The sequence below is a fragment of the Arachis stenosperma genome, chromosome 2, assembly GCF_014773155.1.
Source record: "Arachis stenosperma cultivar V10309 chromosome 2, arast.V10309.gnm1.PFL2, whole genome shotgun sequence".
NCBI classification, from domain to species: domain Eukaryota; kingdom Viridiplantae; phylum Streptophyta; class Magnoliopsida; order Fabales; family Fabaceae; genus Arachis; species Arachis stenosperma.
This window is the reverse complement of record NC_080378.1, coordinates 28,037,867-28,109,955: the sequence shown is the minus strand read 5'-3', so window position 1 is coordinate 28,109,955 and position 72,089 is coordinate 28,037,867. Positions and strand designations below refer to the sequence as shown.

Sequence of the window (72,089 nt, the reverse complement as noted above, 5' to 3'; positions counted from 1 at the left end):
TATCACTTGTTCTTCAACTTGATGAATGTGATGATCCGTGACACTCATCACCATTCTCACTCATGAACAAAGTGACTGACAACCACTCTTGTTCTACAAGCATACGAGGCTCTAGTGTTTATCTCTTGGATTCTTTAACCGGAATCTTCGTGGTATAGGCGAGAACTGATGGAGGCATTCAAGAGAATCCGGAAGGTCTAACCTTGTCTGTGGTATTCTGAGTAGGATTCAATGATTGAATGACTGTGACGTGCTTCAAACTCCTGAAGGCGGGGCGTTAGTGACAGACGCAAAAGAATCACTGGATTCTATTCCGGCCTGATTGAGAACCGACAGATGGATAGCCGTGCCGTGACAGGGTGCGTTGAACATTTCCAATGAGAGGATGGGAGGTAGCCACTGACAACGGTGAAACCCTTGCATAAGCTTGCCATGGAAAGGAGTAAGAAAGATTGGATGAAGGCAGTAGGAAAGCAGAGAGACGGAAGGGAAAGCATCTTCATACGCTTGTTTGAAGCTCTCACCAATGATATACATAAGTATCTCTATCTTTATCTTTATGCTTTATTCGTTTATCACTATACCCATTTGAGTCTGCCTGACTGAGATTTACAAGGTGACCATAGCTTGCTTCATACCAACAATCTCCGTGGGATCGACCCTTACTCACGTAAGGTATTACTTGGACGACCCAGTGCACTTGCTGGTTAGTTGTGCGAAGTTGTAGTGATCACGATTTCGCGCACCAAGTTTTTGGCGCCGTTGCCGGGGATTGTTCTTGTGTATGGACAACTGACGGTTCATCTTGTTGCTTAGATTAGGCATTTTTCTTCAGAGTTCTTAAGAATGAATTCTAGTGTTTCAAGGTGATGTTCTTATCATCACCAAGGCTGATTGATTCTCATCAATTTAGCTCTTGAATGCAATGTCCTACTGAAGCTTGGCCGGCCATGTCTAATTTCTTTAGACTAAAGCTTTAGACTAACATTGCATGATTCCTGGAATTCTCATTAAGAATTTTGATACCTTTATTTTCCTTTTCACTTAATTTGCGAAAAATCCAAAAAAAAAATTACAAAATCATAAAATCCAAAAATATTTCTTGTTTGAGTCTAGAGTCTCATCTTAAGTTTAGTGTCAATTTCATGTTTCTGTTCTTATTGCATTCATGCATGTGTCTTCATTGATCTTCAAGTTGTTCTTGATGAATTCATTGCTCTGATCTTTTAATTCTCTTGACTTGAGTGTTTATGTGTCTCATATGCATTCACATTTTATTAAGTGTCAGTAGTATACAAACTGCTAAGTTTGGTGTCTTGCATGCATTGTTATTTGATTTTAGTTGCATTTTGATTATTCCTCATTATTAAAAATCCAAAAATATTTTTACTTTGTGTCTTTTCAAGTCAATAATACAGAGAATTGAAGATTCAGAACATACTGCAGAGGAATTATACAGAAAAAGCTGGGCATTCAAAAATGCCCAGTGAAGAAGACAGACTGGCGTTTAAACGCCAGCCAGGGTACCTGGTTGGGCGTTTAACGCCCAAAAGGGTATAGTTTTGGGCGTTAAACGCCAGAATGTGCACCATTCTGGGCGTTTAACGCCAGGATGGCACAAGAGGGAAGATTTTGTTTTTCAAATCAATTTTTTTCAAGTTTTCAAAGTTTTTCAAAATCAAATCTTTTTCAAATCAAATCTTTTCAATCAAATCTTTTTCAAAATTAATTTCTTTCCTTTTTCAAAGATACTTACTAACAATTAATGATTTGATTGAACATTTCAAGTATGTTGCCTTTTCTGTTGAGAAAGGTTTAATGTTTGAATCATATCTTTTCTTGTTAGGCAAGTCATTAATTTTTAAAAATCAAATCTTTTTAAATTGTTTTCAAAATCAAATCTTTTTAAAATGTTTTTCAAATCATATCTTCTCAATCACATCTTTTTAAAAACCAATCATATCTTTTTAATCACATCTTTTTCAAAATAGTTTTCAATCAAATCTTTTTAACTTCTAATTTCAAAATCTTTTTCAAAAATCACTTGATTTCTTTCCCACTCTTATTTTCGAAAATCAATTAGTGTTTTTCAAAAATTTTTTCAAAATCTTTTACTTAATTTTCGAAAATTACTTCCCTTCTTCTCACATCCTTCTGTTTATGGACTAACACTATCCCTTAATGCAAAATTCGAACTCCATCTTCTTTGATAAGTTCGAATTTTCTACTGTCTTCTATTTCTCTTCTTCCTCTGACACCTCAAGGAATCTCTATACTGTGACATAGAGGATTCCATATTTCTTGTTCTCTTCTCTTTCATATGAGCAGGAACAAAGACAAAGGCATTCTTGTTGAAGCTGACCCTGAACCTGAAAGGACCTTGAAGCGAAAGCTAAGAGAAGCTAAGGCACAACTCTCTGTAGAGGACCTAACCGAATTCTTCAAAGAAGAAGAAGACATGGCAGCCGAAAACAACAACAATGCAAACAATGCAAGGAAGGTGCTGGGTGACTTTACTGCACCTACTCCCGACTTCTATGGGAGAAGCATCTCTATCCCTGCCATTGGAGCAAACAACTTTGAGCTTAAGCCTCAATTAGTTTCTCTAATGCAACAGAATTGCAAGTTCCATGGACTTCCATTGGAAGATCCTCATCAGTTTTTAGCTGAGTTCTTGCAAATCTGTGACACAGTCAAGACTAATGGGGTTGACCCTGAGGTCTACAGACTGATGCTATTCCCTTTTGTTGTAAGAGACAAAGCTAGGACATGGTTGGACTCACAACCTAAAGAAAGCCTGGACTCTTGGGAAAAGCTAGTCAATGCCTTCTTGGCAAAGTTCTTTCCACCTCAAAAATTGAGTAAGCTTAGAGTGGAAGTCCAAACCTTCAGACAGAAGGATGGAGAGTCCCTCTATGAAGCTTGGGAAAGATACAAACAATTAATCAGAAAATGTCCTTCTGACATGCTTTCTGAATGGAGCATCATAGGTATTTTCTATGATGGTCTATCTGAACTATCCAAGATGTCCTTGGATAGCTCTGCTGGAGGATCTCTTCATCTGAAGAAGACGCCTACAGAAGCTCAAGAGCTCATTGAAATGGTTGCAAATAACCAATTCATGTACACTTCTGAAAGGAATCCTGTGAACAATGGGACAAGTCAGAAGAAAGGAGTTCTTGAGATTGATGCTCTGAATGCCATACTGGCTCAGAACAAGATATTGACTCAACAAATCAATTTGATTTCTCAAAGTCTTTCTGGAATGCAAAATGCACCAAGCAGTACTAAGGATGCTTCATCTGAAGAAGAAGCTTATAATCCTGAGAACCCTTCAATGGAAGAGGTAAATTACCTAGGAGAACCCTATGGGAACACCTATAATTCTTCATGGAGAAATCACCCAAATTTCTCATGGAAGAATCAAGAGAGACCTCAACAAGGTTTCAACAACAATAATGGTGGAAGAAACAGGTTTAGCAATGGCAAGCCTTTTCCATCATCCTCTCAGCAACAGACAGAGAACTCTAAGCAGAACCCCTCTGACTTAGCAACCATGGTCTCTAATCTAATCAAGACCACTCAAAGTTTTATGACTAAAACAAGGTCCTCCATTAGGAATTTGGAGGCACAAGTGGGACAGCTGAGTAAGAAAATTACTGGACTCCCTCCTAGTACTCTCCCAAGTAATACAGAAGAAAATCCAAAAGGAGAGTGCAAGGCCATAAACATGGCCGAATCTGGAGAGGAAAGAGAGGAAGTGGACGCCACTGAGGAAGACCTCAATGGGCGTGCACTGACCTCCAATGGGTTCCCTAATGAGGAACCATAGGAATCTGAGGCTCAAAATGAGACCATAGAGATTCCACTGGATTTACTTCTGCCATTCATGAGCTCTGATGAGTATTCTTCCTCTGAAGAGGATGAGTATGTCACTGAAGAACAAGTTGCTAAATACCTTGGAGCAATCATGAAGCTAAATGACAAGTTATTTGGAAATGAGACTTGGGAGGATGAACCCCCTTTGCTCACCAAAGAACTGGATGACTTGTCTAGGCAGAGATTACCTCAAAAGAAACAAGATCCTGGGAAGTTTTCAATACCTTGTACCATAGGCACCATGACCTTCAAGAAGGCTCTGTGTGACTTAGGGTCAAGTGTAAACCTCATGCCTCTCTCTGTAATGGAGAAGCTAGGGATCTTTGAGGTACAAGCTGCAAGAATCTCACTAGAGATGGCAGACAATTCAAAGAAACGAGCTCATGGACTTGTAGAGGATGTTTTGGTGAAGATTGAAGACCATTACATCCCTGCTGATTTCATAGTCCTAGAGACTGGGAAGTGCATGGATGAATCCATCATCCTTGGCAGACCCTTCCTAGCCACAGCAAAGGCTGTAATTGATGTTGATGGAGGTGAACTGATCATTCAAGTGAATGAAAAATCCTATGTGTTTAAGGCTCAAGGATATCCCTCTGTCACCATGGAGAAGAAGCATGAAGAGCTTCTCTCAAATCAGAGTCAAGCAGAGCCCCCACAGTCAAACTCTAAGTTTGGTGTTGGGAGGCCACAACCAAACTCTAAGTTTGGTGTTGAACCCCCATATTCAAACTCTAAGTTTGGTGTTGGGAGGTCCCAACATTGCTCTGAGTATCTGTGAGGCTCCATGAGAGCCCTCTGTCAAGCTACTGACATTAAAGAAGCGCTTGTTGGGAGGCAACCCAATGTTATATTTTATATATTTTCCTTTGTTATTTTATTTTATTTTATAGGTTGATGATCATGAGAAGTCACAAAATCAATTGAAAAAGAAAAAACAGAATGAAAAACAGGAAGAAAAACAGCACACCCTGGAGGAAGAACCCACTGGCGTTTAAACGCCAGTGAGGCTAGCAGTTGGGCGTTTAACGCCCAGTCTGGCACCATTCTGGGCGTTTAACGCCAGAAAGGGGCACCAGACTGGCGTTAAACGCCAGAAAAGGGCAAGAACCTGGCGTTAAACGCCAGGAAGGGGCACCAGCCCGGCGTTTAACGCCAGAATTGGCTCAAAACGTGTTTTTGAATGCCATTTGGTGCAGGGATGACTTTTCCTTGACACCTAAGGATCTGTGGACCCCACAGGATCCCCACCAACCCCACCACCCTCTCTCTTCTTCACCCATTCACCAATCACCTCAATACCTCTTCCCCATAAACCCTTCTTCACTCCTTCATTTTCACACAAACTAAACACCACTTCTCCCCCTCTTTGGCCGAACACAAAGCCATCTCCCTCTCCCCATTTCTTCTTCTTCTACTCTCTTCTTTCTACTTTTGCTCAAGGACGAGCAAACCTTTTAAGTTTGGTGTGGTAAAAGCATTGCTTTTCATTTTTCCATAACCATTTATGGCATCCAAGGCTGGAGAAACCTCTAGAAAGAGGAAAGGGAAGGCAAAAGCTTTCACCTCCGAGTCATGGGAGATGGAGAGATTCATTTCAAGGGTGCATCAAGACCACTTCCATGAAGTTGTGGCCATGAAGAAAGGTCAACTTTGATCAAAGGTTGGACCTAGTCCTCACAGACATTTGTGAAGAGGACACCCAATCGAAGAGAAGTTCAAAAGGGAAGCCGGTCAACTGAGAAGGCATGACCTCAAGCCCATCACTAAGAAAAGGATGGAGCAAACAAGAGACCCCTCTCATCAAGAGATCCCTGAGATGCCTCAAGGGATGCACTTTCCTCCACAAGACTATTGGGAGCAACTAAACACCTCCCTAGGAGAATTGAGTTCCAACATAAGACAACTAAGGGTGGAGCACCAAGAGCATTCCATCCTCCTCCATGAAATTAGAGAAGATCAAAGAATCATGAGAGAGGAGCAAAAAAAACAAGGAAGAGACATTGAGGAGCTCAAGCACTCCATAAGACCTTCAAGAGGAAGAACAAGCCGCCATCACTAAGGTGGACCCGTTCTTTAATCTCCTTGTTCTTTAATTTTCTGTTTTTCGAAATTTTCATGCTTATGTTTGACTATGTTTGTGTCTTATGATCATTAGTGTCTTAGTGTCTATGCCTTAAAGCTATGAATGTCCTATGAATCCATCACCTTTCTTAAATGAAAACTGTTTTTAATCACAAAAGAACAAGAAGTACAGGATTTCAAATTCATCTTTAAAACTAGCTTAATTAGTTTGATGTGGTGACAATACTCTTTGTTTTCTGAATGTATGCTTGAACAGTGCATATGTCTTTTGAATTTGTTGTTCATGAATGTTAAAATTGTTGGCTCTTGAAAGAATGATGAAAAAGGAGACATGTTACTGAGGATCTGAAAAATCATAAAAATGATTCTTGAAGCAAGAAAAAGCAGTGAATACAAAAAAAAAGAAGGAGAAAAACGAAAAAAAAAGGAGAAAGAGAAAAAGAAAGAAAAAAAAAGAAATAAAGTGTGATCCAAGGCAAAAAGAGTGTGCTTAAGAACCCTGGACACCTCTAATTGGGGACTCTAGCAAAGCTGAGTCACAATCTGAAAAGGTTCACCCAATTATGTGTCTATGGCATGTATGTATCCGGTGGTAATACTGGAAGACAGAGTGCTTTGGGCCACGGCCAAGACTCAATAAGTAGCTGTGTTCAAGAATCATCATACTTAACTAGGAGAATCAATAACACTATCTGGATTCTGAGTTCCTAAAGAAGCCAATCATTCTGAATTTCAAAGGATAGAGTGAGATGCCAAAACTGTTCGGAGGCAAAAAGCTACTAGTCCCGCTCATCTAATTTGGAGCTAAGTTTCATTGATAATTTGGAGTCTATAGTATATTCTCTTCTTTTTATCTTATTTGATTTTCAGTTGCTTGGGGACAAGCAACAATTTAAGTTTGGTGTTGTGATGAGCGGATAATTTGTACGCTTTTTGGCATTATTTTTAGTATGTTTTTAGTAGTTTTAGTTGAGTTCTTAGTATATTTTTATTAGTTTTTAGTTAAAATTCACTTTTCTGGACTTTACTATGAGTTTGTGTGTTTTTCTGTGATTTCAGGTATTTTCTGGCTGAAATTGAGGGATATGAGCAAAAATCTGATTCAGAGACTCAAAAGGACTGCAGATGCTGTTGGATTCTGACCTCCCTGCACTCGAAGTGGATTTTCTGGAGCTACAGAAGCCCAATTGGCGCGCTCTCAACTGCGTTGGAAAGTAGACATCCTGGGCTTTCCAGCAATATATGATAGTCCATACTTTGCCCAAGATTTGATGGCCCAAACCGGCGTTCAAAGTCACCTATAGAAATTCCAGCGTTAAACGCCGGAACTGGCACCTAAATGGGAGTTAAACGCCCAAACTGGCACCACAGCTGGCGTTTAACTCCAAGGAGAGTCTCTACACGAAAATGCTTCATTGCTCAGCCCAAGCACACACCATGTGGGCCCGGAAGTGGATTTTTATGTCATTTACTCATCTCTGTACACCTTAGGCTACTAGTTTTCTATAAGTAGGACCTTTTACTATTGTATTTGACATCTTGAGATCTTTGAATCTTTTGATCACTTTAGATCTCTAGATCATCTTTGGACATCTAGTTCTTAGATCATTGGGAGGCTGGCCTCACGGCCATGCCTAGACCTTGTTCTTATGTATTTTCAACGGTGGAGTTTCTACACACCATAGATTAAGGTGTGGAGCTCTGCTGTACCTTGAGTATTAATGCAATTACTATTGTTCTTCTATTCAATTCCGCTTGTTCTTTGTCCAAGATATCACTTGTTCTTCAACTTGATGAATGTGATGATCCGTGACACTCATCACCATTCTCACTCATGAACAAAGTGACTGACAACCACTCTTGTTCTACAAGCATACGAGGCTCTAGTGTTTATCTCTTGGATTCTTTAACCGGAATCTTCGTGGTATAGGCGAGAACTGATGGCGGCATTCAAGAGAATCCGGAAGGTCTAACCTTGTCTGTGGTATTCTGAGTAGGATTCAATGATTGAATGACTGTGACGTGCTTCAAACTCCTGAAGGCGGGGCGTTAGTGACAGACGCAAAAGAATCACTGGATTCTATTCCGGCCTGATTGAGAACTGACAGATGGATAGCCGTGCCGTGACAGGGTGCGTTGAACATTTCCAATGAGAGGATGGGAGGTAGCCACTGACAACGGTGAAACCCTTGCATAAGCTTGCCATGGAAAGGAGTAAGAAAGATTGGATGAAGGCAGTAGGAAAGCAGAGAGACGGAAGGGAAAGCATCTTCATACGCTTGTCTGAAGCTCTCACCAATGATATACATAAGTATCTCTATCTTTATCTTTATGCTTTATTCGTTTATCACTATACCCATTTGAGTCTGCCTGACTGAGATTTACAAGGTGACCATAGCTTGCTTCATACCAACAATCTCCGTGGGATCGACCCTTACTCACGTAAGGTATTACTTGGACGACCCAGTGCACTTGCTGGTTAGTTGTGCGAAGTTGTAGTGATCATGATTTCGCGCACCACTTGAGCTCCTCAATGTCTCTTCCTTGCCTTTGTTGCTCCTCTCTCATGATTCTTTGGTCTTCTCTAATTTCATGGAGGAGGATGGAATGTTCTTGGTGCTCCATACTTAGTTGTCCCATGTTGGAACTCAATTCTCCTAGGGAGGTGTTGATTTGCTCCCAATAGTTTTGTGGAGAAAAGTGCATCCCTTGAGGCATCTCAGGGATTTCATGATGAGTGGGATCTCTTGTTTGCTCCATCCTTTTCTTAGTGATGGGCTTGTCCTCATCAATGAGGATGTCTCCCTCTATGTCAATTCCAACTGAATAACAGAGGTAACAAATGAGATGAGGAAAGGCTAACCTTGCCAAGGTAGAAGACTTGTCCGCCACCTTATAAAGCTCTTGGGCTATAACCTCATGAACTTCTACTTCCTCTCCAATCATAATGCTATGAATCATGATGGCCCGGTCTATAGTAACTTCGGACCGGTTGCTAGTGGGAATAATTGAGCGTTGGATAAACTCCAACCATCCCCTAGCCACAGGCTTGAGGTCATGCCTTCTCAGTTGAACCGGCTTCCCTCTTGAATCTCTCTTCCATTGAGCGCCCTCTTCACAAATGTCTATGAGGACTTGGTCCAACCTTTGATCAAAGTTGACCCTTCTAGTGTAAGGGTGTTCATCTCCTTGCATCATGGGCAAGTTGAATGCCAACCTTACATTTTCCAGACTAAAATCTAAGCATTTCCCCCGAACCATTGTAAGCCAATTCTTTGGGTTCGGGTTCACACTTTGATCATGGTTCTTGGTGATCCATGCATTGGCATAGAACTCTTGAACCATTAAGATTCTGACTTGTTGAATGGGGTTGGTAAGAACTTCCCAACCTCTTCTTCAGATCTCATGTCAGATCTCCGGATATTCACTCTTTTTGAGTTTGAAAGGGACCTCAGGGATCACCTTCTTCATGGCCACAACTTCATAGAAGTGGTCTTGATGCACCCTTGAGATGAATCTCTCCATCTCCCATGACTCGGAGGAGGAGGCTTTTGCCTTCCCTTTCCTCTTTCTAGAGGTTTCTTCGGCCTTAGATGCCATAAATGGTTATGGAAAAATAAAAGCAATGCTTTTACCATACCAAACTTAGAGGGTTTGCTCGTCCTCGATCAAAAGAAGAAAGAAGAGAGTAGAAGAAGAAGAAATGGAGGAGATGGAGATGGCTTTGTGGTTCGGCCAAAGGGAGAGAAGTAGTGTTTAGGTTGTGTGAAAATGAGGTGGTGAAGATGGGTTTATATAGGAGTGGAGAGGGGCTGTATGGTTCGGTCATTTATGGGTGGGTTTGGGAGGGAAAGTGGTTTGAATTTGAATGGTGAGGTAGGTGGGGTTTTATGAAGGATGGATGTGAGTGGTGAAGAGAATGGTGGGATTTGATAGGTGAGGGGTTTTTGGGGAAGAGGTATTGAGGTGATTGGTGAATGGGTAAAGAAGAGAGAGAGAGTGGTGGGGTAGGTGAGGATCCTGTGGGGTCCACAGATCCTGAGGTGTCAAGGATAATTCATCCCTGCACCAAGTGGCGAGCAAAAATGCTCATTATGCCAATCCTGGTTTTAAACGCCGGGCTGGTGCCCATTTCTGGCGTTTAACGCCAGCTTGATGCCCATTCCTGGCGTTAAATGCTAGTCTAGTGCCCCTTTCTGGCGTTAAACGCTCAGAATGGTGCCAGACTGGGCGTTAAACGCCCATTTGCTGCCCTTACTGGCGTTTAAACGCCAGTAAGGTTTTCCTCCAGGGTGTGCTGTTTTTCTTTCTATTTTTCATTCTATTTTTGCTTTTTCAATTGATTTTGTGACTTCCCATGATCATCAACCTACAGAAAACATAAAATAACAAAGGAAAATAGATAAATATAACATTGGGTTGCCTCCTAACAAGCGCTTCTTTAATGTCAGTAGCTTGACAGTGGGCTCTCATGGAGCCTCACAGATGTTCAGAGCAAAGCTGGAACCTCCCAACACCAAACTTAGAGTTTGAATATGGGGGTTCAACACCAAACTTAGAAGTTGGTTGTGGCCTCCCAACACCAAACTTAGAGTTTGACTGTGGGGGCTCTGTTTGACTCTGTTTTGAGAGAAGCTTTTCATGCTTCCTCTCCATGGTTACAGAGGGATATCCTTGAGCCTTAAACACAAGGGATCCTTCATTCACTTGAATGATCAATTCTCCTCTGTCAACATCAATCACAGCCTTTGCTGTGGCTAGGAAGGGTCTGCCAAGGATGATGGATTCATCCATGCACTTCCCAGTCTCTAGGACTATGAAATCAGCAGGGATGTAATGGTCTTCAATCTTTACCAGAACATCCTCTACAAGTCCATAAGCTTGTTTTCTTGAATTGTCTGCCATCTCTAGTGAGATTCGTGCAGCTTGTACCTCAAAGATCTCTAGCTTCTCCATTACAGAGAGAGGAATGAGGTTTATGCTTAACCCTAGGTCACACAGAGCCTTCTCGAAGGTCATGGTGCCTAATGTACAAGGTACTGAAAACTTCCCAGGGTCCTGTCTCTTTTGAGGTTATCTCTGCCTAGTTAAGTCATCCAGTTCTTTGGTGAGCAAAGGGGGTTTATCCTCCCAAGTCTCATTACCGAATAACTTGTCATTTAGCTTCATGATTGCTCCAAGGTACTTAACAACTTGCTCTTCATTGACATCTTCGTCCTCTTCAGAGGAAGAATACTCATCAGAGCTCATGAATGGCAGAAGTAATTCCAATGGAAACTCTATGGTCTCAGTGTGAGCCTCAGATTCCCATGGTTCCTCATTAGGGAACTCATTGGAGGCCAGTGGACGTCCATTGAGGTCTTCCTCAGTGGCGATCACAGCTTCTTCCTCCTCTCCAATTTCGGCCATGTTGATGGCCTTACATTCTCCTTTTGGATTCTCTTCTGTATTGCTTGGAAGAGTACTAGGAGGGAGTTCAGTAACTTTCTTACTCAGCTGACCCACTTGTGCCTCCAAGTTTCTAATGGAGGACCTTGTTTCAGTCATGAAACTTTGAGTGGTTTTGATTAGATCAGAGACCATGGTTGCTAAGTCAGAGTGGTTCTGCTTAGAATTCTCTGTCTGTTGTTGAGAAGATGATGAAAAAGGCTTGCCATTGCCAAACCTGTTTCTTCCACCATTATTGTTGTTGAAACCTTGTTGAGGTCTCTGTGGATCCTTCCATGAGAGATTTGGATGATTTCTCCATGAAGAATTATAGGTGTTTCCATAGGGTTCTCCCATGTAATTCACCTCTTCCATTGAAGGGTTCTCAGGATCATAAGCTTCTTCTTCAGATGAAGCGTCCTTAGTACTGCCTGGTGCAGCTTGCATTTCAGATAGACTTTGAAAAATCATATTGACTTGCTGAGTTAATATTTTATTCTGAGCCAATATGGCATTCAGAGTATCAATCTCAAGAACTCCTTTCTTCTGATTCGTCCCATTGTTCACAGGATTCCTTTCAGAAGTGTACATGAATTGGTTATTTGCAACCATTTCAATGAGTTCTTGAGCTTCTGCAGGCGTCTTCTTCAGATGAAGAGATCCTCCAGCAGAGCTGTCCAGTGACATCTTGGACAGTTCAGACAAACCATCATAGAATATACCTATGATGCTCCATTCAGAAAGCATGTCAGAAGGACACTTTCTGATCAATTGTTTGTATCTTTCCCAAGCTTCATAGAGGGATTCACCTTCCTTCTGTCTGAAGGTTTGGACTTCCACTCTAAGCTTACTGAATTTTTGAGGTGGAAAGAACTTTGCCAAGAAGGCATTGACTAGCTTTTCCCAAGAGTTCAGGCTTTCTTTAGGTTGTGAGTCCAACCATATCCTAGCTCTGTCTCTTACAGTAAAAGGGAATAGCATAAGTCTGTAGACCTCAGGGTTAACCCCATTAGTCTTGACAGTGTCACAGATTTGCAAGAACTCAGCTAAAAACTTATGAGAATCTTACAATGGAAGTCCATGGAACTTGTAATTCTGTTGCATTAGAGAAACTAATTGAGGCTTAAGCTCAAAGTTGTTTGCTCCAATGGCAGGGATAGAGATGCTTCTCCCATAAAAGTCGGGAGTAGGTGTAGTAAAGTCACCCAGCACCTTCCTTGCATTGTTGGCATTGTTGTTGTTTTCGGCTGCCATGGGTTCTTCTTCTTTGAAGATTTCTGTTAGGTCCTCTACAGAGAGTTGTGCCTTAGCTTCTCTTAGCTTTCGCTTCAAGGTCCTTTCAGGTTCAGGATCAGCCTCAACAAGAATGCTTTTGTCTTTGCTCCTGCTCATATGAAAGAGAAGAGAACAAGAAAATATGGAATCCTCTATGTCACAGTATAGAGATTCCTTGAGGTGTCAGAGGAAAAGAAAAATAGAAAGAAGAGGTAGAAAATTCGAACTTATCAAGGAAAGATGGAGTTCGAATTGTGCATTGAGGAGTAGTGTTAGTCCATAAATAGAAGGATGTGAGAAGAGGGGAAGAAATTTTTGAAAATAAATTAAAAAGATTTTAAAAACATTTTGAAAAAATACTAATTGATTTTCGAAAACTTAAGAGTGGAAAAAGAAATCAAGTGATTTTTGAAAAAGATTTTGAAATTAGAAATCAAAAAGATATGATTGAAAACTATTTTGAAAAAGATGTGATTAAGAAGATATGATTGAAAAGTTATAGTTTTAAAAAGATGTGATTGAGAATATATGATTTGAAAAACAATTTAAAAAGATTTTATTTTTTAAAATTAATGACTTGGCTAACAAGAAAAGATATGATTCAGACATTAAACCTTTCTCAATAGAAAAGGCAACATACTTAAAATGTTGAATCAAATCATTAATTGTTAGCAAGTATCTTTGAAAATGGAAAGAAATTGATTTTGAAAATATATGATTGAAAAGATATGATTTGAAAAAGATTTGATTTTGAAAAGATTTTGAAAACTTGAAAAAAATTTGAATTAAAAATAGAATCTTCCTTCTTGTGCAATCCTGGCATTAAACGCCCAGCCAGGCACCCTGGCTGGCGTTTAAACGCCAATTTTCCTTCCTCACTGGGCATTTTGAACGCCCAGCTTTTTCTGTGTAATTCCTCTGCTGAATGTTCTGAATCTTCAATTCTCTGTATTATTGACTTGAAAAGACACAAATTAAAAATTTTTTGGATTTTTAATAATGAGGAATAATCAAAATGCAACTAAAATAAAATAAACAATGCATGCAAGACACCAAACTTAGAAGTTTGTATACTATTGACACTAACAAAATGAGAATGCATATGAGAAACAACAAAACACACAAGACAAGAGAATTTAAAGATCAGAACAAGGAAATCATCAAGAACAACTTGAAGATTAATGAAGACACATGAATGAATTCGAAAAATGCAAGAAGAATAGAAACATGCAATTGACACCAAACTTAAAATGAGACACTAGATTCAACAAGAAACATAAAATATTTTTGGTTTTTATGATTTTGTAATTTTTTTTTTTGGATTTTTCGAAAATTAAGTGGAACAGAAAATAAAGATATCAAAATTCTTAATGAGAATTCCAGGAATCATGCAATGTTAGTCTAAAGCTTCAGTCTAAAGAAATTAGACATGGCTAGCCAAGCTTCAGCAGGACATTGCATTTAAGAGCTAAATTAATGAGAATCAATCAGCTTTGGTGATGATAAAAACATCACCTTGAAACACTAGAATTCATTCTTAAGAACTCTAAAGAAAAATATCTAATCTAAGCAACAAGATGAACCGTCAGTTGTCCAAACTCGAAACAATCCCCGGCAACGGCGCCAAAAACTTGGTGCACGAAATTGTGATTCATTCTTTTCACAACTCAAACAGTCCCCGGTAATGGCTCCAAAAACTTGGTGCTCAATACCATGGTCTAAACATAATTTCACAACTTCGCACAACTAGCCAACAAGTGCACTGGGTCGTCCAAGTAATAAACTTTACACGAGTAAGGGTCGATCCCACGGAGAATGTTGGTATGAAGCAAGCTATGGTCATCTTGTAAATCTCAGTCAGGCAGATTCAAATGGTTATGGATGAATTATGAATAAAGCATAAAATAAAGATAGAGATACTTATATAATTCATTGGTGAGAATTTCAGATAAGCGTATGGAGATGCTTTGTCCCTTCCGTCTCTCTGCTTTCCTACTGTCTTCATCCAATCCTTCTTACTCCTTTCCATGGCAAGCTGTATGTTGGGCATCACCATTGTCAGTGGCTACAGTCCCGTCCTCTCAGTGAAAATGTTCAACGCGCTCTGTCACAGCACGGCTAATCATCTGTCGGTTCTCAATCAGGTCGGAATAGAATCCATTGATTCTTTTGCGTCTGTCACTAACGCCCAGCCTTCAGGAGTTTGAAGCTCGTCACAGTCATTTAATCATTGAATCCTACTCAGAATACCACAGACAAGGTTTAGACCTTCCGGATTCTCTTGAATGCCGCCATCAATTCTAGCTTATACCACGAAGATTCTGATTAAGGAATCCAAGAGATAAACATTCAAGCCTTGTTTGCTTGTAGAACTGCAGTGGTTGTCAGGCACGCGTTCATAAGTGAATGATGATGTGCGTCACATAATCATCGCATTCATCATGTTCTTGGGTGCGAATGAATATCTTGGAACAAGAACAAGCTGAATTGAATACAAGAACAATAGTAATTGTATTAATACTCGACGAACAGCAGAGCTCCACACCTTAATCTATGGTGTGTAGAAACTCCACCGTTGAAAATACATAAGAACAAGGTTCAGGCATGGCCGTGAGGCCATCCCTATGATCTAAGATAGCATAAGACTGATCAAAGATAGCTACCAAGATGAGAATACAATAGTAAAAGGTCCTATATGTAGAGAACTAGTAGCCTAGGGTATACAGAAATGAGTAAATGACATAAAAATCCACTTTCGGGCCCACTTGGTGTGTGCTTGGGCTGAGCATTGAAGCTTTCATGTGTAGAGACTTTTCTTGGAGTTAAACGTCAGCTTTTGTGCCAGTTTGGGCGTTTAACTCCCATTCTTGTGCCAGTTCCGGCGTTTAACGCCGGGCAGTTTTGAGCTGATTTGGAACACCAGTTTGGGCCATCAAATCTCGAGCAAAGTATGGATTATTACATTGCTGGAAAGCCCAGGATGTCTACTTTCCAACACAATTGAGAGCGCGCCAATTGGGCTTCTGTAGCTCCAGAAAATCCACTTCGAGTGCAGGGAGGTCAGAATCCAACAGCATTTGCAGTCCTTTTCAGCCTCTGAATCAGATTTTTGCTCAGGTCCCTCAATTTTAGCCAGAAAATACCTAAAATCACAGAAAAACACACAAATCATAGTAAATTTCAGAAAAGTGAATTTTGACTAAAAACTAATAAAAATATAATAAAAACTAACTAAAACATACTAAAACATACTAAAAACAATGCCAAAAAGCGTATAAATTATCCGCTCATCACCAAATTTTTGGGTGACGCGGTCGCGTGGAGGATGCGATCGCGTGAATGGCCATATTTTGAAATTGATGCGTACGCGTAGGGCACGCGTTCGCGTGGTAGGGCTTGTGCTTCTAGCATGAGTCCAGCCCCACTCCATCACAACTTTCTGCCATACACCTTATTACGTCGATTTTACAGGGCCACGCGTTCGCGTGGTTGACGCGGACGCGTGAGAGGCATTTTTCCCGCATGACGCGGATGCGTCAGCGACACAATCGCATGGGTCAATTTGTGCCTGGGGCACGCCTCCAGCCACACTTTCGTGTGACTCTCTGTTCAATCTTATTTTCTTCCCAACGCACATTTGACGCGGACGCGTAAGCGACGCTGTCGCGTCGCGTGCATTTTTTTTTTAAATATGAAAAATGCAGAATGCAATACTAATATGAATGTTATGCATGATTTCAGGTTAACTCAAAACTCAAAAATAAACAAAACAGACTAAAATTAAAACTGAAAAAGGGACGATCATTCCATGGTGGGTTGTCTCCCACCTAGCACTTTTGGTTAAAGTCCTTAAGTTGGACATTTGATGAGCTTCTTGTTATGGTGGCTTGTGCTTGTATTCATCCAAAAATCTCCACTATTGTTTGGAATGCCAACAGCCGCCGGGGTCCCAAACAAGGCATATAAAGCCCTTGAGTAAGTTCAAACAGGCTTCAAGGCTCCTGGGGTGTTGAATGTCAGAATAGATTCCAGGATCTCAAACCTTGTTTATACACCCGTCTTCAAGTGGATCCTGATGATTCCATCCGGGTAGCAAGCAATCTGAATCCTCAGGGGAGCTGTCAAATAACTTCCTAGAATCCTCAGGGGAGCTGCCAAATAACTTCCTAGACCCATTCAACTGAGCTCTACACCAACCTTTACGTTTAAACTTTGAGCACACAACCATGTTGAACCTTGCAGGACAACTCTTACCACTAACCATCTTCCTCTTACTCTTGATGCCACAGAGAGCTCTAAGTTGACCATCCATCTCCAGTAGCCCATATTCAAGTGGGAAAGTAAAGGTCAAGGATAAGAATTTTACCCATTTGAATGTTGTGTTGGACGGTAATAGTCTTGGGAGAAGTGTTTCTAATGATCTTGCAAGCTCCACTCCCTTGTGCTTTTCTTTGACAAATTCTACCTCCTTGTAAGTTTCTTCAATTTCAACCTCCTCCTCTTGGTAGCATTCTTCCGATTCAATTTCTTATTCATTGTTCGCCAAGGGCATAGGAGGTTGTACTTCTTCTTCTTTAATCTCCATGTCAAGTCCAATGGGAGAGAATTCAAATGTAGATAAGAATTCATCAATGATTGAATCCATCTCTTGATCATCCCCTTCAAAGTCTTCAACCATGATATGCCTTGGAGGTTGTACACCCTCCGCGACATCAATTGCAAATGTCTTAGAAGGAGGTTCTATCACTTGAGTTTCCCATGGAGGTTCTGCATCTCCTAAGTCTTCAACCACTTCTTCCTCTTCAATGGCAGGCGTAGCTTCTTCCAATTGTTCCAATACAAAGTCGTGCTGCTCACTGTCCACTAGAGTTTCCAACTTCTCCTTCACGCCACGTTCTTTAGTAGATTCTCCACATGAAGCCATGGGGGTTCCTTGAATGTCCAAACGTCTAGAAGGTAATTGAATTATCACTTGATCCAATTGGCGAAGGGTTGCATGAAGTTTTTCCACTGTTTTCTTGAGACGATCCCTTGATTCTTGTTGCGCTCGGCTATCATAAGTAGGATCATAGTGCTCTTGGATTGATGGATATGGAGATGGTGAATATTGAGGTGGTGGTTCTTGGGAGTAATTGGGTTGGAATTGAGGTAGTTTTATATATGGTTCATATGACTCATAAGGTGGTTGGTATGGTGGTTGAGGGTTAGGATTATATGAGGTTGTTTTGTAGTAAGGGGCTTGTGAGTATAGTGGTCCAAAGTCATGTTGAGGAGGGGGTTCATAGGCATATGGTGGTGGTTGTTGATAATCAAAAGAGTGCTCACCATAGCCATTGCCTTGATATGCATCACAGAATGGTTGTTGATAGTCCATTGGAGATGGTTGTTGCCATGAAGGTTGATCAAATCCTTATGGCTCCTCCCATCTTTGATTCTTCCAACCTTGATGCCTGTTCTCATTATAGTTCCCATTCCTAACAACAACATTGAAATCAAACTTGAAGCTAGAGGGGTGAGAGTTCATAGTAGTAGGAGAAAATAAAAACAAAAACTAATAAAAAGAAAATATTTTGAAAAAGATATGATTTTTGAAAAAAAATAAGATAAGATTTTGAAAAAGATAAGATAAGATTTTGAAAAAGATATGTTTTTTTGAAAAAAAAAAGATAAGATAAAAAAATTTTAAAATAAAAATCTGAAAAAAAAAATTATGCAAAATATTTACAATAACCAATAATAAGGCACACGTTTGCAATTCTCCAACAACGGCGCCATTTTGACGAACGGATTTTCTATCGGTAAAGAAATTCACAAATATGATCGCGTTGTAAGTATAGCTTCTAAGACCAAAGAAGCATGTTTTCAATCATAGCACAGAATCAGGAAGAAAAATGTAAAACATGCAAATCATATGAATAAGTGTATGAAAGATTGATAAAAACCACTCAATTAAACACAATATAAATCATAAAATAGTAGTTTATCACATACGCGTTGGCCAGGTGCACGCGTGAGAGAGTAAAAATCGTGAGTGACGCGTGCGCGTCGGCCATGCGTGCGCGTCGGGGTACGTTTTACCAAAAATTTTACTAAGTTAAAAAGCTGCAGCATTACATTTTCAAACCCTAAACTTCCGACACACATAACTTCTTCTACAAAATTTCTTTTTCAACCATTTTTGAACCGTTGGAAAGATCGTTGATTAAACTTTCATAACAATTAAATTTTGAAGAATTCCAAACTCTGTGGACCGAGTTACGAACCGCCAAAATTGGTCAAAAATTAGTTTTTACCCAAAAATAGAAATCACCAATTTTTCCAATGTTCACAAGCCAAATTCATTTTCACTCATCCAAATGACCACGACCCAACCACATTCACATAATTACACTCAACCAAAACCAACCTTATCTCATCTATACAATTTCACCCAAAACTATCAAATTTCACACCTCAATTCCTCAAACCTTATTATTCAACAATCAAACCAATTATTCACACATTCAATATCTAAAATCCATCTAATCTCTTATATCATCACACAATACACACATCAACTTACCTTTCTTACCTCTTTGTAGCCTCCGGCCCAAGATTCACGGCCTCCGGCCCAAGATTCACAATTTAAATGCATATTCCACAAACCAATATTCATTATCCAATTCATCAAATTCTCAATACACCAAACATACAATTCACACAATTTTCAACCCAATCATTAGTTTACATTACATATCAATTATGCATATTAGTACCAACTATTTACACAATCCAAACTTAATCATAGGGACATCTAACCTAGGAATTCTGATCACACCACAGGGTACTTAAATGAAACTTAAACCGTACCTCTTGTAGCCAAAATAATTGAGCTTCTTCTTAGAAATCTCCACCAACCCTTAGCTTCAAGCCTCACCAAAGCTCCACAAGCAACACTAACCTCCCAATTGTGCACCAAAATCAACCAATACTCTAACATAATCAATTTTCACACTTATAATCAACTTAGGGTTCATAAAATTGATAAATCACAAGAGTTAGAGGGTTTCTTACCTTAACCCATAAAATCAGTTGATGCAACTCACCAATGGCTCATACTAGAACACTCCTAAACAACAAAAATCACAAGATTTTCTCAAAATCCAAACTAAATCAAAATTTAAAAAGAAAAATAAAAACTGGGCAGAGGACAGTGGAATACTCACTACAAAACTTAGATAAAATTGTAGAAGATGAGAAGAGCGACCCGTGGCCACAAACGGCTTGTTAATCGGAGTTCCGGAAAGAAAGTTATGGTAATTTGAAGATCAAAGAGAGTTAGGGTTTTGATTTCCCTTTTCTCTTTTCTCTCTTCTCTCTCACCGTGGAACACAAGAATGGGGCGAGAAATGCTGCTGAAATGGCTTAATAAAGCTATATATATGTTGGGTATTGGGCCCACTTGGATCCGATTCATTTGATTTAACTCGTTGGCCTAATTTTGGGCAAAACATTTAAGATTAGAGTTTTAAATCATATTTTAAATATTTCTAGTTCCCAAATTGTAAATTCTTCTTTCTTAAAATTATTCACTTCTAATTAATTTTCTCAGCCATAGTACCGGACAAATCGCAGCCGGTACTGCCGGTCAAATTTTCAGTGCGTATTTTTATTCAGAAAACTATGTTTTTCGACTCAGAAAAATTCACTAATTTCAAATATCATATTTAAATTATCAAATTCCAATTGCTAAATTTTCTAACCATATTCGCTCCTATTTAATTTATTATTTAATTAATTATGATTTGATCGAATTTTACAAGATGCACATATAAAACTACTTTACACTGACAGTACATCAAAATTCAATTATAAACATAAACCATAAATATTTTATCAATCTAATCTAATACTTTAAATTTTATGGTGCATCAAAAATACCTAAAATACTTGGACTGATTTTAGAATGACCCTGTTAGGCAGCAACAAAACATCCATCTCCATTACGGATAATTCCACCGCAAGCTATGTTTCTAGCCTTAGTAATTAACCTATTAGAATTCAACTTGAAAAAATTGGTCAATGGAGCCTTTCAACTAACTTTTACTTTTCAAAGGTAACTTATAAAAAATAACTTTTAAAATATAGGTTTTTAAAAGTTATAGCATCTATATTTAGTAAATTAAATTAAAAATAACTTTTAACAAGTACAAGTAATATATATATTCGGTAAAATAATTTTTAAAATTTAAAAATAGTATAACATACATTAATATAAGAATTAAATTAGAATATTAATTAATGAAGGTGATTATATTAGATTTTTTATTTTAATAAATACAAGCTAACTTTTAAAAACCTATATTTTCAAACAGTTTTACCAAACTAAATCTAAATCTTTCCACCACATTGTTAGCTTTTTGAGTTTCACCAGAGCTGCTTTTTTTTATCATATACCGTCTCACACACCAAGACTTGATTTGGTAAAGTTTTACTTTTTAAAAAAGATTTAATTATTCTGTTGGTTCTTATAATTTCGTAAAATTTTTAATTAGGTCCATATATTTTTTTTTATTGAGTCCTTACACCAAATTTTTTTTTTAATTGGGTTCCTATACTTTTTTTTATTTGGGTCCCTACACCAATTTCTTTTTTTCTTAGTTGAGTCCCTATACAATTAAACCAATTACTGTCAAGAGGGACCTAATTGAAAAATAATTTCGTGCAGAGACCAAATTAAAAGGAAAAAATGTATAGAGACCTAATTAAAAATTTTGTGAAACTATAAAGACCAACAGAATAATTAAACCTTTAAAAATTGAGCATCTATATTTAATAAATTAAATTAAAACCCTTTTTTCATATACGCATTTATCTCGGGTGTTGTGACCCTAATTCCCATTCTAAGCGTATTTTATATGTTGTGACTCCATTCTCCTTTTACGCATATCTCGAATTCTCGCGTACTGAGTACTCATTTTTTTACATGTGTCATATTTCGAGTGCACTCAAGATACATTTAAATTATCACATGTTATATCCCGAGTATTCAATATCTGAGATTAGCCTATATATAGATTGGTTCCTAAGTACCGAGATGTGATACATTATACATTCGAATAATTACTCTATGTTTATGGATTTTCATAAATAATATAATTATTTAATTTAAATAAAGATACCTTTAGTATAAGTTATTTATAGATTAAATATAAGAGTTTAATTTTAATGCACTAATAGTATAAAACGTTTTATGCAGTCGTACAATCACATTCGTTTTTTTGAATAATCATTTATACAGTCAATATAAAAGATAAAATTATTAATGACATTATATAATTAAATACATGTATAAAACTATTTTATACTGACAATGCATCAAAATTAAATTCTAAATATAAACCATTAAATCTTTTATCAATCTAATCTAATACTTTAAATCATATAATGCCTCAAAAACACCCAAAATATTTAAGTTGATTTTAGATTCATCCTATTAGATAACAATAAAATATCCATCTCTATTATGGATAATTCCACCACAAGTTAGGTTTCGAGAATTAGTAATTGACCCATTAGAATTCAACTTGAAAAAAATTGGTCAACCAATTTTTATTTTTCGAAAATAACTTACAAAAATTAATTTTTAAAATATAAGATTTTAAAAATTGTAAGGTTTACAATTGATAAATAAAATTAAAAATAACTTTTAATAAATACAAACAAATATATTTAATAAAATAATTTTTAAAATTTAAAAATATTATAATAAATATTTTAATATAAAAATTAAATTTAAATATTAAATTTTTAATTTTAATAAATACAAACTAACTTTTAAAAATCATAAACACAAAAATATAAATCTTTTCATTTATCAAATACAAAATAAACTATTTATACTATTTTTTTAAATAATTTTATCAAACCAAATCTAAATATTTCCACCATATTTTTAACTGAATCTCATTAGAGTTGCTTTTTTATATCATACACATTCTCGCATACTAAGACTTAATTTGTTAAAATTTTACTTTTTAAAAATTATAATATCTATATTTAATAAATTAAATTAATATTAACTTTTAATAAATACAAATAATAACAAATATAGTTAGTAAAATAATTTTTAAAATTTAAAAGACTATAATAAATACTAATATAAAAATTAAATTTAAATATTAATTAATATATAAAATTATATTAAATTTTTAATTTTAAGTTACATACATTATTTCTCTTATTAAAAATCACCGCATTTCCATTTAGCTGAAGAAGATTGCAGGTAGTTGCAAAGAGGAAGGACCCGCCTATACCAAAATATAATTTGAACATACAAACCAGGATTTTAAAATCAACAAAACTAAACCGAAGACACTAGAAATCACTAATTGTAATACTAATAACCTTTAGATGGGACAAATTTAAATTCATTGCTAGTTAGTGCTAATATTTTGCATTCTGCACTCGAGGCTCTAATTGAACAAAGGCAGGCACCGCCCACTCAATTTGACCACAAAACAAATTATCCAAAAACAAAAACAAAAACAAAAACACTTCATCAAGATGATAAAATCCATAAAAACCTATAACACCGAATTCGTGAAACATTTACAAGCACGAGCAAATACTAAACCCTAAATAGAATCAACCACCGAAACCATAGAGAGTCCTTCCCTGCCTCTTGAGGGCATAAACAACATCCATGGCAGTAACGGTTTTGCGGCGAGCGTGCTCGGTGTAGGTAACGGCATCGCGAATGACGTTCTCCAAGAAGATCTTGAGGACGCCACGTGTCTCCTCATAGATGAGGCCACTGATTCTCTTGACGCCTCCCCTGCGAGCCAAACGGCGAATGGCGGGTTTCGTGATTCCCTGAATGTTATCACGAAGCACCTTTCTGTGCCTCTTCGCTCCCCCCTTTCCCAATCCCTTTCCTCCCTTTCCACGACCTGACATTTTCAAACACTAAAGAGAAAGAGATGTGCGGAGAAGCTTTTTCTGTTGAGATTTGATCTTGAATTTGATGTCGTTAGGACAGTACTTTAGTGGCTTTTATATTACTGGGTGTGTGTTTTGGGTTGCTATATAGGATGGGGAGTGTGGTATCTGGGTCGTTGATTGTGATAAAATGGACAGCTGAGATTGCGATTCTTGTTTTGTGGTTTTGAATGGTTTTGACCGTTGATTAATTTGGATCGACGGTAGGAGTATGCGAGTGATTTTTTTGCGGATTACTAACGTGGCACCTTTCTTCACGTGGTAAGTATTCCTTAGGTAGCTTTTGGTGCAGAGGCAGAGACGGAAAGACTGAGACTGAGAGACAGAGACTAAGAGACAGGAATTGAAATAAATCTCAGTATTCTGTTTGGTGAAAAATGAGAGACATGAATTAAAACAAGAATGAAACTCTAATTTAATTTGCACAAAGAGTAAAATTGGAATTAATTAATTGAAATGAAAGTATTTTAGGTATAAAATGTTATTAAAGTTTCAGTCTCCATCTTTAAAAACTTCAGTCCCCTGTGTCCCTACTTTTTGGAGGTACTGAAATACTGAAATTTTAGAGACAGAGACAGAAATTTTAGTACTAGTCTCTGAACTAACAAACACGATACTGAGTCTCAGTCTCTCAGTCTCTGTCTCAGTACCTCAAAACAAACGCTACCTTACTGTTTTTTCTCGTATGCTTCTTGGTTAGATTGAGGCCGTGGATAATCGAGGGACAAATTAAATAAATAAAGTGCAGCTCAAAATTATTTTATTATAATATTTTAAAATAATTATATTTTAATTTATATTTATTTTATAGAATAAATTTTTATAATGGTTTTCGAGATTCAAGTTATTATTTAATGTAGTTTTTAAAATCTCAATTGTACTATTGTAATTTTCCAGATACAGTTTTGGGTATCATAATAGTTCTTAGATATTTTTTCGGTGATGAGTCATTATCAAAACACTAATGTGATCTCATTTTGCCATGCTAGATAGTGCCAACAGCTAGTTAAACGGATACAATTTCAATTTATACTCAATGTGGTCCCTCCCTCTATATTTAATCCTAAATTCCCAAATGTTCAATAAGTTAATTTTTTCTTCTTCTTCATCGTTCTCTTTTCATTCTTCTTGTTCTTGTTATTCATGGAGCTGGAAGTGAATATCCATGATGGATGGTGGAAGCATTGGAGCTGGAAGCTCTATTAGTTCACCGTTCAATGCCCATCGAACGAGAACGCAAAGCAGGACCAGAAGATCTGACGTGCCGAAATGGTGCTGTTGCGGCTGCCGGCCAGTTCTCAGGTGGTTTGGGATATATTCAAATCCAAATAAATCATTTTTTTGTCGTCCCAATTATAATGTGAGTTATCAGTATTACTTGTGTTGTTATGATTGCTCCTACCTCACTATTCTTCTCTTGTTCTTCTTCCCTGAAGTTTGAGCATGTTATATGTTTGCTTAATTACAGACAAGTGGGAAGAGATAGTGTGAACTTTTTTTGTAGACAGATACTGGGCAGGATGAACCAATTGAAAAATCATAATCTTATGGAGATAATCATGAAGTAAAGATGAACTTTAATTAGAGGCTTGGGAGGTTAGAAGATGTTCGGAATAAAAAATTAGTTAACCAGTTGTTGGGATTAGTTGTGTCTGTATTGATAGTGTTAATGGCTATCATGTATTGTAAAGCATAAGTTAAAAGAGTTGGTGGTGTGTACCCTATATTCATTGAATGAACAATATATGAAAAAATGATAACATGATTATGGTATTAGAAACTGATGAATGGTGTTTGTTGATGGAATATAAATTTGGGTAACTCAATTAATGAAAACAGTAATATGCTAAAGAAGGCAGCATAAGTGATTGAAAACTAGCAAGCACTGTATTAAGATAATGGTTCAAACTTTAAAGATAAGTGTATTAAGATAATGGTTCAACTTAACACAGTCAGTTACATAACACAAAAGGCAGCCAACTAATATGAGCATGTTAAACATAGTTGCCTCAAAAGAGAAGGCTTTACAGCAAAACATAAAGGATTATTTTTTTCTTATGTAGTCTTTGTCTAGTGAAAAGTTTTAAACTCAAAACAGAAAGCCCTATACATATTAAGCTAAAGTCTTCAATTCTTCTTTCTTAGAGCCTTAAATCCTGGAGTTTGGATGAACTTCATGTAATTGGCAAGTCTTGTTGCAGTTCTTGAACTAGCACCCTACATAGGATTCACTGGGCCAGAAGTTACTAATGGTAAGGATCTTTTCCTTGGTGACAATTTTGAAGGCCTTTTCATTCCATGATCTTAGATAAAAAAAATTTGCATTACACATAAATGATGATTCACTTGAATCACAAAAAATTTAAGAAATGTAAATATTAAGCTACCTTTTGAGAATCTTCTACATTAGAAGCAGTTGGCTGAGATATATCTATCTCCACAGGTTGTGCATCAGAAGTGGCTGGTGTAATCTCAGTAGACTGCATACGAGGATTATTTTCTCCATCACGTTGGTCAGTGATAAACCCATATTTTATTATGTATATTATGCTCAATCTAAGTGATTTATTCAACCCTTCACATACTTATTCATAGAAATTGCATAAGTTTTGCTTTCCCTTCCCTATTATGTGATATATATGAAACACATGTTTTCTATGCTTTAAAAGTAATTATTTTAATTATCCTTTATTACCATTCGATACCGTGATTTGTGTGTTGAGTAATTTCATGTTTTATAGGGCAGGAATGATTTAAAGGATGGAAAGAAAACATATAAAAATGGAAGGAAAGCACAAATTGGAGTTTTGGAGAAACCGACAGTGACGCGTCCGCATAGACGACGCGAACGCATGGTTCGCACGAAAGAGAACCGACGCGAGCGCATGGATGAGGCGAACGCGTGACTTGCGAAATACAACTGACGCGGGCGCATGACTGACGCGACCGTGTGGAAGAGCAACACTCCAGATGACGCGACCGCGTGACCCACGCAGACGCGTGACGTGCGCGATCTGCAGAATTCGCAGAAGTCATCTTCAGCAATTTTTGGGCCCTTTTTGGCCCAGATCTAAGCCCAGAGAACACAGATTGAAGGATTATAAATGGAGGAATCCAACCATTCATAAGGTATATAGAGAATACACACTTTTTAGGATTTAGATGTAGTTTTTAGTGAGAGAGGTTCCCTCCTCTCTCTTAGGATTAGGATTAGGATTTTTAGAACTTAAGAATATTTTTATCTCATCTTTCTATCAGGTTCAATATCTTTTTATTTCGACTTCTCTTAATTGTTGATTATTGATGTTGCCTATTTGGCTTATGACTCTTCATGTTTGGATTTATTTTATTTTATTAATGCAATTGAGGTATTTTAGATTTATGATTTTTCATTTAGCTTTTTATATTCTTGGCTTTAATTGATTAATTGGTAACTCTTGAGTTGTCAAACTCATTGTTGACTGAAAATTGGAATTCTTCAAGAATTAACTCGAGTTCCAATAACTCTAGCCCTTTCCAAGGAAAGACTAGGACCTGAATAACCAAACTTATTCCATCCACTTGACTTACCTTCATAGTTAGAGGTTAACTTAGTGGGAGAAAAATCCAATTCTCATCAGAATTGATAAGGATACCTGGGATAGGACTTCCAGTTTTCATACATTGCCAAGAGTTTTATTAGTTATTAATTTATTAATTCTTGCAATCTATTTCTCTTGCTTAAAACCTTTTTCAAACCCAAACACTGTTTTTCCATAACCAATAATAAATCATACTTCCCTGCAATTCCTTGAGAAGACGACCCGAGGTTTGAATACTTCGGTTTATAAATTTATCGGGTTTTGTTACTTGTGACAACCAAAACGTTTGTATGAAGGGATTTTCTGTTGGTTTAGAATCCATACTCACAACGCGACTATATTTTTGTAAAATTCTTTACTAGCAAAAATTCTAACGTCAAAATGGCGCCGTTGCCGGGGAATTACAAACGTGTGCCTTATTATTGGTTATTGTAAATATTTTTCTTTTACTTGTTTATTTGTTTCTTCTCTTCCCTCCTCATTTCTGATAACTATTATGAATTCTCACCCCTCTCGCTTTGAGTTTAGTTCTAATTTTGTTGCAAGGAATGGAAGCTATAACAGGACTATGCATCAAGGTCTAAGCAATCAAAGATGGATGGAGCCACGAGGATCTGATCACCCCTTTAGGCAACAACATCCTCCTAGATATCATGGACAAAGACCATTTTACAATGCATGCCCAACTGATAGATTCGATGGACCACCTCGTAGCTACCAACAAGCCCCACCCTGTGCTCAGAGACCATCCTCTCAACATAACTTCGAACCACCACACGTACTCACACGCTTCTTTTCACCATTCACTACCATATGATCCTTATCTGCCCCAACGCCAATCCAATTACTCCCAAGAACCACCACTCCCCTATGCGCCATGTCCATATCCATCAAGCCAAGAATCACAGGTTCGCTTCGAAAAATCAGTAGACCAATTTAATGCAACCCTTCATCAATTATCTTCCAGACGTTCGGACACTCAACAGACTCCCATGGCTTCATGTGGAGAATCTAATGAAAAACGTAGCGTGAAGAAGACACTAGAAACTCCAGTGGACAACATAGAGCATAACTTCGTACTAGAACAAGTAGAGGACGCTGTCATTGTCGAAGAAGAAGAGTTGGTTGAAGATTTAGGAGATGCCGAACCGCCACCTAAATCTAGAGTTGTGGAGAATTCCGTCAAGGACGCTACAATTGATGCTAAGGAGGATAGTACACAACCCCCAAAGCATACCTTATGGAGAACTAGACGGAACTACCCGAGACACATGTTTCCTTGATGATGATGATCACAAGTCAAGTTCTCTTGGTATTGAACTTGCATCCGCAAGTGAATTCCTGGAGACAAAAGAATCTTTCCCAAGTGAATACGAGGATGATGCAGAGGTCGACTTTTCTCAACCTCCCAATTATGACTCAAGTGATGAGGAAGATATCAGTGACTTTGATCAAGACATGGTTGAATTGAAAGAAAATTGCCAAGAAGTGGAGGAATTCACAGAAGACCACAAGGGAGTAGAGCTTGTAGAACTACTGAAAACACTGATCCCAAGGCCACTACCACCCAACACAAACTTCAAGTGGGTAAAATCCTTGACCTTTATCTTCAATTTTCCACCTGAATATGGTTTGCTTGAGACAGATGGCCAGTGGTGGACGAAATTGTGATCATCAATGTTGTACTCTTTGTTGTTGTATGGAATAATTATAATGGCTCTTTGCTATGTGTGGACACAACTCCGTTCAACTAACCTGCAAGTGTACTGGGTCGTCCAAGTAATAAACCTTACGTGAGTAAGGGTCGATTCCATAGAGATTGTTGGTATGAAGCAAGCTATGGTCATCTTGTAAATCTCAGTCAGGCGGATAGTAATCGATTATGGATTTTCGAAATTTAATAATAAATAATAAACATAAAATAAAGATAAAGTTACTCATGTAATCCAACGATGGGGATTTCAGATAGGCGTATGGAGATGCTGTGCTCCTCCTGAATCTCTGCTTTCCTACTGCTTTTATCCAATTTTATCACTCCCTTCTATGGCAAGCTGTATGTAGGCCATCACCGTTGTCAATGGCTACATCCCATCCTCTCAGTGAAAAAGGTCCAAATGCTCTGTCACAGCACGGCTAATCATCTGTCGGTTCTCAATCAGGTTGGAATAGAATCCCTTAATTCTTTTGCGTCTGTCACTAACGCCCAGCCTTCAAGAGTTTGAAGCTCGTCACAGTCATTCAATCCCGGAATCCTACTCGGAATACCACAGACAAGGTTAGACTTTTCGGATTCCCATGAATGCCGCCATCAATTCTAGCTTATACAACGAAGATTCTGATTAAGGAATCCAAGAGATATGCGCCCGGTCTAAGGTAGAACGGAAGTGGTTGTCAATCACGCGCGTTCATAGGTGAGAATGATGATGAGTGTCACGGATCATCACATTCATCAAGTTGAAGTGCAACGAATATCTTAGAATAGGAATAATTCGAATTGGATAGAAAATAATAGTAATTGCATTGAAACTTGAGGTACAGCAGAGCTCCACACCCTTAATCTATGGTGTGTAGAAACTCCACCGTTGAAAATACATAAGTGAAAGGTTCAGGCATGGCCAAATGGCCAGCCCCCCAAAACGTGATCAATAGTCTCCTAAGATGAAGAATAAAACAAAACCGAGACCAAAGATGTCTAATACAATAGTAAATTATCCTATTTATACTAGACTAGCTACTAGGGTTTACAGGAGTAAGTAATTGATGCATAAATCCACTTCCGGGGTCCACTTGGTGTGTGTTTGGGCTGAGCTTGATCTATCCACGAGCTGAGGCTTCTTTTGGAGTTGAACGCCAAGTTGTAACGTATTTTGGGCGTTCAACTCCGGGTCGTGACGTGTTTCTGGCGTTTTACTCCAGACAGCAACATGGAACTGGCATTGAGCGCCAGTTTACATCGTCAATTCCCAAATAAAGTATGGACTATTATATATTGCTGGAAAGCGCTGGATGTCTACTTTCGAACGCTGTTGAGAGCGCGCCATTTAGAGTTTTGTAGCTCCAGAAAATTTATTTCGAGTGCAGGGAGGTTAGATTCCAACAGCATCAGCAGTCCTTTGTCAGCCTCCTATCAGAGTTTTGCTCAGGTCCCTCAATTTCAGCCAGAAATTACCTGAAATCACAGAAAAACACACAAACCCATAGTAAAGTCCAGAAATGTGAATTTAACATAAAAACTAATGAAAACATCCTTAAAAGTAGCTTGAACTTACTAAAAACTACCTAAAAACAATGCCAAAAAGTGTATAAATTATCCGCTCATCACAACACCAAACTTAAATTGTTGCTTGTCCCCAAGCAACTGAAAATCAAATAGGATAAAAAGAATTTTCTGAGGTAGAGTTTTCTGAATCCATGTATCTAGTTCACTAATGAGCAAGGGGGATTCACCTTCCCAAGTCTCATTGCCAAACAACTTGGCATTCAGCTTCATGATAGCTCCTAGATATTGAGCAACTTGCTCTCCAGTTACATCTTCATCCTCTTCTGAGGAAGAATAGTCTTCAGAGCTCATGAATGGCAGAAGGAGATTTAATGGAATCTCTATGGTCTCTATATGAGCCTCAGATTCCTTTAGGTCCTCAATGGGGGAACTCCTTCTTATTTGAGAGACGTCCTAGGAGGTCTTTTTCACTAGAATTTTCGTCCTTCTCCTCCCTTGTGCATTCGGCCATATTGATTACTTCAATGGCCTTGCACTCTCCTTTTGGATTCTCTTCTGTATTGCTTGGGAGAATACTGGGAGGAGTTTCAATGACTTTCTTACTCAGCTGGCCCACTTGTGCCTCCAGATTTCTAATGGAGGACCTTGTTTCACTCATGAAACTTAAAGTGGCTTTTGATAGATCAGAGACTAAGTTTGCTAAATTAGAGGGGCTCTGTTCAGAATTTTCTGTCTATTGCTGAGAAGAAGATGGAAAAGGCTTGTTATTACTGAGCCTATTTCTTCCACCATTATTAAAGCCTTGTTGAGGCTTTTGTTGATCCTTCCATGAGAAATTTGGATGATTTCTCCATGATGAGTTATAGGTGTTTCCATAAGGTTCACCCATGTAATTAACCTCTGCCATTGCACGGTTCTCAGTATCATAAGCTTCTTCAGAAGCTGCCTCTTTAGTACTGTTGGATGCATTTTGCCATCCATTCAGACTTTGAGAGATCATGTTGACTTGCTGAGTCAACACTTTGTTCTGAGCCAATATGGCATTCAGAGCATCAATTTCAAGAAATTTCTTCCTCTGAGGCGTCCCACTATTCACAGAATTCCTCTTAGAAATGTACATGAATTGGTTATTTGCAACCATGTCAATAAGTTCTTGAGCCTCTTCAGGTGTTTTCTTTAGGTGAATAGATCCACCTGCGGAATGGTCCAATGACATTTTGGAAAACTCAGATAGACCATAATAGAATATATCTAATATGGTCCATTCTGAAAACATGTCAGAAGGACACTTTTTGGTCATCTGCTTGTATCTTTCCCAAGCTTCATAGAGGAATTCACCATCTTTTTGCTTGAAGGTCTGAACATCCACTCTAAGCTTGCTCAGCTTTTGAGGAGGAAAGAATTTATCCAAGAAGGCCGTGACCAGCTTATCCCAGGAGTCCAGGCTATCCTTAGGTTGTGAGTCCAACCATGTTCTAGCTCTGTCTCTTACAGCAAAAGGGAAAAGCATGAGCCTGTAGACTTCAGGATCTACTCCATTCGTCTTAACAGTCTCACAAATCTGCAAGAACTCAGTTAAAAACTGGTAAGGATCTTCAGATGGAAGTCCATGAAACTTGCAGTTCTGTTGCATTAAAGCAACTAATTGAGGTTTCAGCTCAAAATTGTTTGCTCCAATGGCTGGAATAGAGATGCTTCTTCCATCAAATTTGGACGTTGGTTTTGTGAAGTCACCAAGCATCCTCCTTGCATTATTGTTGTTGGGTTCGGCTGCCATCTCCTTCTCTTGTTCGAAAATTTCAGAAAGGTTGCCTCTGGATTGTTGTAGTTTAGCTTCTCTTAGTTTCCTCTTCAGAGTCCTTTCAGGTTCTGGATCAGCTTCAACAAGAGTGTCTTTTTTCTTGTTCCTGCTCATATAGGGAAGAAGAGAACAAGAAAAGAAAGAGGAATCCTCTATGTCAAAGTATAGAGATTCCTTTATGTTACTAGAAGAAGAAAGGGCAGAGTAGTGAAGAAGAATGAGTAAGGATACAGGTGGTGATCTGAGATGAAGAGAGATGAAGAGAAGTGTTAGTGAATAAATAAATAAATAGATAGAAGGAGAGATAGAGAATTTCGAAAATAATTTTGAAAAAGTGGTTAGTGATTTTCGAAAATTAAAGATAAGATATGATTAAAATTAGAATTTAAACAATTAAAAAGAATTTTTGAAAAAGAGGGAGGTATTTTCGAAAATTAGAGAGGGAAAAGTAGTTAGGTGGTTTTGAAAAAGATAAGAAACAAACAAAAAGTCAAATAGTTAGTTTAAAAAGATATTAAAGTCAAATTTGAAAAAGATAAGAAGATAAGTTTAGATAAGATATTTTGAAATCAAAATTTGAAAAAGATAAAATTTTGAAAGAGATATGATAAAAAGATAAGATAAAAAGATAAGATATATGATTAAAAAGATGAAAAAGATATTTTGAAAAAGATTTGATTTTAAAATTAAAATTAATTACTTGACTAACAAGAAACTAAAAGATAAGATTCTAGAATTTAAAGATTGAACATTTCTTAACAAGAAAGTAACAAACTTCAAATTTTTGAATCAATCACATTAATTGTTAGTAAATTTTCGAAAATTAAAGATAAAATTAAGAAAAATATTTTGAAAAATATTTTAAAGAATATTTTTGAAAATTTTCGAAAAACAAAGATAAAATTGAAAAGATATGATTTTTGAAAAAGATTTTGAAAAGATAAGATTTTTAGAATTGAAAATTTGACTTGACTTGTAAGAAACAACTAATTTTTAAAAATTTTTGACCAAGTCAACTCAAATTTTCGAAATGTTGGAGAGAAATAACGAAAAGATATTTTTTTGATTTTTAAAATTTTAATGATGAGAGAGAAAAACATAAAAATGACCCAAAACATGAAAATCTTGGATCAAAACACATGATGCATGCAAGAACACTATGAATGTCAAGATGAACACCAAGAACACTTTGAAGATCATGATGAACATCAAGAACATAATTTTGAAAAAAATTTTGATGCCAAGAAAACATGCAAGATACCAAACTTAGAAATCCTTAATGCATGGACTCTAACAAACGAAAAATGCATATGAAAAACAACAAACAACACAAAATAAGAAAACATCAAGATCAAACAAGAAGACTTACCAAGAACAACTTGAAGATCATAAAAAACACTATGAATGCATGAATTTTCGAAAAATGCAAGAAATATATTTTTAAAACATGCAATTGACACCAAACTTAAAATGTGACTCAAGACTCAAACAAGAAACACAAAATATTTATTTTTTTTGTTTTTATGATTTTCTAATTTTTTTGTATTTTTATTATTTTTTTGAAAATATTCTTTTGGAAAAACGAAAAATAAAGAAAACTTTTTTGAAAAGAAAATAAAAAGAAAATTACCTAATCTGAGCAACAAGACAAACCGTTAGTTGTCCATACTCGAACAATCCCCGGCAACGGCGCCAAAAACTTGGTGGACGAAATTGTGATCATCAATGTTGTACTCTTTGTTGTTGTATGGAATAATTATAATGGCTCTTTGCTATGTGTGGACACAACTCCGTTCAACTAACCAGCAAGTGTACTGGGTCGTCCAAGTAATAAACCTTACGTGAGTAAGGGTCGATTCCATAGAGATTGTTGGTATGAAGCAAGCTATGGTCATCTTGTAAATCTCAGTCAGGCGGATAGTAATCGATTATGGATTTTCGAAATTTAATAATAAATAATAAATATAAAATAAAGATAAAGTTACTCATGTAATCCAATGTTGGGGATTTCAGATATGCGTATGGAGATGCTGTGCTCCTCCTGAATCTTTGCTTTCCTACTGCTTTTATCCAATTTTATCACTCCCTTCTATGGCAAGCTGTATGTAGGCCATCACTGTTGTCAATGGCTACATCCCATCCTCTCAGTGAAAAAGGTCCAAATGCTCTGTCATAGCACGGCTAATCATCTGTCGGTTCTCAATCAGGTTGGAATAGAATCCCTTGATTCTTTTGCGTCTGTTACTAACGCCCAGCCTTCAGGAGTTTGAAGCTCGTCACAGTCATTCAATCCCGGAATCCTACTCGGAATACCACAGACAAGGTTAGACTTTCTGGATTCCCATGAATGCCGCCATCAATTCTAGCTTATACCACGAAGATTCTGATTAAGGAATCCAAGAGATATGCGCCCGGTCTAAGGTAGAACGGAAGTGGTTGTCAATCACGCGCGTTCATAGGTGAAAATGATGATGAGTGTCACGGATCATCACATTCATCAAGTTGAAGTGCAACGAATATCTTAGAATAGGAATAATTCGAATTGGATAGAAAATAATAGTAATTGCATTGAAACTTGAGGTACAGCAGAGCTCCACACCCTTAATCTATGGTGTGTAGAAACTCCACCGTTGAAAATACATAAGTGAAAGGTTCAGGCATGGCCGAATGGCCAGCCCCTTAAAACGTGATCAATAGTCTCCTAAGATGAAGAATAAAACAAGACCGAGACCAAAGATGTCTAATACAATAGTAAATTATCCTATTTATACTAGACTAGCTACTAGGGTTTACAGGAGTAAGTAATTGATGCATAAATCCACTTCCGGGGCCCACTTGGTGTGTGTTTGGGCTGAGCTTGATCTATCCACGAGCTGAGGCTTCTTTTGGAGTTGAACGCCAAGTTGTAATGTGTTTTGGGCGTTCAACTCCGGGTCGTGACGTGTTTCTGGCGTTTTACTCCAGACAGCAACATGGAACTGGCATTGAGCACCAGTTTACGTCATCAATTCCCAAATAAAGTATGAACTATTATATATTGCTAGAAAGCTCTAGATGTCTACTTTCCAACGCCGTTGAGAGCGCGCCATTTAGAGTTCTATAGCTCCAGAAAATTCATTTCGAGTGCAGGGAGGTTAGATTCCAACAGCATCAGCAGTCCTTTGTCAGCCTCCTATCAGAGTTTTGCTCAGGTCCCTCAATTTCAGCCAGAAATTACCTGAAATCACAGAAAAACACACAAACTCATAGTAAAGTCCAGAAATGTGAATTTAACATAAAAACTAATGAAAACATCCCTAAAAGTAGCTTGAACTTACTAAAAACTACCTAAAAACAATGCCAAAAAGCGTATAAATTATCCGCTCATCAGCCAGCTTAGAGCTCTTTGCGGCTTTAAGAGAAAAAGGGAAATGACTCACACTCAGCGCTGGTATGCAAGATTCAATGAGGTTTCGCACTTCAGTTTGAGGTGCAGGAATTGGTGTCAAGCTCAATTGGAAGGATCTCGGAAGCTGTTTGGTCACTGCAGTGAGAATTCACATTACTTATCACCTGGCTGGAAAAATGCAGATCAAGACAAAGACGGGTGTACAAGTAGAGTTTGGGATCCTGGAATCTATTCTACCATTCAACACTCCGGGAGCCTGCAAGCATGTTTGAACTCACACAAAGGCTTTATGTACTTTGTTTGGGACCCCGGAGGATGCTAGCATTCCAAACACTGGTGGAGATTTCTGGACGAATTCAAGCACAAGCCACCATAGCAGGAAGCTCATCAAATGTCCAACTTAAGGACTTTAACTAAAAGTGCTAGGTGGGAGACAACCCACCATGGTATGATCCTTCCCCCTCTATTTTGCTCTGTTTTTGAATTTTGTTTGAACCTGAAGTTTTTGCATGACATTCACTGTATTTTGCATTCTGCATACTGCATAAAAAAAAGAAAAAAAAGAAAAAGAGAGCACGCGACGCGACAGCGTCGCTGACGCGTCCGCGTCGCAAGGGCATTAAAATAATAGGAAAGTGAACAGAGAGTCACGCTGAAGCAAGGCTGGAGGCGTGCCTTTAACACAATTGTTCCACGCAATCGCGTTCCCCACGAAATCACGTCAATCTCAAAAAAGGCCTCCTACGCGTCCGCGTCACCCACGCTGTAACACCCTCACTATCAGTAGTCACGCTTTCGGCTGCGCCACTCTGATAGCAAGAAGTATTACGACTACTTTACATACTAAATAATAAAATAGGAGCCTGTGACTCGACATTGTATCGCTGATTTCTTTGAAAACTAAAAATAAATATTTTATCTTAAGAAAAATACAAGCAGGCATAGATTCATATATAAGACTCCTTACATAATAACTTTATATTATACATATAAAACATACAATTCCTATCCCTCTTACAAAATTGTAATAACAAAGACGAGGGAAGAAAAATAATCTAATGAATACAACAACATATAAGCCAAATGCAGTGTAACTCTTCATAACGCTTCTTCCGGTTCCTGAAAAGGTAAAGCTGTAGGGGGGTGAGAACCTAACCACACGGTCTCACCACTGAGTTTCAAAGTTGTTATAAGAAGATATTTAATAAAAAAAAACTGTTTTCAAACTCAGTGATTATCATTGCCTTATGAATCTTTTAAAAACCAGTAGGTAATCGTTCAAAACATTTTCAAAGAAACGTTTAATCTATCAAAAATCCGAAACCTTTGCTTTCTTATATGAAAAATCTCAATCAGAAATCAACCACGCAATCAGACAACACAATCATTAATTCAGCACCAAAGTCCATTCTCAAATGTAGCACGCCAGGACAATCACAGGCAAAACAGACAAGGAAAGCACAAGTAGGTAGCAGTTACAGCAAATAGTTCAAGTAGCAGTTAAGAACAGTTTAGCAATTAGGCAAACCAAAACAAGTTCAAACCCAAGCAAAGCATACAAATGCATATGATGCATGCTTGTCCTATGGCTGATGAGGCTCATCTGTCGGTTATCCAGCCAACCCGACAAGTCTGAATTGTCCTTAGACTGTCCCCCGACGTGCATCCCCAAGAGTCTATGCATAGCTTTATCTCAAATAATCAATATTGCTCAATGGGGGTAACATTCCCGGGAATTTATATAGTGCCCGGTCACACTTACGTCGTAGGGTCAACAGAGTATCGAGTTCTCAACCTGGTACACGTGGTGGCAAGCCACGGCACTTAATCCAGGGAACCTCGTATCTCAGATATTTCAAATTCATAAGTCAATGAATAATTCAAAGATCATATCTCAACATTCTCAACATCATAATCATTCATTAATCCAAATTTCATTTCCAAGTTCATTTCAAAGCCATATTTCAAATAAAATCCTCATCCTCCTCTTTTTCATTCTCTTCGTTAACAATCTCAATTCCAAAACAAAATTCTTTCTTTGATAGGCAAATCAATCTTAAAACGTATAATGCTTAAAAACAAATCTTTTTAATTTGTTACTTTAAATAAAACTTCTAATTTTATAAAATTTCGACAACATCCCCTCTAAAACTCGGACACTGCCACCCTTTTCGGGTCACATCCAAACATTTCTCAAACCTTTTCTCAACCATATCCAAATCTCAAACATTTTCCAGAATTGAACCAGTTCCAATGTCAAATTATTTTCAAACCAACCAACTCTAACAATAAAACTCTTTTTAAAATCAAATCAGCTCAAATATTAAATCATTCATAAAATCAAACCAACTCACAATCAAACCGCTCCCAGAATCAATTTATTTTCATATCTCAAATTATTTCCAAAATCGTTTCATTTATATATTACTAAGTAAACTCCAAAACCAAAAAAATCCACCTTCCTTAATAATCAAGTAAATGACATTCCAAACCGGTTTTTATCCACAACCACACACCACTCACGCAATCAAGCGCCCAATAACTCAGTCCAACAAACCATCACATCCATAAGACAAATATAATCACAAAAGTAAATCTCTTTACATCAATATCTATTTATCACAACTCTGTAATATAAAATAGATTTTAAGAAAACCCCTACCTCAATTATTCACAATCCGCATAATTAAACGCGTAGAATCTCTTTTTCCCCCGGCTCATCATAGCGGCAGCCACAACCGCGGCTCCAAACCACTTTTGCAGCAACCATAGTTACTCTAATCGCAACAAGAAATAACCGAAACTCAATCAAATAGCAAATAGCATTGCAAAATCCTCAATAAACTATAACGAATCGCTAACCGCGAGAGTTCCAAAACAAGAAAAACTCACCGAATCAAGAGGGAAATAAAAGTTGGAGCTGTTACAAATCCAATGGCCAACACCGGCAAGAACGGGACTTGACAGAAATAATGGAAAGTGAAGGTGATGCAAAATAGCTATGGTGGTCAATCCAATCAGCACCGAGAGCGGCGTCAGTAATTCCAACAACAGTGACCATGGTTACAGCAAAATAGAGAATTCAAACTCGATGGGATCGAAACAGAAATGAATTCAATGGAACTGGAAACAAAGACCGCTTACGATAAAAGAACGAAGCAGCAGCAATAGGAGAGGCAGCACCCGTCTCTCCAGTCCGTGATTTCGGCAACCAGAGACACGGCGGTTGTTCCCCAGTAACACTCGACGACGGCGGCTGAAGCTTCTTCGATGGTGACTAAAACCAACACACAGAGACAATAAGGTTTTTAGAATCTTAAACGAAGGTAAACCAAACTCAAAAACCCTTACCGATGGTGAATCTCAGTGGCGGCAGCGGGGCTTCTCGGCGGCAGAGGCACGGCGGTGGCTGAGCACGGGTCTCCCCTCTCTCCTCTGCTCCCGAGCTCTCTCTCTCTCTCTCTCTCTCTCTCTCTCTTTCCCTGTTCACGAACGGCAACGGCGCGGGCTGGAGGTGACGGCACGAACGGCGGCAACAGAACTGGAAGCTCCTACGACGCAACGGCGCGGTGGCGACGCAGCAGTGACGAGCTTCAGCACCGGCGAATTGCTGGCGACGGCAGTCTAGCAGTGGCGAACGACTTCTCTGCTCCCCTCAACTCCGTGCTCGCTCTCTCAGATCTCCCTCCCGACGGCACAGCGACGGCGACGGTGGCAGTGATGCCCACCGGCGCCGTCTCCCTCTCTTCTCCCCACTCCCTTTCTTCTCTTCCTTCGGTCCCCCATCTCTCTTTCCTTCTTTCTCTTTTCTTTCTTATGTGAATATGCTGCATGGCTTAGGGAAGTAAAGGGGGGTTCGGTGAATGAGGAGGTAAGGCGGCTGGGTTTTGGGGAAATTAGGGTTAGGGTGATGTTTTGGGAATTTAGGATTTTGGTAAAAATTAGGTATAGGGATAGTTTGGTAATTTTAATAAAATTGGAGTATAAAGTATTAATATTTGGAAAACTAATTTAATCTCTAAATTTACTTTAAAATATTATTTGTGGTATAAAAATACTAATTGATTCTCAATAAATTACTCTAATTGAGAATACATGGTAATATAATTCATTTTCTTTATCTTTAACTTAAAGTGCTAAATGATATAAATACAATTAATCTAAAATCGAATCATATAAAATTCTTATTCTTTTACAACTATTAAGCTATATAATTTAAATATAGAAAATTATTCAATAACTATGAAATTAAGTAAAATTTCTAATTAATTATCAAACCTGATTTAATTAGCTTTAATAAAATCATTTCTAAAAATAAAATTTCTAATGAATAAATGAATTTAAATTAATTTATAATAAGATTTATTTAAAAAATTATGGGTCTTACATCCTACCCACCTTATAAAAATTTTCGTCCTCGAAAATTAAAGTAATATACAAGGTAATACATAGTCTTTGTACTCTACTTTTTAAGCACTTTATAGAAAAGTATGAAATCTTAGTATGCATATATAAATGTTCAAAACTTTACAAAAGTTTGGAGGAACAAAATAGGGTGCAAATCAAGATAAATGTTCACAAAATAAAACAGTAACTAGTGTGGTAAAGGGGCTACAAAACAGGCTGGTATAAAATAACAGATACAATACTCGCTCACAAATCTCTTACCCATTCCAGAATTTTAACTCCTCAACTCCTTCAATCATTTCACAACTCCATAACCCGTTACAATCCTAACATCCGTAAACTTTTACGAGGAACAAACTGCCATACTTCTTACAACATTGCATACTTACCAATCCATCTTTTATGTTTACGAACAGCATTTTTAAAGTTTCGTTTGCTACCCCTAAAAGTCGTACGTAATTCTAAGGCAATCCTCGAATTTATTTCAAAGAACACAAGACCTTGGAAAAAGATAAGCGACAAAATCCGCCAAGCTTGAAAGGATTCTTGAAACCACAAGTAATCAGGAATGCATAAGGAATGAAGAGTGTCAGACAGAAAATTAGTTTGGGCAATTCTCAAGAATGATTCCCGAATCAACAAAATCCGATAGGAATAACAAAAGAAAAAGCAATGCAGTAGTTTAAAACAAAATTAAATTGAATCAAGGAATACGAGGTTTACAGAAAAAGAATGTTTAAGACCAAAGACAAAGCCCATAAGTTTCGTGTAGAATTAAGAACACTTTCAACTAAATTGCTCATAGAGAATGAAAAACATTTTAAAAACTATTTCACGTTTTTAAAGGAAAAGTGCGCATCAAACATTTTGTAAAAAAAATAAAATAAAAGTATATTTGTGGTATTACGATAATACAATTCCACGTTGAAATAGGTTATGTAGAGTTTTAAAACAAAATGAATACCGATTTGGCTAAGAACAAAAATATTCCCTCAAATATTTGAGAAAAATAATTAGGTGCACCACTTAACCAAAAATAGGCATAAAGCTCGGAAGGAAATCAAATTGCCTTTTGTTAAAATAAGTTACAAGTTAAAGACAAAATAGGTGAGGTTTAAAAAGGAAAAGTCAATTGGGTTAAGGCCAAAACAATTTTCCGAAAATCTTAATAGATATTTAGGTATTTAGTCAAATAAAGGTATATAGTGAAATTGTGGCAAGGTTATAAGAAAATCAAACGTTTGTTTAAAAATTCTCAAGGTTTATATTCAATCATGTATAAAAATTATAGCAAATATGGAAAAGGAAGAAGTTAAATTTTATTTAGAAAAGAATTCCGAAGTAAAAATTTGCTTATAAGTCAATTTCAAAACTTCATTTAAAACAGTGCATGACAATTCCAAAATAACTTTGTCAATTTAAAGAATAACTATGGATGTGATTCAAACGAGAAAAATTGATTTAACTTTCTTAAGAAGAGAATCCAAAACTTGTTTTAAAAGTTAATATCAAAACGAAATTGCCATCACATAAGAACATTCAAGAATGTTAAGATGTACCTAAAAATGAATCAGGCCATATGAAAAAGGATCTTAAATCAAGGAAATTCAAACAAGATCAACTAAGCATAAGACATCGGACAAGCTTCCAACCGAGCTACTGAAAACTTAAACCTCCTCTTCCACCAGTCATTCCTTAAAAAGCTAACACATCGATTTTCATCTCTAAGGACCACGTGTGACACTGAGATAAGTACAAGTACGTTCAAAGAGATACAATTCGCAGGAAGAGAAGAATAAGCGACAAAATTATGTTTCTCATAAATTTGGAAGGAGGTGTAAGATTGCAACTAAGCAATGATGTACAGGCACGAGAAAATGTTTTGGAAAGAGTCATTTCGCACCATAACAAGAAATATTTAATTTAGGAATTCTAAAAGGTATAAGAAAAGGGTAGTAATAAATTTAGATCAATATAAACTAAAACCAAATCAGAGGAGCACAAAGTTCACAAGAATATGAAGGAATGGTTCAAATCACCGACAAATAAGAATGATCAAAAGTCATGAAGTATTCCGGAAGGAAGAATCAAAATGTAAACAGGAAAGAATTTTGATTTCAAAGAACTCCAATAGAAACTATAGAGGAAAACAGGGCAATTGCTTTACAAAATTCCAGAAAATCCTCAAAACGTAAATATTATGTTATATTAAAACAAATTCAAGTCGAACTAAATTATGCAATATTTGTGAAATGAAAATAAGTTAAGCTAAGGATAAAATGTTTTTCTCGACAATCTTGAAGAGTACCTAACATAATCAATTAAGAATTTACATAAAAACAAAGTGAGGTTGGTAGGAAATCAAGTTGTTTTTCGTTAAGACTACTTCTAAGGTAAAGACAAAATATATGAAATTTTAAAAGATGAAATTTAATTGGACTAAGGATCAAAAGTAGTTCCTCAAAAATCTCAAAAGATATTCAAACATTTAGTCAATTAGGAGTATATGTTGAAATCACAGTAAAATTGAAAGGAATTTCGAATTTTGTTTAAAAAGAAAAATTTGAGATATGATTTCAAAAGTACATATAATCAGAGACATGCCCAATTCAAAATATTTTTATCAAATTTAAAGAATAATTTTAGGTACAATTAAGTAAGAAATGATTAAGTTGAAATTTCTTCTAAGAGAATCGAAAATTTTTTTTTCTTAAGTTTAAAACTAAAATTTCAAGTGCCCCCCCTTTTTTTTTTTAAACAATTTCAGATTTACATAAAAGACTACATGAATCAAAAAGAGTTTGAAAAGACAAACAAATCCTCCAAAGAATTTAAGTAAACGTAAGCAGTTAGGATTAAACGAGAATGCATTTCAGCAAGAGGTAAAGTTGAAAAATAATCAAACAACTTTTCAGAAAGAAATCTCAAATAAGGATTTTAAGGCACACTATAAAAGAACAAATTACAAGTCATTAGTAAAATTTTCGAGACATATAGAAGAGTATCCTCCAGAATTAATTCCTAACGTCCGCAAGCAGCGCGATAAGCATTACCTATTACTTATCAATTCTAATTCGCCCATAGTAACCTATTAACTTCCCCGTTCACATAGCCATCAACATTAAGTTGGCCAGACTTAACATCAACAAATATGCAACGATAAGCTAACAGTGTTAATTAATAGGCAGTCATGTACATAAAATTCTAATTCTTGTTACTTGGACAAGTCCTACAACATGATAGACACTCAGAGAATGCAATGAAGCGTAGTTAGTCCATTCCCAAGGCTCTAATTAGGATGAACTGCTCTGATACCATAATGTAACACCCTCACTATCAGTAGTCACGCTTCCGGCTGCGCCACTCTGATAGCAAGAAGTATTACGACTACTTTACATACTAAATAATAAAATAGGAGCCTGTGACTCGACATTGTATCGCTGATTTCTTTGAAAACTAAAAATAAATATTTTATCTTAAGAAAAATACAAGCAGGCATAGATTCATATATAAGACTCCTTACATAATAACTTTATATTATACATATAAAACATACAATTCCTATCCCTCTTACAAAATTGTAATAACAAAGACGAGGGAAGAAAAATAATCTAATGAATACAACAACATATAAGCCAAATGCAGTGTAACTCTTCATAACGCTTCTTCCGGTTCCTGAAAAGGTAAAGCTGTAGGGGGGTGAGAACCTAACCACACGGTCTCACCACTGAGTTTCAAAGTTGTCATAAGAAGATATTTAATAAAAAAAACTGTTTTCAAACTCAGTGATTATCATTGCCTTATGAATCTTTTAAAAACCAGTAGGTAATCGTTCAAAACCTTTTCAAAGAAACGTTTAATCTATCAAAAAATCCGAAACCTTTGCTTTCTTATATGAAAAATCTCAATCAGAAATCAACCACGCAATCAGACAACACAATCATTAATTCAGCACCAAAGTCCATTCTCAAATGTAGCACGCCAGGACAATCACAGGCAAAACAGACAAGGAAAGCACAAGTAGGTAGCAGTTACAGCAAATAGTTCAAGTAGCAGTTAAGAACAGTTTAGCAATTAGGCAAACCAAAACAAGTTCAAACCCAAGCAAAGCATACAAATGCATATGATGCATGCCTGTCCTATGGCTGATGAGGCTCATCTGTCGGTTATCCAGCCAACCCGACAAGTCTGAATTGTCCTTAGACTGTCCCCCGACGTGCATCCCCAAGAGTCTATGCATAGCTTTATCTCAAATAATCAATATTGCTCAATGGGGGTAACATTCCCGGGAATTTATATAGTGCCCGGTCACACTTACGTCGTAGGGTCAACAGAGTATCGAGTTCTCAACCTGGTACACGTGGTGGCAAGCCACGGCACTTAATCCAGGGAACCTCGTATCTCAGATATTTCAAATTCATAAGTCAATGAATAATTCAAAGATCATATCTCAACATTCTCAACATCATAATCATTCATTAATCCAAATTTCATTTCCAAGTTCATTTCAAAGCCATATTTCAAATAAAATCCTCATCCTCCTCTTTTTCATTCTGTTCGTTAACAATCTCAATTCCAAAACAAAATTCTTTCTTTGATAGGCAAATCAATCTTAAAACGTATAATGCTTAAAAACAAATCTTTTTAATTTGTTACTTTAAATAAAACTTCTAATTTTATAAAATTTCGACAACATCCCCTCTAAAACTCGGACACTGCCACCCTTTTCGGGTCCCATCCAAACATTTCTCAAACCTTTTCTCAACCATATCCAAATCTCAAACATTTTCCAGAATTGAACCAGTTCCAATGTCAAATTATTTTCAAACCAACCAACTCTAACAATAAAACTCTTTTTAAAATCAAATCAGCTCAAATATTAAATCATTCATAAAATCAAACCAACTCACAATCAAACCGCTCCCAGAATCAATTTATTTTCATATCTCAAATTATTTCCAAAATCGTTTCATTTATATATTACTAAGTAAACTCCAAAACCAAAAAAATCCACCTTCCTTAATAATCAAGTAAATGACATTCCAAACCGGTTTTTATCCACAACCACACACCACTCACGCAATCAAGCGCCCAATAACTCAGTCCAACAAACCATCACATCCATAAGACAAATATAATCACAAAAGTAAATCTCTTTACATCAATATCTATTTATCACAACTCTGTAATATAAAATAGATTTTAAGAAAACCCCTACCTCAATTATTCACAATCCGCATAATTAAACGCGTAGAATCTCTTTTTCCCCCGGCTCATCATAGCGGCAGCCACAACCGCGGCTCCAAACCACTTTTGCAGCAACCATAGTTACTCTAATCGCAACAAGAAATAACCGAAACTCAATCAAATAGCAAATAGCATTGCAAAATCCTCAATAAACTATAACGAATCGCTAACCGCGAGAGTTCCAAAACAAGAAAACTCACCGAATCAAGAGGGAAATAAAAGTTGGAGCTGTTACAAATCCAATGGCCAACACCGGCAAGAACGGGACTTGACAGAAATAATGGAAAGTGAAGGTGATGCAAAATAGCTATGGTGGTCAATCCAATCAGCACCGAGAGCGGCGTCAGTAATTCCAACAACAGTGACCATGGTTACAGCAAAATAGAGAATTCAAACTCGATGGGATCGAAACAGAAATGAATTCAATGGAACTGGAAACAAAGACCGCTTACGATAAAAGAACGAAGCAGCAGCAATAGGAGAGGCAGCACCCGTCTCTCCAGTCCGTGATTTCGGCAACCAGAGACACGGCGGTTGTTCCCCAGTAACACTCGACGACGGCGGCTGAAGCTTCTTCGATGGTGACTAAAACCAACACACAGAGACAATAAGGTTTTTAGAATCTTAAACGAAGGTAAACCAAACTCAAAAACCCTTACCGATGGTGAATCTCAGTGGCGGCAGCGGGGCTTCTCGGCGGCAGAGGCACGGCGGTGGCTGAGCACGGGTCTCCCCTCTCTCTCCTCTGCTCCCGAGCTCTCTCTCTCTCTCTCTCTCTCTCTCTCTCTTTCCCTCTTCACGAACGGCAACGGCGCGGGCTGGAGGTGACGGCACGAACGGCGGCAACAGAACTGGAAGCTCCTACGACGCAACGGCGCGGTGGCGACGCAGCAGTGACGAGCTTCAGCACCGGCGAATTGCTGGCGACGGCAGTCTAGCAGTGGCGAACGACTTCTCTGCTCCCCTCAACTCCGTGCTCGCTCTCTCAGATCTCCCTCCCGACGGCACAGCGACGGCGACGGTGGCAGTGATGCCCACCGGCGCCGTCTCCCTCTCTTCTCCCCACTCCCTTTCTTCTCTTCCTTCGGTCCCCCATCTCTCTTTCCTTCTTTCTCTTTTCTTTCTTATGTGAATATGCTGCATGGCTTAGGGAAGTAAAGGGGGGTTCCGTGAATGAGGAGGTAAGGCGGCTGGGTTTTTGGGGAAATTAGGGTTAGGGTGATGTTTTGGGAATTTAGGATTTTGGTAAAAATTAGGTATAGGGATAGTTTGGTAATTTTAATAAAATTGGAGTATAAAGTATTAATATTTGGAAAACTAATTTAATCTCTAAATTTACTTTAAAATATTATTTGTGGTATAAAAATACTAATTGATTCTCAATAAATTACTCTAATTGAGAATACATGGTAATATAATTCATTTTCTTTATCTTTAACTTAAAGTGCTAAATGATATAAATACAATTAATCTAAAATCGAATCATATAAAATTCTTATTCTTTTACAACTATTAAGCTATATAATTTAAATATAGAAAATTATTCAATAACTATGAAATTAAGTAAAATTTCTAATTAATTATCAAACCTGATTTAATTAGCTTTAATAAAATCATTTCTAAAAATAAAATTTCTAATGAATAAATGAATTTAAATTAATTTATAATAAGATTTATTTAAAAAATTATGGGTCTTACACACACGAACGCGTGATCTGGATATCGACGTAAAGATCCAACGCCCAGAAAGTTGGGCTGGAATTGTGCGGCTATTGCGCGTTTAGCACCAACAACCCACGCGTACGCGTCTCCGACGCGAACGCGTCACTTACACAACACCTATCCCACGCGAAAGCGTGAGCGACGCGATCGCGTCGCGCGGATATTATGAACCCCAAACCAAACAGAGAGTTGCGCTGAAACGATGCTGGAAGCGTGCGTCTAGCACAAATTCCAGCGACGCGATCGCGTGCCTCACGCGTCCGCGTCACCTATCTTACACCCAATCCACGCGATTGCGTCGACCACGCACCCGCATCGACCCTATTTCACCCTACTCACGCGATCGCATCCTCCACGCGTCCGCATGGTTTCGCAATCACTAACCCCAAGTCACGCGAACCCTTTCCTCGTCGCGTCCCCAAACCCTACCCCCCTTTCTCTCTAACCTCTGCAACTCTCTCTCTCAACCACCCCAGCCACCACCTCCGACCACCAACGACCACCGCAGTCCTCCAAGATCACCACGCCACCACAGTCGCACCGACCACCCCTCCCCTCTCTTCTTTCCTTTCCCCCCTCTCTCTCTCTTCCGTCACCACCCCACCGCCGCGACCTCCACCGCCACAACACCCAACCCTCCCTTCTTTCCTCCTTCTTCTCCCCCTCTCTCACTCTCCTCCACTACCGCCCCCACCGCAGTCTCCCTCCGACGGCCACTGCCCCACCGCCGCGCCGCCGTGCTTCACCTAGCACCGCCGCATCATCACCCATCTGCCATCATCTCTGCCCCATCTCATTGCTCTTTACGCACTAGGTTCCACCATACGACGATTCATCCTTGCGACTCATTAGTTTGTTTTTCAATTTTTGCTCCGCATGGGCTAGATAGATATGCATGTTTGTAGTGGATTCTAGGTGGTTAGGTAGCTAGGATCTGGATAGTAGATTTAGGCCTGATAATTGCACCATTCCTGTTATCTGTTTATCTATTCTGCAATTTATTCTGGCTATGATGTGGATCCTGTTCATATGTTACTCTTAACTGTTACATGCTGCTGTTACACTGTTCTTTCTTATTCTTGCTATTTGTGCAGCCTTATTTCATTACATATGAACTATTCTTGTTATTTGTTTTCCGGGAACATCCAATTTTAGCCGGAATGCTGCCCAATTTTCTGCAAATTACTTTTCCTTCTACATTCAAGTATTGGTTTTGGCAATTCTCATTTTTGAACTGCCCCACGCATACCAAACCTATTCTTGAATGCCCGGGCCAGCATTCTTATTACTTTTGATCTCCTGGTTAATAAATTGATTTATTGATGGTTTGATCTTACTTTTTACTACTTCTATCTCTATCTGAATCATCATCAATACCCTATTTTCCTTGCTTGAATATGAGTTGACTGTTGCTTCAAATTGTGAAATTCTTGTTACTTAGGAACCAATCATCATGCCACTTACTCTGACTTCCTTTTTACTAACTCACTGATTTTCGCTTTCTAACTTCTTTTTCAATTTTACCCATTTTTAACTTTCTAACTTCCCACTTTACTTTTTCCCTACTTTTTTAAATTAATTTCACTCTCGGCTTGATTATTGTTTTTCTATTTAACAAGCTTTCCACTTCTAACACATTTTGGAATGTGATTTCTCATCTCCGCTTTTCAACTCCAACACAATCCGAAATATACATTTACTTAACTCATTTCATTTTTCTACTGCTCCTTTGCCACTTCATGCTTATATTGTTATTTGCCTACTTATTTTTCTGCTTTTATTCCTCAATTATATCTTGAAAAATTCTGTTTTTTTTTTCAAGATGTATGACTCTCAAGGCAGGGGTAAGGGCAAAGCAACAACTGGCAAACGGAAAAGAGGTGAATCCTTTGGTTCCATCCTTGGCATCTTACATGATGATTCCTGGCGGGAGAAGAACTTTACCCCGCAGAAAAAGGCTGATCAGTTGGTACCTTCAACTGACTCGGTAAAATTTGCAAACAAATACTGTGAGCTGAGATACCCAACCTTTGCCACCGCCAAGAACCTACACCTGGAAAGGACCCTCAAAATTCCAGAAGAACTCTAGCAGTACACCTCAGATCAGATCAAACAGAGAGGCTGGTTCTTCCTGGAGAGGAACCTAACTGAGGTCAACTCATCCTGGGTTAGAGAATTCTACTGTAACTACTTTCTCTCTTCCCTGGATGCAGTACAGCTCAAAGGCAAACAGATTCTGGTTACTGAGGAAGTAATTAAAGAAATCCTCCATCTTCCACCTAAATCAGATCAGCCAGATGGTTACCAGAAAGTTGAGGAAGATATGAGATTCATGAGGTTTGATTGGGATGCAGTAAAGAAAGACACCACTCTTGATCCTACTGTTCCTTGGGTCATGGGAACTAGCACATTGGTACCAAAGGGAATCAGGCTTATATATCTGAATGATGAGGCTCGACTATGGCAACAGATTCTAAGAAACTATGTGATGTCGAGCACTCATGAGACGGAGGTGCCAGCTGCTATGATTACCCTCATCTGGTGTGTGATGACGGGTAAGGACCTTTATCTACCTCGCTTCATCCGACATTACATGGCCAGGGTCCATGTTAGAGGCACCCTCTCTTTTCCTTACCTGATTACTTAGTTGGGTCGCCGAGCTGAGATCCCTTGGGAGGCTGTTGATGAAAAGCCCCCCGCAGCAGAGTGCCGAAAGATCATCCCTCACAGTCGAAAGTTCCTAGCTTTCGGATACCGCCCTCCATTTCTCACTGACACTACTGAGATAACTACCTCTTCAGCTACCCCTTCTGCTTCCATTGGCCCAGCACCACCCACTGCACCCCCACCTGCTCCTGAGCCCGTTTACCATCTGGTGCACCGACTCTTTGATCACCTAGATCAGATGGAGCGCCATCACCAGCAGCAGTTTGAGAGATCTGACCGTCGCACCAGGCGACTTTTTGAGAGGTCTGAGTGTCGCCACAAGCGATGCTATGAGCACCTCAAGCTGATGATCCGCTCTAGTGGTGACATTCCCTCCGAGCCCGACACGCCCTTCGACACATCTGAGGAGGAGGTGAGCGATCACGAGGAGGAGGAACCTACCCAGGCTAAGCAGGGAGGTCCCGACCACATTGCACCACATCATGAGGAGCACCACCAGCTACAGACCACAAATCCGGAGGTTCCTCTACGGACAGAGCCCCTGATTCAGCAGACCACTCCTCTGATTCTCACAGCGACTGCAGACCCTCAGCCTACCATCGAGACACCAGTAGCCCATCCTTTCCGGAGATGGCATTTCGTCACACCCTGCTTGAGTGAGCATCGAGGACGATGCTATTATTTAAGTGTGGGGAGGTCACCATCTCTGGCATCTATTTATTTTGGTGAACTACTACCGACTCTCTTCTTATTTTGTCTATTTTTTGTATTTTTGCACATTTCTCTCTTTTGCTTTTATTGTACTTTTTGCATTATGCACTTTGGGCTGTATATACATCTTGGATATTTTAGCTCGATTTGCACCTTAGTTTACTAGTTATATATTAAGTGGATTAATTAGTATAGTTTACCCTTTTTAGCATATGGTAGTTAATTTGATTGAAAATAAAAAGGAAGTAAGCTAGAGACTTTAACAGAATCAATCCACACCCCTTGTATATATAGCATTACATGTTAGTTAGTTGGCAACATTTCATCAAGGAGGAACACTAAAACTTTAAAGCCATCTAATATATTTTACATTGAGAATAATTTAAACTTTTAAATTCTACTTGCATGACATACATAACTGATATATGATTTATGAGCTTGAGAACACACAGCCTGTGAGTTTTGAGCTTAATTATATGGTATATTTAGACCATAATTTTTATTCCTGTGTGCTTCACCCTTCTTTTTTATTCTGGTGCTCTTTACTTTGCTTTAATCTATATATCCAATATAGAATATTGATACATACCAAGATAGGATTGATGCCATGTTTGATTATCAACTCATTTATCCCAAATAAAGCCTACCTTTTATGCCATCCTTGTTAGCCCCCTTGAGCTTTTTAATCCCCTTCTGTTTTACAACCACATTACTAGCCTTAAGCAGAAAAACAAAATAAAAATCCCAAGTTGAATCCTTGGTTAGCTTAAGATAGAAATTGTGTATAATTTAAGTGTGGGAAATTTTATGGGAACATGGGATGATAGAAAAAGTAGGAAATTAAATTGAACAAGTTATGTAAAAATTTGGGAAGCATGCTCATGTGAAATCAAAATAATTAAATATACCATGTGTATTAAAAAAAATTATTTCAATAAGGGGATACAAAAAAAATAATTAATTTCCCCAAACACAAAATAAAAAGAATCAATGCACATGGGACAAAGTTAAATTTAATGCATGAGTTTGCAATACAAAGTGAAATTTTGGGCAAATAGGTTAAGAAACTTTTTGATTTGTATAAAGTATGTATATGTTAGGTGAGATCTTAGACTAATCAAGGATTCACATATTAGCTCACTTAACCTTATACATATACCCTTACCTCTACCTTGGCCCTATTACAACCTTGAAAAGACCTCATAATTTTTGTATGTCTATATTCTATAATTGTTGATTGGTTAGATGAAGAACAAAATTATAGAAAGCAAGGATAAAAAGAAGATTAAAGTGATTAACCCAATAAACACTGAGTGACTAGAGAGTAAACACAAAATCTAGTGAGGGTTCAATAGCTCATCACCATATATCTCTGCCTCAATTGTTAATTGTCTTGCAAGTTTGAAAAATATTTTATTTTCTCAATTGTAAAAGTGCTTTAACATTATCTAAGGTTGGCTATGCGTGTATGATTCCTTGAGAATGTGAATTAATTTAACTACATGTAAAGCTTTATATATAGGTGAATAATAACTAGATTTGCATGACTCATTTAGGTAGTTGCATTTAGGATAGATTGCATTGCATGAGATTCCACCACTTTACCTTACTCTTTATCTTGGATTTAGCATGAGGACATGCTATTATTTAAGTGTGGAGAGGTTGATAAACCCATATTTTATGACGTATATTGTGCTCAATCTAAGTGATTTATTCAACCCTTCACATACTTATTCATAGAAATTGCATAAGTTTTGCTTTCCCTTCCCTATTATGTGATATATATGAAACACATGTTTTCTATGCTTTAAAAGTAATTATTTTAATTATCCTTTTTTACCATTCGATGCCGTGATTTGTGTGTTGAGTACTTTCAGGTTTTATAGGGCAGGAATGATTTAAAGGATGGAAAGGAAACATACAAAAATGAAAGGAAAGCACAAATTGGAGTTTTGTTGCAACCGACAGTGACGCGAACGCATGGTTCGCATGAAAGAGAACCGACGCGAGCGCATGGATGAGGCGAACGTGTGACTTGCAAAATACAACTGACGCGGGTGCATGATTGACGCGACCGCGTGGAAGAGCAACACTCCAGATGACGCGACCGCATGTCCCACGCGGATGCGTGACGTGCGCAATCTGCAGAATTTACAGAAGTCGTCCTCAGCGATTTCTGGGCCCTTTTTGGCCCAGATCCAAGCCCAGAGAACATGGATTAAAGGATTATAAATGGAGGAATCCAACCATTCATAAGGCATATAGAGAATACACACTTTTTAGGATTTAGATGTAGTTTTTAGTGAGAGAGGTTCCCTCCTCTCTCTTAGGATTAGGATTAGGATTTTTAGAACTTAGGAATATTTTTATCTCATCTTTCTATTAGGTTCAATATCTTTTTATTTCGACTTCTCTTAATTGTTGATTATTGATGTTGCCTATTTGGCTTATGACTCTTCATGTTTGGATTTATTTTATTTTATTAATGCAATTGAGGTATTTCAGATTAATGATTTTTCATTTAGCTTTTTATATTCTTGGCTTTAATTGATTAATTGGTAACTCTTGAGTTGTCAAACTCATTGTTGACTGAAAATTGGAATTCTTCAAGAATTAACTCGAGTTCCAATAACTCTAGCCCTTTCCAAGGAAAGACTAGGACTTGAGGAACCAAACTTATTCCATCCACTTGACTTACCTTCATAGTTAGAGGTTAACTTAGTGGGGAGAAAAATCCAATTCTCATCAGAATTGATAAGGATACCTGGGATAGGACTTCCAGTTTTCATACATTGCCAAGAGTTTTATTAGTTATTAATTTATTAATTCTTGCAATCTATTTCTCTTGCTTAAAACCTTTTTCAAACCCAAATAATGTTTTTCCATAACCAATAATAAATCATACTTCCCTGCAATTCCTTGAGAAGACAACCTGAGGTTTTAATACTTCAGTTTATAAATTTATTGGGTTTTGTTACTTGTGACAACCAAAACGTTTGTACGAAGGGATTTTCTGTTGGTTTAGAATCTATACTCACAACGTGACTATATTTTTGTAAAATTCTTTACTAGCAAAAATCTTAACATCAGTCAGCATCATATTGAGGCTGCTGAAGTTGCTGCTCAGATACAGGAGCACCTCCTTCATTTTTCTTCTTCTTATCAGCTTTAGCAGCAGCAGCAGCATCACAAGCTCTCTTCTTCTTGCAACCTCTCTTTGTATCTCCCTTATCACCACAGAAGCTGCAAGTAAAGGGACTCAACTGCCTCTTTAGATGAACATTATCTCCATTGTTACTTTGAGGCTTGGGATCAACTTTAGACTTTTTAGATCCTCCACCACCCTTCTCATCAGCATCCATCCTTCTTTTCATCTGTAGTTTTCTAGGTTTTCATTCCTCTGTATGATCCCATAATGGTTGTCCAGGAATTGGATTAATATGATGATTATATGTTTTTCTGTATGACTCCATCATTAGTAAGCGGTGACAAAAGTCTTTTGGTAGCTTGTTAACTCGAGATAGTGCAGCACATGCATGCACACAAGGAATACCTGCATATGAATAACAGTCATAGCAACCATGGGTTTTAGTTATATACCATTAATCAGATTATTAATTTAGCACAAAAACAATTATTATAACAATGCAAATAACCTATAAACATCCAAAATTGGCAAGTACATAGTCTTTTTTCTAAGTCCACCACATGGTTAGTTGGGTGCCCATGCACCTTAAACTTTTTGTATCCATTGTTCCCTGTCAAATAGGCTTTCAATTCTTAGATTCTTTTCTAACTTTCTCCAATCGACTTTTTATAACTGGTGTGAACACTCCAGTATGATTATTTAGTTTCACTTGTTCTTGGCTATGGTCCGCATAACAAACATTTGAACCTCCTCCAGCAATGTTATAATAGGCTTGACTCTTACATCCTTGATCTTTGCATTGAACACCTCACATGCATAGTTACAAATGCCATCCAACTTCGGCTTATGGTTGAATGCGCTTCTAGTCCATGCATCTCTTTGCCATTTATCTAAATATATTCATGCATCCTCATTCAGTCTTTTTATCTTGTCCATTCCATCCCTAAACTCTTGATGAGTCGTTGCCCTTGCACATTCCCATAAAAGCCCCATTAGTTGTAAATCCTTCCAACTCTTGTTGAAATTTCTCCACAAATGCCAGACGCAAAAATGATTGTGCACATTGGGCATCACCTCTTGCACTGCTGATATTAGTCCCTGCCAATTAGGAACATTACATAACAGTTTAGTCATAGTGTATTAGTTCCTGCTAATTATGGTCGATTACCATAACAGTCCCTAACATAAACTCACCCTCACCATAAAAGTCCTTCACATTTAATACGAGTACACATAATAGTCTCTGACGTTTAAGTCGATAGCCCATAGTAAACCCTATATAGAACTTATGTACAATGGTATAACAAAACATATAGTAACTATCACATGTTAACTTCAATAATAGGCGCACTAACCATGCTAATCACCAACTACTCAGCCAACATTTCAATCAAACAACTTGAAAACTAAATGAAACCTATGTGAACTAATATAGCATACATACTATCAAGTTAAAAAATAAGCAAATAAGTTGTATTATTCATTCACAACATAATTGTCATAACAACAATAACAGTTAACTAATAACATGATTAATATTGTCGAATATGCATGGTTACCTTTTGCATATCGGATATAAAGCACTAGCCATTATCCTTATAGTGTCATAAGTCTAGATGCAGTGATTCAAGAAACCACTTCCAGTTTTCCCTATTCTCTATCTCCACAATTCCCACGCAATGACGTAGATATGATGTTTTGCATCCTGTCCAACTGTTGACAAAATTTGTCCACCAAACTGAGTCTTGAGGAATTCTCCATCTAATCCAATCAAAGGACGGTAGCCACCTTTGAACCCATTTTTACAACCACTTAAGTACACATACAATCTCTCAAAAATAACTTCTCTGTTTGGTTGAGGTTTGGTACATATTCTATTGTTTTTCATAGTTTTTCTCTTTTTCTAACGTTTGTGATTATGTGTAGCACTTAGAACAGAAATAGAAATGCGTAGGAGAGAAATAGAACACCCTGGAGGATACCCCTTACTACCGTTCAATGCCAGAAGGGAGAAGAGAGTTTGGGCGTTCACCGCCCATAAGGGAAGCAGTTCTGGCGTTCAACACCAAGAGGGGACCAAGTCTTCTTTGCTTGGGGACAAGCAAACTTTTTAAGTTTGGTATTGCAGAACGAGCTCTAGGTGTATAGTATCATCAATAGCACCTAAGGGAGGTGAATCATCTTCATAGAAGAGCATAGCCTGAGTAACAATCAGCACTAAGGTGGTTGAGTTTCATTCTCCCTTTCTTTCTTCTTTTTAGTATTTTATTTTATTTTCTGTTTTCTATTCTAGCTTTTGCTTGATCACTCCTGGGGTTTATTTGCTTTTGTAGTTGATGAGCGGATAATTTATACGCTTTTTGGCATTGTTTTTAGTATGTTTTTAGTATGTTTTAGTTAGTTTTTATTATATTTTTATTAGTTTTTAGTTAAAATTCACTTTTCTGGACTTTACTATGAGTTTGTGTATTTTTTTGTGATTTCAGGTATTTTCTGGCTGAAATTGAGGGACCTGAGCAAAAATCTGATTCAGAGGCTGACAAGGACTGCAGATGCTGTTGGATTCTGACCTCCCTGCACTCGAAGTGGATTTTCTGGAGCTACAGAAGCTCAATTGGCGCGCTCTTAACTGCGTTGGAAAGTAGACATCCTGGGCTTTCCAGCAATGTATAATAGTCCATACTTTGCCTGAGATTTAATGGCCCAAACCGGCGTTCCAATTCCGCTCAAGACTGCCCGGCGTTAAACGCCGGAACTGGCACAAGAATGGGAGTTAAACGCCCAAATTGGCACAAAAACTGACGTTTAACTCCAAGAAAAGTCTCTACATATGAAAGCTTCAATGCTTAGCCCAAGCACACACCAAGTGGGCCCGGAAGTGGATTTTTATGTCATTTACTCATCTTTGTAAACCCTAAGCTACTAGTTCTCTACAAATAGGACCTTTTGCTATTGTATTCACATCTTTTGATCACTTTAGATCTTAGGATCATCTTTGGACGTCTAGTTCTTAGATCATTTGGGGGCTGGCCTCACGGCCATGCCTAGACCTTGTTCTTATGTATTTTCAACGGTGGAGTTTCTACACACCATAGATTAAGGTGTGGAGCTCTGCTGTACCTCGAGTATTAATGCAATTACTATTGTTCTTCTATTCAATTCAGCTTATTCTTGTTCTAAGATATTCATTCGTACCCAAGAATATGATGAATGTGATGATTATGTGACGCTCATCATCATTCTCACTTATGAACGCGTGCCTGACAACCACTTCCGTTCTACAAGCAACCAAGGCTTGAATGTTTATCTCTTGGATTCCTTAATCAGAATCTTCGTGGTATAAGCTAGAATTGATGGCGGCATTCAAGAGAATCCAGAAGGTCTAAACCTTGTCTGTGGTATTCTGAGTAGGATTCAAGGATTGAATGACCGTGACAAGTTTCAAACTCCTAAAGCTGGGCGTTAGTGACAGACGCAAAAGAATCACTGGATTCTATTCCAACCTGATTGAGAACCGACAGATGATTAGCCGTGCTATGACAAAGCGCGTTGAACATTTTCACTGAGAGGACGGGACTGTAGCCACTAACAACGGTGATGCCCAACATACAGCTTGCCATGGAAAGGAGTAAGAAGGATTGTATGAAGACAGTAGGAAAGCAGAGAGACCGAAGGGACAAAGCATCTCCATACGCTTATCTGAAATTCTCACTAATGAATTACATAAGTATCTCTATCTTTATTTTATGCTTTATTCATAAATCATCCATAACCATTTGAATCTGCCTGACTGAGATTTACAAGATGACCATAGCTTGCTTCATACCAACAATCTCCGTGGGATCGACCCTTACTCGCGTAAGGTTTATTACTTGGACGACCCAGTGCACTTGCTGGTTAGTTGTGCGAAGTTGTGATAAAGAGTTGAGATTGCAATTGAGCGTACCATGTTGATGGCGCCATTGATGATCACAATTTCGTGCACCAAGTTTTTGGCGCCGTTGCCGGGGATTGTTTGAGTTTGGACAACTGATGGTTCATCTTGTTGCTTAGATTAGGTATTTTTCTTCAGAATTCTTAAGAATGAATTCTAGAGTTTCAAGGTGATGTTCTTATCATCACCAAAGCTGATTGATTTTCATCAATTTAGCTCTTGAATGTAATGTCCTGCTGAAGCTTGGCTAGGCATGTCTAATTTCTTTAGACTGAAGCTTTAGACTAACATTACATGATTCTTGGAATTCTCATTAAGAATTTTGACATCTTTATTTTCTTTTCCACTTAATTTTCAAAAAAATCCAAAAAAAATTATAAAATCATAAAAACCAAAAATATTTTTTGTTTCTTGTTGAGTCTAGTGTCTAATTTTAAGTTTGGTGTCAATTGCATGTTTCTATTCTTCTTGCATTTTTTTTGAATTCATTCATTTGTCTTAATTGATCTTCAAGTTGTTCTTGATGATTTCCTTATTCTGATCTTTAAATTCTCTTGTCTTGAGTGTTTTGTTGTTTCTCATATGCATTCTTATTTTGTTAGTGTCAATAGTATACAAACTTCTATGTTTGGTGTCTTGCATGCATTATTTATTTGATCTTAGTTTCATTTTGATTTTTCCTCATTATTAAAAATTCAAAAATTTTTTATTTGTGTCTTTTCAAGTCAATAATACAGAGAATTGAAGATTAAGAACATGCAGTAGAGGAATTACACAGAAAAACTTGGGCGTTCAAAACGCCCAGTGAGGAAGGAAAACTGGCGTTTAAACGCCAGCCAGGGTGCCTGGCTGGGCGTTTAACGCCCAAAAGGGGTGAGTTTTGGGCGTTAAACGCCAGAATGTATACCATTCTGGGCGTTTAACGCCAGGATGGCACAAGAGGGAAGATTCTGTTTTTAATTCAAATTTTTTCAAGTTTTCATAATTTTTCAAAATCACATCTTTTTCAAATCATATCTTTTCAATCAAATCTTTTTCAAAATCAATTTCTTTCCACTTTTCAAAAATACTTGCTAACAATTAATGATTTGATTCAACATTTCAAGTATGTTGCCTTTTCTATTGAGAAAGATTTAATGTCTGAATCATATCTTTTAAATTTCTTGTTAGCCAAGTCATTATTTTTCAAAATCAAATCTTTTTAAATGTTTTTCAAATCATATCTTCTCAATCATATCTTTTTAAAACTATATCTTTTCAATCATATCTTTTTAATCACATCTTTTTCAAAATAGTTTTTAATCATATCTTTTTTATTTCTAATTTCAAAGTCTTTTTCAAAAATCACTTTATTTCTTTCCCAATCATATTTTTCGAAAATCATTCTTCAATTTTTCAAAATGTTTTTAAAATCTTTTTAATTTATTTTCGAAAATTTCTTCCTTTCTTCTCACATCCTTCTATTTATGGACTAACACTCCTCCTCAATGAACAATTCAAACTCTATCCCTCTTGATAAGTTCGAATTCTTCTACCTCCTCCTTCTATTCTTCTTTTCCTCTGACACCTCAAGAAATCTCTATACTGTGACATAGAGGATTCCATATTTTCTTGTTCTCTTCTCTTTCATATGAGCAGGAACAAAGACAAAAGCATTCTTGTTGAGGCTGACCCTGAACCTGAAAGGACATTGAAGCAAAAGCTAAGAGAAGCTAAAGCACAACCCTCTGTAGAGGACCTAACAAAAATCTTCAAACAAGAAGAAGACATGGCAGCCGAAAACAACAATAATGCCAACAATGCAAGGAAGGTGCTGGGTGACTTTACTGCACCTACTCCCAACTTCTATGGGAGAAGCATTTCTATCCCTGCCATTGGAGCAAACAACTTTGAGCTTAAGCCTCAATTAGTTTCTCTAATGCAACAGAATTGCAAGTTCCATGGACATCCATTGGAAGATCCTCATCAGTTTTTAGCTGAATTCTTGCAAATCTGTGACACTGTCAAGACCAATGGGGTTGACCCTGAAGTCTACAGACTTATGCTATTCCCTTTTGCTGTAAGAGACAGAGCTAGGATATGGTTGGACTCACAACCTAAAGAAAGTCTGAACTCTTGGGAAAAGCTAGTCAATGCCTTCTTGGCAAAGTTCTTTCCACCTCAAAAACTGAGTAAGCTTAGAGTGGAAGTCCAAACCTTCAGACAAAAGGAAGGTGAATCCCTCTATGAAGCTTGGGAAAGATACAAACAATTGATCAGAAAGTGTCCTTCTGACATGCTTTCTGAATGGAGCATCATAGGTATCTTCTATGATGGTCTGTCTGAACTGTCCAAGATGTCATTGGACAGCTCTGCTCGAGGATCTCTTCATCTGAAGAAGACTCCTGCAGAAGCTCAAGAACTCATTAAAATAGTTGCAAATAACCAATTCATGTACACTTTTGAAAGGAATCCTGTGAATAATGGGACGAATCAGAAGAAAGGAGTTCTTGAGATTGATACTCTGAATGCCATATTGGCTCAGAACAAAATATTGACTCAGCAAGTCAATATGATTTCTCAAAGTCTGTCTGGAATGCAAGCTGCACCAGGCAGTACTAAGGATGCTTCATCTGAAGAAAAAGCTTATGATCTTGAGAACCCTTCAATGGAAGAGGTGAATTACATGGGAGAACCCTATGGAAAAACCTATAATTCTTCATGAAAAAATCATCCAAATCTCTCATGGAAGGATCAACAGAGACCTCAACAAGGTTTCAACAACAATAATGGTGGAAGAAACAGGTTTAGCAATGGCAAGCCTTTTCCATCATCTTCTCAACAATAGACAGAGAATTCTAAGCAGAGCCACTCTGACTTAGCAACCACGGTCTCTGACTAATCAAAACCACTCAAAGTTTCATGACTGAAACAAGGTCCTCCATTAGAAACTTGGAGGCACAAGTGGGTCAGTGATGAGCGGATAATTTATACGCTTTTTGGCATTGTTTTTAGGTAGTTTTTAGTAAGTTTAAGCTACTTTTAGGGATGTTTTCATTAGTTTTTATGTTAAATTCACATTTCTGGACTTTACTATGAGTTTGTGTGTTTTTCTGTGATTTCAGGTAATTTCTGGCTGAAATTGAGGGACTTGAGCAAAACTCTGAAAAAGGCTGACAAAAGGACTGCTGATGCTGTTGGAATCTGACCTCCCTGCACTCGAAATAGATTTTCTGGAGCTACAGAACTCCTAATGGCGCGCTCTCAACGGCTTTGGAAGGTAGACATCCAGAGCTTTCCAGCAATATATAATAGTCCATACTTTATTCGGAAATTGACGACGTAACTTGGCGTTGAACGCCAAGTACATGCTGCTGTCTGGAGTTAAACGCCAGAAAAACGTCATGATCCGGAGTTGAACGCCCAAAACACGTCATAACTTGGAGTTCAACTCCAAGAGAAGCCTCAGCTCGTAGATTGATCAAGCTCAGCCCAAGCATACACCAAGTGGGCCCCGGAAGTGGATTTGTGCATCAATTACTTACTTATGTAAACCCTAGTAGCTAGTCTAGTATAAATAGGATCCTTTACTATTGTATTAGACATCTTTTGACAGTTTAATCTCTTGACTGTTTAGCCTTTGATTATTCGGTCTTTTGATCACTCAGGGGGCTGGCCATTCGGCCATGCCTGAACCTTTCACTTATGTATTTTCAACGGTGGAGTTTCTGCACACCATAGATTAAGGGTGTGGAGCTCTGCTGTACCTCAAGTTTCAATACAATTATTATTACTTTCTATTCAATTCTCTCTTATTCTTATTCCAAGATATATGTTGCACAACACTTTGATGAATGTGATGATCCGTGACACTTATCATCATTCTCACCTATGAACGCGCGTGATTGACAACCACTTTCGTTCTATTCTAGGCCGGACGCATATCTCTTAGATTCCCCAACAGAATCTTCGTGGTATAAGCTAGATAGATGGCGGCATTCATGGGGATCCGGAAGGTCTAACCTTGTCTGTGGTATTCCGAGTAGGATCCTGGGAATCCGGAAAGTCTAACCTTGTCTGTGGTATTCCGAGTAGGATTCCGGTATTGAATGACTGTGACGAGCTTCAAACTCCTGAAGGCTGGGCGTGATGACAAACGCAAAAGAATCAATGGATTCTATTCCAACCTGATTGAGAACCGACAGATGATTAGCCGTGCTGTGACATAGCATTTGGACCATTTTCACTGAGAGGATGGGATGTAGCTATCAACCAAGAGTGATGCCTTCAGACGATTAGCCGTGCAGTGACAGCGCATAGGACCATTTTCCCGAGAGGATTAAAAGTAGCCATTGATGATGGTGATGCCCTACATACAGCTTGCCATGGAAAGGAGTAAGAAGGATTGAAGAAAGAGTGAGTAGTGAAGTAGAGTTTCAAGAGGAACACAGCACCTCCATACACCTATCTGAAATTCCCACTATTGATTTACATAAGTATTTCTATCACTTTTTATTTTCTATTTATTTATTAATTTTCGAAACCCAAAACCAATTTAATCTGTCTAACTGAGATTTACAAGGTGACCATAGCTTGCTTCATACCAACAATCTCTGTGGGATCGATCCTTACTCACGTAAGGTATTACTTGGACGACCCAGTACACTTGCTGGTTAAGTTGAACGGAGTTGCGACTTCAAATAGAGCCATACAAATACAAAGAGTATGTGATCACAATTTCGTCCACCAAGTTTTTGGCGCCGTTGCCGGGGATTGTTCAAGTATGGACAACTGACGGTTCATCTTGTTGCTCAGATTAGGTAATTTTCTTTTCAAAAATCTTTTTCAAAACTTTCTTTTCTTTTTCGTTTTTCCTAACATTATTTTCGAAAAAAAAATAATAATAAAAATACAAAAAAATCATAAAATCATAAAAATCAAAAATATTTTGTGTTTCTTGTTTGAGTCTTGAGTCAATTTTTAAGTTTGGTGTCAATTGCATGCATTAAAAATTTTTTCTTGCATTATTTTCGAAAATTCCATGCATTCATAGTGTTCTTCATGATCTTCAAGTTGTTCTTGACAAGTCTTCTTGTTTGATCTTGATGTTTTCTTGTTGTGTGTTGTTTGTTGTTTTTCATGTGCATTTTTCGTTTGTTAGAGTCCATGCATTAAAGATTTCTAAGTTTGGTGTCTTGCATGTTCTCTTTGCATCAAAATTTTTTCAAAATTATGTTCTTGATGTTCATCTTGACATTCAAAGTGTTCTTGGTGTTCATCTTGACATTCATAGCATTCTTGCATGCATTCATTGTTTTGATCTAAAAATTTCATGCATTGAGTATTTTTGTTGTTTTTTCTCTCTCATAATTAAAAATTCAAAAATCAAAAAAATATCTTTTCCTTATTTCCCTCCAAATTTTCGAAATTTTGGGTTGACTTGGTCAAAAAATTTTTTTAAATTAGTTGTTTCTTACAAGTCAAGTCAAAATTTCAATTTTAAAAATCTTATCTTTTCAAAATCTTTTTCAAAAATCATATCTCTTCCATTTTTTTTCTAATTTTCGAAAATTTTAAAAATTATTTTCAAAAATCTTTTTCTTATCTTTTCATCTAATTTTCGAAAATTAGCCAACAATTAATGTGATTGGTTCAAAAATTTGAAGTTTGTTACTTTCTTGTTACTTTCTTGTTAAGAAAGGTTCAATCTTTAAGTTCTAGAATCTTATCTTGTAGTTTCTTGTTAGCTAAGTTAAAATTAAAAATTAAATCTTTTTATCTTTTATCTTATCCTTTTTAAAAATTTTATCTTTTTCAAAATTTTGATTTCAAATATCTTATCTAACCTCTTATCTTCTTATCTTTTTAAAATTTGATTTTAATATCTTTTTCAACTAACTATTTGACTTTGTGTTTGTTTCTTATCTTTTTCAAAACCACCTAACTACTTTTCCCTCTCTAATTTTCGAAAATACCTCTCTCTTTTTCAAAAATTCTTTTTTGTTTTAAATTTTAATTTTAATTATATCTTATATTTAATTTTCAAAAATTACTAACCCTTTTTCAAAAATTATTTTCGAAATTTTCCCTCTCTTTTCTTCTTCTATTTAATTAATTAATTACTAACACTTCTCTTCACCTCTCTTTATCTAAAAATCCGAACTTATTATATCCCTTGTGTTTGGATTCTTCTACCCCTTTCTTCTTCTACTAACATAAAGGAATCTCTATACTGTGATATAGAGGATTCCTCTTTCTTTTCTTGTTTTCTTCTCTTTCATATGAGCAGGAACAGGGAAAAAGGCACTCTTGTTGAAATTGATCCAGAACCTGAAAGGACTCTGAAGAGGAAATTAAGAGAAGCTAAATTAAATTATTCTAAAGGTAACCTTTCAGAAATTTTCAAACAAGAGAAGGAGATGGCAGCCGAAAATAATAATAATGCAAGGAGAATGCTTGGTGACTTCACAAAGCCAACGTCCAAGTTTGATGGAAGAAGCATCTCCATTCCTGCCATTGGAGCCAATAATTTTGAGCTTAAGCCTCAACTAGTTGCTTTAATGCAACAAAACTGCAAGTTTTATGGACTTCCATCTGAAGATCTTTATCAGTTTTTAACTGAGTTCTTGCAGATCTGTGAGACTGTAAAGACAAATGAAGTTGATCCTGAAGTCTACAGACTCATGCTTTTCCCTTTTGCTGTAAGAGACAGAGCTAGAATATGGTTGGATTCACAACCTAAGGATAGCCTGGACTCATGGGATAAGCTGGTCACTGCCTTCTTGGATAAATTCTTTCCTCCTCAAAAGCTGAGCAAGCTGAGAGTGGATGTTCAAACCTTCAAGAAAAAAGATGGTGAATCCCTCTATGAAGCTTGGGAAAGATACAAGCAGCTGACCAAAAGATGTCCAGCTGACATGTTTTCAGAATGGACCATATTAGATATATTCTATTATGGTCTATCTAAATTTTCGAAAATGTCATTGGACCATTCTGTAGGTGGATCTATTCACCTAAAGAAAACGCCTAAAGAGGCTCAAGAACTCATTGATATAGTTGCAAACAACCAATTCATGTACACTTCTGAGAGGAATTCTGTGAATAATGGGATACCTCAAAAGAAAAGAGTTCTTGAAATTGATACTCTGAATGCCATATTGGCTCAGAACAAAGTGTTGACTCAACAGGTCAACATGATCTCTCAAAATCTGAATGGATGGCAACATGCATCCAACAGTACTAGAGAGGCAGCTTCTGAAGAAGCTTATGATCCTGAGAACCCTGCCATGGCAGAGGTTAATTACATGGGTGAACCTTATGGAAACACTTATAACTCATCATGGAGAAATCATCCAAATTTCTCATGGAAGGATCAACAAAAGCCTCAACAAGGCTTTAACAATGGTGGACGCAATAGGCTGAGCAATAGCAAGCCATATCCATCATCTTCTCAGCAACAGACAGAGAATTCTGAACAAAACACCTCTAATTTAGCCAATCTAGTCTCTGATCTGTCAAAGGCCACTTTCAGTTTCATGAGTGAAACAAGATCTTCCATTAGAAATCTGGAGGCACAAGTGGGCCAGCTGAGTAAGAAAGTCATTGAAACTCCTCCCAGTATTCTCCCAATTAATACAGAAGAGAATCCAAAAGGAGAGTGCAAGGCCATTGATATAATCAATGTGGCCGAACACACAAGGGAGGAGGAGGACGAAAATCCTAGTGAGGAAGACCTCCTGGGACGTCCCTCAAGCAATAAGGAGTTTCCTATTAAGGATCCAAAGGAATCTGAGGCTCATACAGAGACCATAGAGATTCCATTAAATCTCCTTCTGCCATTCATGAGCTCTGAAGACTATTCATCCTCTGAAGAGGATGAATATGTGACTGGAGAGCAAGTTGCTCAATATTTAGGAGCTATCATGAAGCTGAATGCCAAGTTGTTTGGTAATGAGACTTGGGAAAGTGAACCTCCCTTGCTCATTAGTGAACTGGATACCTGGATTCAGAAAATTTTACCTCAAAAGAAACAAGATCCTGGCAAGTTCTTAATACCCTGTACCATAGGCACCATGACCTTTGCAAAAGCTCTATGTGATCTAGGGTCAGGGATAAATTTTATGCCACTCTCTGTAATGGAGAAGCTGGGGATCATTGAGGTACAACCTGCCTTGTTCTCATTATAATTGGCTGACAAGTCATTGAGACAAGCTTATGGAATAGTAGAGGACGTGTTAGTAAAGGTTGAAGGCCTTTACATCCCTGCTGATTTCATAATCTTAGACACTAGGAAGGAAGAGGATGATTGCATCATCCTTGGAAGACCTTTCCTAGCCACAGCAGGAGCTGTGATAGATGTTAACAGAGGTGAATTAGTCCTTCAATTGAATGGGGACTACCTTGTGTTTAAGGCACATGGCCATCCCTCTGTGACAAAAGAGAGTAAGCATGAAGAGCTTCTCTCAGTTCAGAGTCAAGAAGAGCCCACACAGTCAAACTCTAAGTTTGGTGTTGTGAGGCCACAACCAAACTCTAAGTTTGGTGTTAAGACCCCATATCCAAACTCTAAGTTTGGTGTTGGGACTATACAACATTGACCTGATCACCTTGTGGCTCCATGAGAGCCACTGTCAAGCTATTGACATTAAAGAAGCGCTTGTTGGGAGGCAACCCAATTTTATTTATCTAATTTTTATTTTATTCTATATTATTGTTATTTTGTGTTTTATTAGGTACATGATCATGAGGAGTCACGAAAAAATCATAAAAATTAAAAACAGAGTCAAAAACAGCAGAAAAAAATTCGCACCCTAGAGGAAGCACAAGCTGGCATTCAACGCCAGTAAGATGCATCTGGCCGGCGTTCAACGCCAGAACAGAGCATCATTCTGGTGCTGAACGCCAGAAACAAGCAACATTCTGGCGCTGAACGCCAGGAATGTGCCCAGAGAAGAAAAGCTGGCGCTGAACGCCAGTAACAAGCATGAAACTGGCGTTCAACGCCAGAAACATGCTTTACATGGGCGTTGAACGCCCAGAATGTGCATCACACGGCGTTTAAACGCCAGAATGGTGTGCAAAGGCAATTTACATGCCTATTTGGTGCAGGGATGGAATTTCTTGACACCTCAGGACCTGTGGACCCTACAGGATCACCTCAGGATCTGTGGACCCCACAGGATCCCCACCTACCATATTCCCACCTTACCTCCTAATCCTATTTTTGTGATTACTCTTCCCCATGTCACACTTCCCAACAACTTTCACCAATCACCTCAATTCCTCTTCCCAATCAACCCATCCATCTACTCTTCCCCATAAACCCCACCTACCTTCAAACATTCAAAACCATTTTTCCACCCATTCCCACCCTAAATGGCCGAACTTACACTCCCCCCTCTCCCTATAAATAACCTTCCATTCTACTTCATTTTCACACAACACAAACCCCTCTTCTCCCACTTAGCCGAACCTACATCTCTCCCTCTCTACCATATTTTCTTCTTCTTCTTCTTCTCTTTTTTCTTCTCTTGCTCGAGGGCGAGCAATATTTTAAGTTTGGTGTGGTAAAAGCATAAGCTTTTTGTTTTTCCATTACCATCAATGGCACCTAAGGCCAGAGAATCCTCTAGAAAAGGAAAAGGGAAGACAAAAGCTTCCACCTCCGAGTCATGGGAGATGGAAAGATTCATCTCCAAGAGCCATCAAGACCACTTCTATGATGTTGTGGCAAAGAAGAAGGTGATCCCTGAGGTCCCTTTCAAGCTCAAGAAAAATGAGTATCCAGAGATCCGACATGAAATTCGAAGAAGAGGTTGGGAAGTCCTAACCAACCCCATGCAACAAGTCAGAATCTTAATGGTTCAAGAGTTCTATGCCAATGCATGGATCACTAGGAACCATGATCAAAGTATGAACCCGAGTCCAAAGAATTATCTCACAATGGTTCGGGGGAAATACTTAGATTTTAATCCGGAAAATGTGAGGTTGGCATTCCACTTGCCCATGATGCAAGGAGATGAACGCCCCTACACTAGAAGGGTCAACTTTAATCAAAGGTTGGACCAAGTCCTTATGGATATATGTGTGGAAGGAGCTCAATGGAAGAGAGACTCCAAAGGCAAGCCAGTCCAACTAAGAAGACTGGACCTTAAGCCTGTAGCTAGAGGATGGTTGGAGTTCATTCAACGCTCCATCATTCCTACTAGCAACCGATCTGAAGTTACTGTGGATCGGGCCATCATGATTCATGGCATCATGATTGGAGAGAAAGTAGAAATTCATGAGGTCATCTCAAATGAAATCTACAAAATAGCCGACAAGCCTTCACCCATGGCACGGCTAGCTTTCCCTCACCTTATTTGCCATCTATGTTACTCAGCTGGAGTTATCATAGAAGGAGACATCTCCATTGAAGAGGATAATCCCATCACCAAGAAGAGGATGGAGCAAGCAAGAGAGACCCTTCACGGTTCTCAAGAGATGCATGAGGAAGCTCATCATCAAGAAATCCCTGAGATGCCTCAAGGGATGCACTTTCCTCCCAACAACTATTGGGAGCAACTCAACACTTCCTTAGAAGATTTGAACCACAATGTGGAATAATTAAGGGTGGAACATCATGAGCACTCCATCATTCTCCAAGAAATAAGAGAAGATCAAAGAGCAATGAGGGAGGAGCAATAAAGGCAAGGAAGGGACATAGAAGAGCTTAAGAACATTATTGGTCCTTCAAGAAGAAGACGCCACTAAAGGTGGATTCATTCCTTGTTCTTTATTTCTTTCTGTTTTCGGTTTTTAATGTTGTGTTTATCTATGTTTTGTGTCTTTACTTCATGATCATTAGTATGTAACCATGCCTTAAAGCTATGAATAAAATCCATTAATCCTTCACCTCGCTTAAATGAAAAATGTTTTAATTCAAAAGAACAAGAAGTACATGAATTTCGAATTTATCCTTGAATTTAATTTAATTATATTGATGTGGTGACAATACTTTTGTTTTCTGAATGAATGCTTGAACAGTGCATATGTCTTTTGATCTTGTTGTTTATGAATGTTAAAATTGTTGGCTCTGGAAAGAATGATGAACAAAGAGAAATGTTATTGATGATCTGAAAAATCATGAAATTGATTCTTGAAGCAAGAAAAAGCAGTGAAGAAGCAAAGCTTGCGAAAAAAAAAGTGGCGAAAAAAATAGAAAGAAAAAGAAAAAGCAAGCAGAAAAAGCCAATGGCCCTTAAAACCAAAAGGCAAGGGTAAAAAGGATCCAAGGCTTTGAGCATCAATGGATAGGAGGGCCCAAGGAAATAAAATCCAGGCCTAAACGGCTAAATCAAGCTGTCCCTAACCATGTGCTTGTGTCATGAAGGTCCAAGTGAAAAGCTTGAGACTGAGTGGTTAAAGTCGTGATCCAAAGCAAAAAGAGTGTGCTTAAGAGCTCTGGACACCTCTAACTGGGGACTTTAGCAAAGCTGAGTCACAATCTGAAAAGGTTCACCCAGTTATGTGTCTGTGGCATTTATGTATCCGGTGGTAATACTGGAAAACAAAGTGCTTAGGGCCACGGCCAAGACTCATAAGTAGCTGTGTTCAAGAATCAACATGCTTAACTAGGAAAATCAATAACACTATCCAAAATTCTAAGTTCCTAGAGAAGCCAATCATCTGAACTTCAAAGGAAAAAGTGAGATGCCAAAACTGTTCAGAAACAAAAAGCTACAAGTCCCGCTCATCTAATTATAATTAATATTCATTGATATTCTGGAATTTATAGTATATTCTCATCTTTTTATCCTATTTTATTTTCAGTTGCTTGGGGACAAGCAACAATTTAAGTTTGGTGTTGTGATGAGCGGATAATTTATACGCTTTTTGGCATTGTTTTTAGGTAGTTTTTAGTAAGTTTAAGCTACTTTTAGGGATGTTTTCGTTAGTTTTTATGTTAAATTCACATTTCTGGACTTTACTTTGAGTTTGTGTGTTTTTCTGTGATTTCAGGTAATTTCTGGCTGAAATTGAGGGACTTGAGCAAAACTCTGAAAAAGGCTGACAAAAGGACTGCTGATGCTGTTGGAATCTGACCTCCCTGCACTCGAAATGAATTTTCTGGAGCTACAGAACTTCAAATGGCGCGCTTTCAACGGTGTTGGAAAGTAGACATCCAGAGCTTTCCATCAATATATAATAATCCATACTTTATTAGGAAATTGACGACGTAACTTGGCGTTGAACGCCAAGTACATGCTGTTGTCTGGAGTTAAACGCCAGAAAAACGTCATGATCCGGAGTTGAACGCCCAAAACATGTCATAACTTAGAGTTCAACTCCAAGAGAAGCCTCAGCTCGTGGATTGATCAAGCTTAGCCCAAGCATACACCAAGTGGGCCCCGGAAGTGGATTTGTGCATCAATTACTTACTTATGTAAACCCTAGTAGCTAGTCTAGTATAAATAGGATACTTTACTATTGTATTAGACATCTTTTGACAGTTTAATCTCTTGACTGTTTAGCCTTTGATTATTCGGTCTTTTGATCACTCAGGGGGCTGGCCATTCGGCCATGCCTGAACCTTTCACTTATGTATTTTCAACGGTGGAGTTTCTGCACACCATAGATTAAGGGTGTGGAGCTCTGCTGTTCCTCAAGTTTCAATACAATTATTATTACTTTCTATTCAATTCTCTCTTATTCTTATTCCAAGATATACGTTGCACAACATTTTGATGAATGTGATGATCCGTGACACTCATCATCATTCTCACCTATGAACGCGCGTGATTGACAACCACTTCCGTTCTACTCTAGGCCGGACGCATATCTCTTAGATTTCCCAACAGAATCTTCGTGGTATAAGCTAGATAGATGGCGGCATTCATGGGGATCCGGAAGGTCTAACCTTGTCTGTGGTATTCCGAGTAGGATCCTGGGAATCCGAAAAGTCTAACCTTGTCTGTGGTATTCCGAGTAGGATTCCGGTATTGAATGACTGTGACGAGCTTCAAACTCCTGAAGGCTGGGCGTGATGACAAACGCAAAAGAATCAATGGATTCTATTCCAACCTGATTGAGAACCGACAGATGATTAGCCGTGCTGTGACAGAGCATTTGGACCATTTTCATTGAGAGGATGGGATGTAGCTATCAACCAAGGGTGATGCCTCCAGACGATTAGCCGTGCAGTGACAGCGCATAGGACCATTTTCCCGAGAGGATTAAAAGTAGCCATTGATGATGGTGATGCCCTACATACAGCTTGCCATGGAAAGGAGTAAGAAGGATTGAAGAAAGAGTGAGTAGTGAAGTAGAGTTTCAAGAGGAACACAGCACCTCCATACACCTATCTGAAATTCCCACTATTGATTTACATAAGTATTTCTATCCCTTTTTATTTTCTATTTATTTATTAATTTTCGAAACCCAAAACCAATTTAATCTGTCTAACTGAGATTTACAAGGTGACCATAGCTTGCTTCATACCAACAATCTCTGTGGGATCGATCCTTACTCACGTAAGGTATTACTTGGACGACCCAGTACACTTGCTGGTTAAGTTAAACGGAGTTGTGACTTCAAATAGAGCCAATTATTAAATTTCATACAAATACAAAGAGTATGTGATCACAATTTCGTCCACCAGTCAGCTGAGTAAGAAAGTTACTGAACTCCCTCCTAGTACTCTTCCAAGTAATACAGAAGAAAATCCAAAAGGAGAGTGCAAGGCCATTGTTCATACCCTGGGCCGAGCTGTCCGACCCGAGATGTTCTACAGGTAAAGCGACCGACCTCTTCAGGTCAGGACAACCCGACCTCTTCTCAAAGAGCTCGGCCAAGTCACAGAAAAGGCCAAACAAAGGGCCCAAATAGAGGAACACGCCCCAAAATCCTAAGACGGCCCAAGCCTACAGAGAGAAGGGCGGTTCCCTTAAAGATAAGATGACCTCATTTAAAGATAAGATAAGATAAGTAACTTATCTTATCCGCAGGAGGCCACATCTCACCATTATAAATACACTGGAGCACCCAGGTATAACTCATACTCTGATTCTACTCAATACCTGTTTAATACCCTTGCTAACTTAAGCATCGGAGTCTCTTGCAGGTACCTCCCACCCTCCGGGAGCGAAGAATTAGCACCACCACCAAGTCCAACAAGTCGGACACACCAGCTCCGACCAATATCCACCTGCCGGACACGTCGGCTCCGACCAACACAGACGATCTCATCCAAGATCGACCTACAGTTTCAGGTAACCCTTGGAACATTGGCGCCGTTGCCGGGGAACCTGGAAGTCATCCCATTGACATGGCAGATGACCATGACAACGACCACGATTCAGGTCTGGAAGATAGAACGCCGCATAAAAACGCAGACACAATACTCAAAGATACTCCAGAAACCAATGGAGACAAAAATTCATCAAATCCAGGAATAATAGAAGCACTTCAAAATCGATTGGAGCAACTCGAGAAAGAAGCCCAACATCAACGTGAAAAGGAAGAAGATATACTCCGGGAGATAAGGCGGCGCAGAGAACTAGAAGATAAGCTTGTAAAACTTGAAGCCGATCTTAAAACTAAAGCTACTCGATCATCCGCAGAAGATAGCTCTCAGAAAGATCAAGACCCATTCACCAGA

At 37.9% G+C, this 72,089-nt stretch overlaps 1 protein-coding gene and 4 non-coding genes across 5 annotated transcripts; 2 read left to right on the top strand and 3 right to left on the bottom strand.

Moving 5' to 3' along the window:
- Positions 1-2,863: 2,863 nt before the first annotated feature.
- On the bottom strand, positions 2,864-2,971 carry LOC130963755 (small nucleolar RNA R71). The gene has a single exon (XR_009079873.1). It is a non-coding gene; the product is annotated as a small nucleolar RNA R71 (small nucleolar RNA).
- Positions 2,972-12,132: 9,161 nt separating this feature from the next.
- On the top strand, positions 12,133-12,240 carry LOC130964075 (small nucleolar RNA R71). The gene has a single exon (XR_009080185.1). It is a non-coding gene; the product is annotated as a small nucleolar RNA R71 (small nucleolar RNA).
- A 10,671-nt stretch (positions 12,241-22,911) lies between these two features.
- On the bottom strand, positions 22,912-23,686 carry LOC130961463 (histone H4). The gene has a single exon (XM_057887373.1). It carries the CDS (start codon positions 23,602-23,604, stop codon positions 23,293-23,295), a length of 312 nt encoding a protein of 103 aa, XP_057743356.1. The 5' UTR covers positions 23,605-23,686; the 3' UTR covers positions 22,912-23,292.
- An 8,035-nt stretch (positions 23,687-31,721) lies between these two features.
- On the top strand, positions 31,722-31,825 carry LOC130964639 (small nucleolar RNA R71). Its single transcript, XR_009080725.1, has one exon. It is a non-coding gene; the product is annotated as a small nucleolar RNA R71 (small nucleolar RNA).
- Positions 31,826-59,645: 27,820 nt separating this feature from the next.
- Positions 59,646-59,753, bottom strand: LOC130964589 (small nucleolar RNA R71). The gene has a single exon (XR_009080677.1). It is a non-coding gene; the product is annotated as a small nucleolar RNA R71 (small nucleolar RNA).
- Positions 59,754-72,089: the final 12,336 nt, after the last annotated feature.

Excerpts from the sequence above, each read along its gene's own strand:
- LOC130961463 (XM_057887373.1), bottom strand. The coding sequence starts at position 23,604 with ATGTCAGGTCGTGGAAAGGGAGGAAAGGGATTGGGAAAGGGGGGAGCG.